This window comes from Lycium barbarum, chromosome 6 (assembly GCF_019175385.1).
Source record: "Lycium barbarum isolate Lr01 chromosome 6, ASM1917538v2, whole genome shotgun sequence".
Classification (NCBI taxonomy): domain Eukaryota; kingdom Viridiplantae; phylum Streptophyta; class Magnoliopsida; order Solanales; family Solanaceae; genus Lycium; species Lycium barbarum.
The window spans coordinates 101,235,484-101,307,572 of record NC_083342.1 but is presented as its reverse complement, the minus strand read 5'-3'; the positions used below and the strand labels follow the sequence as shown (position 1 = coordinate 101,307,572).

Sequence of the window (72,089 nt, the reverse complement as noted above, 5' to 3'; positions counted from 1 at the left end):
GACAGTCAAATACTTACTGCAGTGGTTACAAAACCCACTGAAGAAAAGGCACCCTGTGAGTCGACTTCTGATGAACCTCAGTCGACTGATGTTACTATTGGAGCAGTTCCAAACGAATGGAGAAGTGAACCTGACTATCCAAAGAAATTTGTTATTGGAGACATCCATAAAGGAAGGAAAACTAGAGCATCTACTAAAAATAACGTAAATCTTGCTCTTATTTCTCAATGCGAACCAAAGAAAGTTGGTGATGCCTTAAAAGATGAATACTGGGTCAAGGCTATGGAAGAGGAACTTGATCAATTTGAAAAGAACAAAGTGTGGAATCTAGTTCCCAAACCTGAGAATGCTTCAATCATTGGCACAAAATGGGTATACAGAAACAAACTAAATGAGGCTGGAGAAGTAGTTAGAAACAAAGCCCGGCTCGTTGCTCAAGGATATTCACAACAGGAAGGTGTTGACTATGATGAAACTTTTGCTCCTGTTGCCAGGTTGGAATCCATAAGAATTTTGCTTGCATATGCTTCTTTTAAAAAATTCAAACTTTTTCAAATGGATGTTAAAAGCGCTTTCTTAAATGGGTTCATTGAAGAAGAGGTATACGTCAAACAGCCGCCAGGTTTTGAAAACTTGAAATTTCCTTATCATGTTTTTAAATTATGTAAAGCTTTATATGGTCTTAAACAAGCACCTAGGGCATGGTATGATCGCTTAAGCTCCTTCTTGGTAAGCCATGGATTTTTTCGAGGAAAGATCGATACAACTCTTTTTATTAAACGATCCTCCTTAGGAAATCTTATCATACAAATATATGTTGATGATATTATTTTTGGAAGCTCTAACCCCTCTATGTGCAAGGAATTTTCTGATCTTATGCAAAGCGAGTTCGAAATGAGTATGATGGGAGAATTAAAATTCTTCTTGGGACTACAAATTCATCAAACTGACACTGGAATATTTATATGTCAAGCTAAGTATGCTAAAGAACTCGTCCAAAAATTTGGGATGTCTGACTCAAAAGCTATGGGAACTCCAATGAGTCCTACTTGCTCTCTTGATAAGGATGAATAAGGAAAACCTGTTGATGAAACCAAGTATCACGGTATGATTGGGTCATTGCTTTATCTAACTGCTAGTCGACCGGATATTATGTTTAGTGTGTGCAGGTGTGCTAGATTCCAAGCTGCTCCAAAGGAATCTCATCTTACTGCCGTTAACCGTATCATTAGATATCTTCATGGAACAACTAACTATGGTTTATGGTATCCTAACACCACTGATAGGTTTTTCAGATGCAGATTTTGCAGGTGATAAAGATGATAGAAAAAGTACCAGTGGTACTTGCCAACTTCTAGGAAAATCTCTTATTTCCTGGAATAGCAAAAAACAGGGATCAGTCTCTTTATCTACTACTGAGGCTGAATATATAGCCGTTGGTCAATGCTGCACACAGCTAATTTGGATGTCTTACCAACTAAGTGATTATGACTTGTTTTTTAAACCTGTAAAAATTTTCTGTGATAATTCGAGTGCTATCTGTTTATCTAAAAATCCTGTGCATCATTCTAGGGCCAAGCATATAGATATTAAGCATCATTTTATCAAAAATCATGTTGCTCAGGGAGATTTGAAATTGTTTTTGTTAACACTGAAAACCAGCTGGCTGATATTTTTACTAAACCCCTTCTTGAGGAACGCTTCTGCATGCTAAGAAGCTCTTTGGGAATTATTGATAAATCTGTCTAAATTTTTTAACAAACTGTGCCAATATTTTCGGGTACTCAAATCTTTGCCATAAATGGTATTCCCATCAAATTTATGACATTCCCATCTTCCCATATTTACTTTTTACCTTTTCCATAAAACCTTTTGCTTTTCCCTACACCCTTTTACCCGTATCCCCATAACCCCTTTTCGTCTTCCTCCTCACCTTTCTCTTCCAAAGCTTCTGTTCATCTTCTCCTCTCTCCAATGGCGAAAAACGCGAAAACCCCTACCCCCTCCACCCGTCAAAGTTCAAGGCTACAGGAAATGGGTAAAAACCTCCCCTCGCCTCCTCATGACCCCGTCGTCTCCGATGACCCTGCTTCCTCCGACGACTCCGACTTAGTTCCCATTTGTCATCTTGGAAAGCGAGCCCTTTCTGAGGCTGCATGCTCCACCTCCTCCAAGAAACTCAAAACACTTTGTGATAAACCTCTTGATCTTCGGAAGAAATTTTGGGATGACCATCATCAGGCACTGTTCTCGTCTCTTGAGGACAAAACCATCGTTTCTGGTAGGAATGTCGACCTTGACCTTATGCTCTCTCTCAGTTGTAAGGTTAAACATTTATTTGTCTATCAAGGATGGGAAAACTTTTTTAAAACCCCTCCTCATGTCTATGAAATTCCTGTTCGCATGTTCTATGCCAATCTTAGGTCTTATAAAGCTAGTGAACTTGAAACATTGGTTCTTGGCACTCATATTGTGCTAAATTGCTCTATTCTTGACTCTATTTTTGGTTGCACCTGCTCTGGTTTTTCGGAATTACCCAAAAATTTTTGGCCAGAATCTCTTGAAGTGTCTTTTGACGATGTTAAAAAAACCCTCTCAAATTCCTCCTTTGTTCCTGCTCAAATTGGTCCATCCAATATCTCGTTTGAGGCTCGTGTGCTTGCTCATATGGTTGCTACTACCATTGTTCCTCGTGCTGGGTCATACTCTACCATCTCCCAGCGTGATGCTATTTTTGCCTTTTGCCTTCTGTCCAAGAAAAAAATTAATTTGTCCTCCATTGTTATCAATTATATGATTGAGTGCGCTTCAAATCCTTCTAGCCTTCCATATGGTATGCTTATCTCCCGCATCCTAGAGGTCCACAAAATCGACTTAGTCGACTATCCCATCACTCCAGTTAAGCAATGCTACAACTCTAGGGCGTTTGGTAGCATGGGATATGTTTTGAGCAATGATTCCTGGTTGTTAAAAGATGTCTAGGAGGCATCTCAACCTGGTCCCTCCACCAAAGGAAAAAAATCAGCTCCCTCTGTTGTCTCCTCTGAATGCTATGAAGAACTTCTCGCCAAACTTTCTGCTATGGATGAAAAAATTGAGTCCATTAAAGACTTAATGGCATCCACATTATTTCAAGTGGAGAAGATTCGTGATGTGACTAGGGAAACAGGTGCTGATGTCTCTAAGCTGAGGCTGAAATTGGATGTTGTTATTAAGGAAGCGGTCAAACTGTCCACCAAGCTTCAAGCTAGTGTTGCTGCTATGCCTGAACGTCTTACTACACCGCTGACGGAAATGAAGGAAGCTATTGTGCATACATTAGCCTACTTTCTTCGTAGTCCAGTCTTCCGTCGTCAAGAATAGTTTTTTTTTAATTGTTTAAACAATGTTTTTTGTGTAACTTATGCTTGGCAGTGCTGCTAGTTGCCCTTTGTTATTTGTTATTTGTCCTTTGGTTTTGCCTATTTGCTGTGTTGTTTGTTTGCTGGTTCTTTGCCTCTGCTTTTGTTTTGTTGTGTTTTTTAGTGATGCCAAAGGGGGAGAATGACAGTCAACTGCTCAGGGGGAGCCTATAAGGACTAGTCGACTAGTCAGGGGGAGCCTCCACCTATTCAGGGGGAGCATCCGTTACAGGGAAGTTGACTACACTTTGTCTAAAATTGTCATCCTCCAAAAGGGGGAGATTGTTAGTGTCAAGTTTTTATGATGATAATTTTACTTGTGCGGGTATAGTAATTAAATCACATAAGGAATATATGTGAGCCCACAAAACAGCCCAAACAAATTGGAAGCCCACAGAACAGCCCCAACGAGCTGGGCTCACTCGACAGATGGCTTCCTAGCCCAAACGTGGTTAGGGCAACCGGCTTTAATCTTCAGCCGCATATCTTTCAAGAAAAGGAAAACACATCTGCAAAATACCAGCTTTAATCTTCAGCCGCATATCTTTCAAGAAAAGGAAAACACATCTGCAAAATAAAGAGGAAATATTTCAGCAACATCAAATCGTTTCAAGAAGGAAATAATATCAAAGGCATATCTCATGAGGTGTAAGAAATCTGCTGCTGCCTCAACGCACAAGGAAAGCAGCAACAGCTCAGTCTTATTCTTGGAAATATAGGATCTCTTATTCCATTTCCAAGGATCAAATCCCTTGGGTTGAACTCTAAAACAATATAAAAAGGGCTACTTCACAAACGCAAGACTTATGCAATTGTCTCATTGCCTCCATTGCTCTGCTTTACTTTCAAACAAACATTGTTAGTCTGTGTGATTCATAGTGTAATAAGAGAGAAAGGAGAGTTATAGTTTGTGAGGCTTTGTATCAAAAGATTAAGAGTGTTTTGAGTGTAGACGTAGGAACTTCATTCAAAACCTTCATTGTACCAAATCTTATAAAAGAGCTGCAGAGATCACCCTTGCAACCCAAGGGGACTGGACTAGGATTCACATTGAATCTGAACCAGTATAAAATACGTGTGTCATTTATTTTCTGCACTTACCTTAATATTCACTGAGTAGGTAGTCGACTACTGCCTTGACCTAGTCGACTAACAGAGCGAAAAATTTTAACAATTCACCCCCCCCCCCCCCCCCCCCCCCCCGCGCCCCTCTTGCACTTTCATAAATGAAGTACTATTAGTTAATAGTCAGCAGTACTATGATAATGAACGATGGGATGTAAACTTGCAAAGAGCAAAAGTCAACAGTGAATAGGGGTGAACTTGTTTTGCCAACTGTGCATACGTAAAGTGTCAAATTAAAGTAATTATTCTGAGCCGAAGTTCAAATTCTCCTATTTTGTTTTTCGTTTGTCGACCTATATATTATTTGAATTATCAGGAAAAATTTAACATGCTCCTCTCCTTTCATCTTCAATCATCATGGTTTCTCATATGCGGGCTAGTGCATCTGGGGGTCGACAAAGAAAATAAGCAAACCATTTCAAGTAACTTTCTTACATTTAATCTTCCATGTGTTCCACTTACACCTTCTGTTCAATATGCTCATTTTAAGATGGACGTGTAGTGCGATGTAATTTAATTGTCTCAGATGATATTACATGCGACGAACACTAAGAAATCAAGTCAAAATATATATGGAGAAAAGAAAATGAGAAACGAAAGTCAAATAGTTGTAATAGATGAACATAAATACCGTAAGATGGAGAAACATGTCTATCAACGATAGCAAACATACAAGAGTTGAAAGTGAAGGTAATTAAAAGAGAAATAACATAACAGCAAATTAAGCATTTATTTTGCGGAAAATATGTAAAAAAAATATGCATCATGCATTAGAGGTGATGATGACGATATATAGAGTGATCAGTAGTGATAATATCTTCGTGTTGGCCTGACCGACTCCAGCATATCTTGTCCTAATTGTGCCATCATCCGAGTAGCAACTTGAGCTTCAAAAACCTGCTGATTAGCTTCATTAACTGAATTTATCATCTCTAGTGTTGAATTTGCATTTGGAATTGGATTTGGATTTTGATTAATTGGTTGGCTTCCTAGGTAAACAACAAGTTCAGGGCTAGCACACTGCAAGTGCGCCCCGAAATCACAATCAGCACAATAGTACAACCAATTGTCCTTGTTCATTACTGCATCGCAGATATCACAAAAATATTCGATGTCCTTATCTTGGTAAGGAGAACCGAATATGAGCTCTAATTGATGTTCGTGTTTGTCAACGAGTATTGAGCTCGGACAAGACGCACATTGCACGTGGATATCGAACTGGCAACGGGCACAGCTAAAGCTGAATGCGTTGCCAACAGATCCACAAGCGTTGCAAAGATAGGAACGAGTCGGGTAAGTTGGCATCGGGTGAAGGGTTAAAGGGTGTGAAGGATGAGATGAGTGATCGAGAAAACACGGAGCGTTGAGGCAGTTTTCGTGGAGGAAATATTGGCAGGCGTTGCAGCCATAGAAAGGTTTGTTATTAGTGTTTTGTTGTTCACAAGCATTGCATGTGAGAGTTTCACTTTCAGATGGATTGACAAGTTTCAAGATGTGGGGGTGGCTGAAGTGTGCTTGAGTTTCTTGAGGCGATGTCCTCGTACTTTGGGACGATGTCGTATCTGGCCGTTTCTTTCTTCCCATTTTCTGAGTAATTCAGTTAGATAGTGGTACAATTTATGAGGGCTGTGCAATGGATATATATACCGGAGAAGAGATAAGAGTGAGCAAAAGTTCAGTGATTTACACTAATTCGGAATTATATATTTATAACTTTAGCGATGATAGTAGTAACTACTCCCTCCGCTGCAATATATGTGGTAGCGTTTGAATTCGAGAGTGAAACGAGTTGTTCTTTGACCGTAATTTTTTTTAATGTCGTCTTTTAAATATTTTAAACTGTGAGTTATTGTGACTTATAAGTAATGTTTTTTTAGATAGTCTTTATACAAAACATAAAAATTCTATGTTTGGATTCCAAAACTAAAAAAAATTGACTCTAGAATTGCCACGCAATTTTGGACACAGGAAGTAATAACTAGGGAATGTATGGGGTTTCCTTCAACGACTTTGCTCTCATTTTTTTTTTTTGTTCTTTCGTTAGTTGTCTCCGACGACCATTTGTGCAATTGCCATGCAGAAGTTTATTTTTAACAAGCTGTATTGACCGATTCAGCGCATTGTCCAACGGCTAATGATATGGCGAGCATCTTGGCTTTTTGACTTGGACTATATTTTTCTTAATATTTTCATTTTAAGAAATTAAAGCTTGAAGATTATGCAAGCTAGTATATATTCACATGTGTGTAACTTATATACTTGAAAATATGTTTTTATACTATCAGGTCCCTTAAAAGGATATCCACAAGTTGTAGTATTGGAAATAAGATATTCCTAGATGCTACCTATTATAACATATAAAAATAACTCGATAGCATAAATTTTCTTTACACTACTGATGTATATAATTTAAACTCATAAAAGTTCATTCTTTTAAAACGAGAGAGAAAATGAAAAGATTAGTGGAACTTTCACCACGATTTACTTAAAGAAAATAATTTTAGTGTTTTGCATATATTTAGTTTATGTATCAAAATTCTTCTTTAGTTTTAATATTTCGTGTTCAATCAACGACTTTCAATTACATGGAGGGAATAAGTAAAATCCACCGCAATTTCAGCAAATTGATAACTGGGGAATTAGTATTTAATCATTCATTATTAATCTGCTGATTAATAATTTATTTAGATCAGTTCAAATCTGTATCATTATTCTGGACATGTTTTGATTATCGCAACGTTGAAAACTAACTTGCCAGAGGAGCGGACATTTGAATTCATTATTTAGATCGTATACAGATTAGAAACTAATGAAAAAAAGGGAGATTTTTTAGTTTTAAGTTTCCTTCTTTCTGCGTTCCGCCCATCGAATCCCTTTATTCATTTACGTAGCTTTTTCTGGTTTCATCTTTTTATTTAGTAAAATTCACGTTTAACCCTTGTGTTATTCGGATAGTGCATTTTTAGTCGTGATCTCAAATGTTGCGCACAAGGTATCCTTCCATTATTTTTATGTGCATTTTAGGAATTTTTGTTATGTAAGTACTTAGTCGAACAAATCGATTAACTCATTAATTCAATTTTGTAATTGTAATTTGTACCTCAGTACCTAGTTCGATCACCAATATTTTAAAATTCATGACAAGAAGTCTTAAAGCTGAGAGTTAGAAGGTTTACTGTAAATATTTTAACTTCAATTACTCCTTAGTCTGTTTAACAAAAAGTGAAGATTGATTTAATGTGCTCAATGGAAATCTAAAGGACTAAAAAAGACGCTGACACAACGGAAGGCAGGAAAAAAATTGCATTTAATTAGATTGACCATAAGTTGCATGGTTTTGACTTTTGAGAAGCTATTGTAGGAAGAAGCTAAGGAGGACTTAAAAATAATATTCCAGAACCACTGTGCCAGTGAAATTAATTAATTCATGTAGGTGGTGAAGAAAAGATTGAATCGCATAAGGGGATTGAAAGCAAAACAATACATAGAGAGGGCATCAATCTGTGAATTAGAAGGGGTAGGTTTATTATATTTCCTGTTTATTGTCCAATCTAAAGTGGTGGTTGATTATTCTTGGCGGGTTCATTCAAGAAACAAAAACAAGGAGATATTATTGTTTGATCCCTGATTGGTGATATTATTGTTTGATCCCTGATTGGCGACAAATAGGTGAAGTGTCTAAAATGGTAAACAAGTCCAAAGTAGTATGTACTATATGCACACACTTTTACAAATCGCAAGTGGACGAAAATGTTCATTGAAAAACAAACACATGCGCCAGTGAAAATGGACAAACATGTCTATCAATGAATAATAGACATACAAGAGTTGAAAGAGATGGTGCTCCCAATTAAAACGAAATAACATAACAGCTTCAAAGCATTTCATTTGAACGAAAATTAACATGAGTGTTCTCAAAGCGGATTGCATTGGATGATCATGATATTATATGCAATTAGTAGTAATAGTATCTTCCTGATGGCCCGTCCACCGAATCCAGCATAGCCTGTCTTGCTCGTGCCGCAATCTGAGATTCAATTTGAGCTGCTATAAGCCGCTCATGATCATCACTAACTGAATTTATCATCTCCACTGTTGAATTTGCGTTTGGATATAGATTTCGAGCACTCTGCTGTGATGTCTGGAAAGCATCAGCTTCAGGACATGCATACTGCAAGTGCAACCCGAAATCACAATCAGCGCAATAGTACAACGATTCTTCCCTGTCCATTATTATATTGCAGATATCGCAAGCAAATGCGGTATCCTTATCTTCGTAAGGAGAACCAAAGAGGAGCTCCAACTCTTGTGGGTTTTCTCATTAAGTATTGACCTTGGAATTTTGAGTTCCCCTTCCTCTTCCTCCTCGTCTTCGTCTTCATCTTCCTCTTCCGCTTCTTCTTCTTGATTGATTTCTTGTATCTTGATTGGTTCTTTCTCTGGTTTCATATTTGTTACTGGATTTGCTCTTGGTTTGTTGACTGACCGTATTTGTTCTTGTTGGCTGCGAGATTTAGAAATGGCACATTCGATATATGTTCCAAAGTCACAATCCGCACAATAAATAATACGGCCAGTAATTAAGATCTGCGTTGTCATGACAAAGATCACAAACAAAAACGGTGCTTTCATCGGCCTCATCATCATCAAAGGAGGATACAAATATGAGCTCAAGTTCATGATGACGGTGCTAAAAGGGTACATTGCAAGTGGATGTCAAATTCGTAAGTTTGGAAAAGATCGGGTTCCAACCGGCAATGGAATAGTAACACAAAAGATCTGTTTGACTTTATATGTAGTCGTGCATATATATAAATAGGAAATCAAATCCACAACAATTTCGGAAAATTGATAACTTGGGAAGTCAACTGTGTATTGAGGTTCGCGGAAACCGTAACAGGCTAACAGCCCATGGTTAGGCTAAAATGAGAATGGGATATGGGTTCAGGTTAACAGAAACGAGTAAGATTAAATTGGTCAGCGGGTTTGGTGGGTTTAATTTTTAAATTAAGTAATGTATATGGCAAAACATAATAAGCCCCGTGGCCAATTTAAAGTGCAAAAGACCATCAAGTTTTGGCTGTTAGTTTGTGTCACGACCCAACCCCGTAGGCCGTGACTGGTGCCCTAATTGGGCACCCTGACATACCTATCCACATCGAATCACATCCAAATAGCATATGCGGCCATAAGTACTATATGCCGTCTCAAACCATATCAAACTGTATCAGACATATTTCAACGCAACCATGTGCGAACATATATATATATATATATATATCAAAAAGCCGGCAAGGCTGTCAAATGTATCAAAAGCCGACAAGGCTATCAAATGGCGCAACGGCCCAAAACGCATATACAAAATGCACGCCGACGAGGCTGCCATAACGAGTAGAATCATATAAACACAACTGTACAGAAGTAGGCACACACACCCACAAATACGTCTACAGACCTCTAAACAGACCAAACGAATCATATGGCGGGACAGGGCCCCGCCGTACCCCTGAACGAATATATACACACATAGCGAACAAAAATATATATACCAAAAGATATGCTCTGAAGGGAGAAGAGCACTCCAACCGCAAAAAGGGGTGTCCTAAACCGGTGGATCACCAAACTGTGCGTCTGTACCTGCGGGCATGAAACGCAGCCCCCGAAGGAAGGGGGTCAGTACGAAATATGTTCTGAGTATGCAAAGCAAAATGTACAGAAAGCAAATCTAAGATATAAACGAAATGGAAGTATCAAACATAAGTGCAAATCCAACATATCAAAATTTGTTTACTTTCAAAAACATGTAAGTCATGCATCGGGTACAGAAGAATATGGTCGCCCACCCGTCGATGGCGCCATAACACAGTATAACACCAGAAAGTCTCAAATCTCCGTATCCCCGTCACATATCACATCACAACATAACGCCATATATAGGTGGAACCCGACCCTCTTTTGCGAGTAGCTCGGTGAACCATAAACACAGCATAACTCCGGAGTATATCAAAATGCGCACGATAACAGAACCGGCCCGGGACTTGGCGAAAGGAATAACAGAATGCACGAATAGAGTCGTGAGTGGTCATATGCATAAAATCATTATCATAAATTCAAACATAAGTAAAATGATCATAGTTGAAATCGGAACAATAGTCATACCAAATTCTTTTGAAGATTCTCCGAATTACATAAAGGAAAGTCGCGGGACCCACGGACGGGAATTTCCCCAAGTCGGGCCCGCTTATGGAAAACATACTCATTATACATAATGCAAACTTTTATAAAAATATTGGAGCAATCCGAGCATTCATGTGAAAGGTATGGCATTCAGAAATTTCGAAGTTCTTTAAAGTGAAACCTTTTTACGCACAATTCGGAAAGCGATTATTTCAAATACATAGAGGTTCATATTTCATCAATATATACAGAAGAGTGCCAAGGAACATATACGGATCATAACTCGAACACACTTCAAGATAGCCAATCTAAAGTAAATTCCAATCTACGCCTCGGGCTCCCCAAGGTCTACAAACACGCCAACGAATACCAAACATTAGCTAAGGGCACTTAAGCCAGTCATCCCAATTATTCATTAAATTCTACAAAAAATTCGGCAGCATTTCCCCTGTAAATAGGTCATCCCGAGAATTTAACTCGCTCAAAATCAACACAACAACCACAATAACCAACCTAGCAACATCGATAATCAATTCGAAAGGCAAAATAATAATAGTAGCTCTCTTTTACACCATTCGACAACTTTCCAATCATTCAATTCGATGGCTTACTTTCAAGCCACAATATCGTTCGTACATTCGATTATTAACCCAAACTCATCCTAACAACATTCAAGAACATTCTAAACAATTCACATAATATTTCCACAAGCCAATAATTTTCTTTCTATGTTGGCCGAAAACAGTCCCCTAGCCGAGCAGCCCTCTTTTTCCACTTTCCTCATTTTCAAGTCATGTTTTGTATCACAATCCACAATATAACGATATCATTCTCATAAAATATACAAATTACATCGAACATACAATAAGCCTTAGATCAGCCCCTACCATTTCAACATCATTCTTGAGTCATTAAACACTTATTTCCAACTAGAATTCATATCGACGATAACTAAAATACTAAGCGATGGTAATGTGATCTTCGACATATTATAGGACTCACATTCGTCCATACTACACATATATGTATGTTAATGGTTCTCATATATAAGGATTGCATTAAATGCACACAGTTCCCCAAATCAGTCCGCAACGCTTACTATGTCAATTTGGGACATTAAATTCTCATTTCCAATATAAAAGTCACCACAATAACCATTACGACGCTAAACGACATTAGGGTTCCCTTTGGCATATAGCGTGACTCATGTTCATCTATCACTACCCACATATTTATATGATTCATAGCCATCCTACACACTACCACAATCAAACATGCTACTTGAAAATCAATTCATACACTCAATTCCAACACCCATTTACACGGCCCAAACACAATGCACACACTCCACTTCCAACATACTATATTCCACCAATTTCATCCATATTAACATACTACAACATGAAATAAACGTTCACAACACAAAAACAAGAGCAAAACATACCTTTCTTCTTCAATCCACCAAATAGTTAGGGTTTGCTAATTGACACAACGGATGGTTGGATGACCCAAACAATACTTCCACGCTACTTAGGGGCTTCAATATAGTGGGTTTGTATCAAGGAAATATTTTTAGGAAGGCTCAAAATGGGGTTGGTTTTTCTCCTTGGTTGGCCGAGAGCTTCAAGTTGAAGCTCTTCAACTTGCTTTGTTTTCTTCTTTTGCTAAGTATAGAAAATGAGGAAAGAAGACTTAGTGGTCATCTTTTAAGTCCCCTAAAAAAATATCTCCATATTGTCTTTGGCCCACACAATGTGTTGGACCAATTAAAATTGGCCACACAAGGTGTGGGACCATTTCAACTTGCACGGCCACCATGGCATTTTGCACAACATTTTTAAATTCCAATTTTATGAATTGTGGCCCCAATTTTTTCTAAGTGTTCAATGCCAATAATTTCATATATAATTTATGTCTCAAAATAAAATCAAATGGTCAAAAGTCGCGACTTCAAATCCCGGAATAGTCTTGGCCTTAAGTTATCATAGTTAATCCGGGTTGTCTCAATGTATAAAAATACGGGACATAACAGTTTGAGGGTGTTCCTTAGCAAAAATAATAGGCTGGGGGTATTTTTTTTAGACCAAAAGGTAGATGGACGGTATTTTTGAGCAATTTTCTATACCTTACGGGTATTTTTGGCCCTTTTCCATTGAGTTAATTATAACTTGGGAAAAACAAACATATGTGACAGTAAAAATAGACAAACATGTCTATCAATGAATTATAGACATACAGAAGTTGAAAGAGAAGGTGCTCCTAAAGGAAATAACACAACAGCTGCAAAGCATTTAATTTGCAGAAAATTAACATGAATGTCAAACCGGATTGCAATGGATGATCAAGATATATTGTATGCAGTTAGCAGTAATAATATCTTCCTGATGGCCCGTCGATTGAGTCTAGCATAGCCTGCCTTCCTCGTGCCGCAATCTGAGATTCAATTTGAGCTGCTATAAGTTGCTCATGAGCATCATTAACTGAATTTATCATCTCCACTGTTGGATTTGGATTTAGAATTGGATATTTTGGATTTTGATTTGGATATGTTGGATATGGATTTGGATTTAGATTATGAGTACTCTGCTGTGATGTTGGGAAAGCATCATAAGAGTCAGGACATGCACACTGCAAGTGCGACCCGAAATCACAATCAGCGCAATAGTACAACGATTCTGCCCTGTCCATTATTATATTGCAGATATCACAAGCAAATGTGATATCCTTATCTTCGTAAGGAGAACCAAAGAGGAGCTCCAACTCATGTGGGTGTTTGTCAATAAGTATTGACCTTGGAATTTTGAGTTCCTCTTCCTCTTCATCCTCGTCTTCGTCTTCGTCTTCCTCTTCTTCTTCCTCTTTGTCTTCTACTTCCTCTTCCTCCTCTTCTTCTTCCGCTTCCTCTTTCTCGTCCACGTCCTCATAATTGATTTCTTGTATCTTGATTGGTTCTCCCTCTTTTTTCATGAGTACTACTGGATTTGGTCTTGGCTTGTTGACTAGCAGTTTCCGTTCTTGTTGGCTAACAGATTTGGAAATGGCACATTCAAGATGTGTACCAAAATCACAGTCAGCACAATAATACAACCAGTAATTAAGATCTGCGTTATCATGACAGATATCACAGACAAAAATGGTGCTTTCATCGGGCTCATCATCAAAAGGGGATTCAAATATGAGCTCAAGTTCATGAGGGTGCTGGGGAAGCACAACAGTTTGTGGCAAAAGAGCACATTGCAAGTGGATATCGAATTCGCAAGGGGCACAGCTAAAGCTAAAGCCATTTCCAGCAGAGCCACAAGCTTTGCAAGTATAGGAACAATTTGAGTACGTCGGGACTGGGAGAAGGGTCAAGTGATGGGAAGGATGAGAAGAATGATCGAGAAAACGTGAAGCGTTGAGGCAGTTTTCGTGAAGAAAACGTTGGCAACTATTGCAGCCATAGAAGTTAGGCTTAGTAGTAATGTTTGGTTGCTTACAAGCATTGCAAGTGAGAGTTTCAGCTAGTGCTGGATTCATAATTAGTTTCAAGATGTGGGGGTGGCTGAAGTGTTGTTTACCTTGACATGACCGTTTCTCTCTTCCCATTAATTTTTCCTTGTAACTTCGTTAGTAATCAGGAAGTGGGTGCGTGTACAATGAATTTAATAGAGATCTATCAAGCAAGTTCAGTGATTACACTAGCTAATTCGTATTTATAGCTACTCTATTTAGGAATAGTAAGTTGGCCGCAATGTATACGTAGATTCCTTCAACGACTTGGTTTTCAATTTTCTTAATTTCTTTTGTAAGTCGTCTCCAACAATAATTTGGCCAATTGCAATTTCAAAAGTTTATTTAGCATATTGACTGACTAAACTACTAACCAAGAAGATTCTTTGCATTTTTCAAAGCCAGCCAGGATTCGCAAGTTGTAAGGGCAGAGGCGTCGACATTGTGCTCGAAGAGCTCATTATTTTAAGAACCCTTCATTATCTTTCTTCTCATATATTCTCAGTCTGAGTTGCTTCTTAGGGACCAATTCCAGATTACACCTCATATAATTGGCACCACTTCTTGTTGCTTATACCATATAAGTAAAATATAATATGTGCTTTCCCATAATTCAAGGGCATGGTAGAGGGAGATCTGGTTTAGGGACTGGCCGGGCTTATTAGTAGGACAAAGGTACTTTGTTAGATTGCATGGAGGGTTAGTTTATCTGCTTTACGTTAATTAGGAAATTTTTATGGAACCAGGAGTGGTAGTTTTTTTTTTATATTCTTCTTTTCTGTATTATCTCTTAAACGGAGAGTCATTCTACACATTACCACCAAATTGTTCTTTAAAACCAACTTAACGGAGTATATCTTACTGAAACTTAATTAGATCCTACAACATTTTACTCATAGAAAAAGTTTTTGGACTCATTAATTACCACTTTGTTCAAAAAATAAAACATAATTATGTTAAAAAAAAAGAAGAAAAAAAAGTAAGCTCTAATTTCTAAAAGTTTAAACTTTTAAATGAGATGTTCACAACACTTCAACGATCTCAAACTTTACATTCAAAATATGATAATAATAAAAAAGAAGTGTTAGTTCTATTTGGCTTTATAAGTGGTCGTGTGTGATATAAATATTAAGCTAAATCCACAATTTTTGTAAACTGACAACAATTGGGAGGAGGATAAAAAACTTCGGAAGTCAACTGTATCATGTTTCATGGAATTACAATAACGTATCCACCGTTGACTTTTGATCTTTGTAAGTTCACATTCCATCATTCATTATCATACTGCTGACTATTGACTAATAATTTACTTAGACCTTTTCTAATCTGAATTATCATCTTATGGATGTTGAACTTTTGATTATTGTATCTAGTGTCACACAAGCGGACATTTGAATTATACATTAGGAACTAAGGGAAAAAAAGAAAAGAAAAAGGATTAGAAATTCTAAAGTTTTGAGGCTACGGGTGGGTAGACATGAGAGCACTCTCGCTCCTTTTCTGGTTTCATATCTTATTTAGGCAAAATTGCACAGTTAACCCTTGTGTTATAGGTCTATTGCATTTTTTAGTCCTTGCCTCAATGTTGTAGACAAGGTAACTTTCAATAATTATTTTTTTGCATTCAATAATTTTGTGATGGAAGTATAAAAGGTTTTTTCTAAAAGGAAAAAAAGCAACTAACTCACTAGTTCTATTTTCTACTTGTGCCTCAAGAGAACTAAGCTAGTACCCCAGTGAAAACTTAGGTACTTTTGTTCCACAATGAAATAACGCATTTAGAGGGGACACTAAAAATTGGAGTATACCGGGAATTGCCTGTAATATAATTGAACTTTCTTTTGGGATGGCCTTATCAGATGATTAAATTTCATTGTCCGTAATCTATTTGAGGTAATAGTCTTCTATGACCACTTACAACTTGAATAAAGAAAATGATGTTTTTAGATCTCTTTGTGTCACCTTCATTAGGAGTGAGCGTTCGATATTCGATTCGGTATTTTCAAAATTCGGATTTGGTAATTGGTAGTTGAAAATAGAAACCAAATACCGAACTGAAATAGTTCGTGTTGGTAATTCAGTAATCGGTAAATTAAACTTCGGTTCGGTACGATATTCGGTAATACCGTATTAAAGTTGGAGTCGGCTATATTATAAAGTTTATACTGTTAGTCCAATTATTTGTTTTTTTTATGTGGCGGCACAACTAGTTACATACCCCTGCTTTGTGATATAATAGTTCAAAAATCTGTACGTATAAATTACTCCTATAATAGTCCACCTCACATGCCCCTGTTTCGTGAAGGCTCAAATGCAATTGATAAAACAGTCTTTTGGTACAATAGTAGAGTACTTGCTTTAATCCCTTTAATTTTGGGAACTAATGAAGGTGGCACAAAGAAGTATTTCCATAATTTGTTTTGAATTTATACCGAGTGTAACGCTTGGTGCTAGAAAATAACTTGTAGTACTCCGGACTAACGACTCTTTGGGCCAACTATTATTTATTAGGAAAAAGGACATTGTGTGTCCACTCAGCCAAACTAATCCCATATTTAACTCTTATTTGGGCTTAATTTCACTAGGTGTCCGTTCGGCCCAAAATAATGCCGAAAAAAGGCCGGTCGGCCCAAAATAATGTCAAGGCTGACCGGCCCAACAGCTCAGGCGCTTAAAAAAAAAAGACTTTCGTGGCGACTAAGTCGCCACTAAAGGGCTGCTACAGTATATATACATATGTTGGAATTATATATACACTTTATATACAAGAATTATACAATTTATATACATATGCTGGAATTAATCATACATTTATTTTACATAAGTTATACATTAATTATACATTTATTATACAATAATGATATGATATTTATTTTTTTACATATACAATAGTGATACTTATTATATACCACAATGATACGGTTTCTATTATACATTTTTTATATGTATGGTACACTTTCTATACAAGAATGATACAGTTTATATACACATGTTGGAATTGTATATACACTTTATATACAACAAATGATACATATTTATATACAAAAATGATACAATTTTCCATTCTATACAGGGCAGTTGCACTGTGCTGATACACATTATATACACAAATGATACATAATATATACAAAAATGATACATAACTTAGTGATTCATATTTTATACAGTTTCTATACATTACAGATAGGTACTGATACATATTTTATACACAAATGACACATATTATATATAAAAATTGCCTCAAATATTTTTGTGTTTGGATTTTTAGTTGAAAATTGTCTTATTTAAGTTTTGGCTAATGGATGGGATTAGTTTAGTAGGTATAATTTGAGTTTGGGAAAAATTGGGTTAGAGGGTGGGATTAGTTTCACCCACCAGCCATTTGTGTCATTTTCCCTATTTATTAATGGGCATGTTACATATATGAGTTATAATTAGGGTTGAGCTTTTATTCAATAAATAATTCGGTATTCGGTAACTACCAAATATCGAACTGTATTAATATCTCATACCGAACCCGAACCCGAATACCGAATTATCAAAATTCTCGGTTTGGTTTGGTAATTCGGTTTTTGATATTTTATGCCCAATCCTAATTTTCATATTGCTTTACTTGTAAAAATAAAGATCTCTTATAAAAATAAATATAAAATATAAAACTAAAAACAAAATTGTAAAGGACTACGAGTAGTAACTCTGTGGAGTTTGGGTGGCCTATAAGTGTTTAATTCTTAGGAGTATTTAATAAATGTTCTTTTATTTTCTAAAAATATAAGCTTCCCATATAACTAACATCTAGAGCTAAAGTTCATTTTAACTAATGATGAATTAACACTTAATGTAATTTTCCATATCATTACTGTTATCATCACATTATCATTTTGCTTATTGCTTTTATTTTGTACGAGTCGCTACCTTTGTTGGTATAGTGCCTTCCAAATTATGGTTCAGCAAAATTATTAAAATTTCACTTGAAAGTGATCGAAATAAACAAGAGATTTATTTTATTGATGTAAGAACTGAACTACTTAAGACAAATTAAATTAAGTGAAATCAAATAAAAATACCAAGTATATATCCAGTAGAATACTCAGAGGTGCATGCAACATGCAAGCTCCGCCGAACACTACCATTACAAACAAGATAACACAGATATAGAAAAGAAAAATGACCAACTCCCAAAATAATAATCAACTCTCTTCTCCTCTGTAAGGTGACCCATGACCAAGACCATAACGTGATTGAGTGAGAAAAAGAGTTTTTATGTATACTCTGAAGAAGAAGAAAAAGCGCTTAATAATAACGATGAGAACTACGCCACATATTGTTAAAGAATTGGGCGTTCTGATAGGCCATTTGAGCTTGAAAATTAAGCCTTGCCTGATGTCCTTGAGCTTTGATCGTCGCTAGGGGTGTCAAATGAGCGGGTTGGGCTAAAATTGGCCCAATAAAAATGAGCTGAGGTAATAAATGGGTTGGGCTAACATTGGCCCAAAAGTTATTTGGGTTGAATTGGGTTGGGCTGAATGGACTAAAAATGGGCTGGGTCATGACCCGCCCAACTTGACCCAGTTTTTTTGAAGGGTCTATTTTCTGAAAATATATTTTCTAGAAATACATTTTTTGCGAAAAATATTTTCCTGAAAATTATTTTTACGGATTTTTTGTGGAAAATATTTTTTAAGAAAACAATTTTCGTGAAAAATATTTCTCTTCATATTGAACACACTACAAACTTATAAGATACATGATACAAGAAAAGTGTATATATTAAACAAATAAACTAAATCTCAAGCAATAAATCTAAATTTAAGTAAATTTTAAAAATGGACTAGAATTGAGCTCGTATTAGGCTAAGTTGGAAATCACTTTAAAATGGGCTATGTTGGGTTGGGCTCAAAATCAGCTCAATATAAAATTATCTTGAGCCCAACCCATAAAAATTTGAGCGGATTGGGCGGGTTATCCTTTTGGGCCAAATTTGACACCCCTAATCGTCGCCATCATCAATCTTTCCTCATTATTCAGCTGTTCCTCTTCTTCGTCTTCTTTTTCTTCGTTCTTAAGGCTCGAACTATTTTCCATTTTAACCGTCACACATTTCAAGTGCGTGCCAAGTTTACACTCGGCACAATAATAAAGCCATTTGCTATCATTGCAAAGTCCATCGCACACCTTGCAAAAGATATACACAGAATCGTCAATAGGAAATGGCCATTGATACTGGAGTGCAAGAGAGTGTTGATGATCCTCACGAGTCACACTTTCAACCCAAGAGGTAGCCCATTTAGCATGGAGACTAAAGTTGCATTCCAGCCATTCATAGACAAAGAATTTTGGTTCTTCACCGCAAGCATTGCAACCAAAATAGAGTCGTCGTTCGGGTAAAGTAGGATACAAAGTGACAGGGTGATTAGGACGGGAATTGTGTTGTACTTTTCTTGGTAATTTGAAGCATGATTTGTGAAGGCTGAATTCACAATTGGATTTCGTGCATTTGTAATTAGCAGTGCCACAAAGTTTATTCTCACAGCCTGAGCAGATTTTCTCATTTGTTTCTTGAATTTTAGAGAGTTCTAAGCCATGAGGGTGGCTGAAATGTTTCATTTTAAATTATTTTTTTATTCGTCACACAGTACTAGAGTGTGATTTTGAGTACTCTCTAAGTGGTATAATAAATAGCTTGTTAAATATGGAAATCTTGACAAGTTGGTTACCTGAAATGTCAAATATTGAGGTTCAAGGAATTTACATTTGTGGAAATTATTGCGGGGTAATGAGTTGACTGATGACTTGTCGTGTTACGGGTTTGGAACTTTGGACATATTTTGAACCCTTTGATATTTCATAATCAAAAAGTCTAATTAGATGAACATATGGACTTTACCACCGAAGGATGTGCTGCAGTGAATGTGGTTGTTCCTCCCTTAATTAGAGGTCTCGGGTTTGATTCTTGGATATGGAAAAATTCTTGGTAGGAAGTGCTTTCCTGAGAAATAGGCCCTATCCGGCGCGAATTCAAATATAATCAGACTTCAAGCGGATACCGGAAAAAAGAAAAAAAACTTTGGACTTTAATTGGATCAACTTGTGCTATAGCAAGTTGCTTAATTGGCTCTGCGTGCTACGTTTTCGAGCGACTTTCATATATGGTTTAGAAATACTTCGTAGGAAGAACACATCAGGACCCTCTTAAATTTGACATGTTATTTCAGTACACTTAAAAACAATTTATTGTCATGATTACATCTCTAAAATTAAAAGTTTGATAGACTTGACCCCTTAGGCACTAACCTGGCAAATAGCGTGAATACGGTCTGTTTTGGCGCGTGGGATTGGCAAAAAAATCAAAAAATCAACTGCTAGGCGGGATATTCTTTTAACCACTAATTGCCACGTAATTGTATAGTGATTTATTTGTTCCAAATTTGTATTTCTTTGTGTTTCTTCTTAATATATACAATGCATATTTTATCCAATTTTATTGTTTTATTTCTTCTTTAGATGCATCGGTTAGCTATTTGGTTCAATTATATAGTTCTTCTTTTTCGGTTCAAGTGTAAAAAACTTGACTGCAATTCTATTGTTTATAGCCAAAGAACTTTAACCAAAATAATAGAGTTTCAATTGTGTGTTTAAAAAAATAAAAAAATTCAACTACATCTTCTTTATTGAGCCAAATCTGTAAAAAGGTTGGCTGAAACTCTATTACTTATAGCTACATAAGAAAAATCAGCCTAAATAGTAGAGATTCATCGAAGTCTCTACAAATTTTGTTTGAAATGATGATCCAAAAAATTAATAAATTTATTAACAAGATACATTTTATTTTAGAAGTCCATAAGGTGGTGGTTGTCTATTGGTTAAGGGAGTTGAGACTATCAAAATTCTAAGTCTAGGAGGATAAAATAAGAGTAGACAAATTTTGGATATTGAATAAAACGTGTTAAGTTTAGGAGCCCCAAATATAATTCTGTAATTAAAAAATATATTAGGCTCCCTAGATATTCTGCCTTAAAAAAAAATATATATATATATATATATATATGTCTAGCGTTATCAGTTTTGATATTCAACTAGCTTATTTGTTCCTTATTAAAGTAGGATAATTAAAAATCAACTTTAATTTCTGGCTGCAACCATATTAATTTTTCTTTAAGTTGAACCTGTACTGAAAGAGCATCTAAATTGGAGTACCATTTATCAATGGAAATTGACACGTTCAAGGATAGACTACTGTGATGTATAATTCCTTAATTCATTCGCCTACCTGATGCTTCGACGTGCATCTAACCTTAACTTCCTGTTTTGATCTATTTTGCACTATTTTAAAGTCTCTTTTCTTCACTTGTCAAGGATAGTTTTGGACCATCTTATTGGTTTTATTTCCTAACATTTAAGTAATTTCACCAATAAAGTGGTTAGTGAAAGGGCTCAATACCTTAGTTCATTATTGCGACCTTTTTTGAAGGTCTCCACCGTGAGGGTACTTGTAGCCAATGAAACTTTGAAATTCTATAAAAAAGATAAAAAGAAACTAAGAGCATTTTTAATGATTTTGACATTCATCTCAATTCTTGTTGTTCTAGTAAATTGTAAAGATGTTCCTTTTTATAGTAGAAGGAAATTCTTTTCTTCAAGAAAAAGATTTTCACAAAGAAGGAAATATTAGTACAAAATATGAACCAGGAAAGAGTGGACAAAGAACCCAAAATAGGGAAAAAGGTCAAAAATATCCCTCTATTTTGTTTTAATGGCTAAAAATATCTTTTGAACTAATGTTGGGCCATTTATGTCTCTGCCGTTACGAAAGTTAACAAATATACCCTTCATTTTGACGAAAATCTCCAAATTGATTCAAATATCGATTTCACAAAAAATAACTCATTCTCCTATTTTACCCGCCCTGACCCACATCCTAAAATAGCCCATTCTTCCTTCTCTCTCATATTTTCTCCTCCAGCTATCAAGCCCGTCGATGCAGACTTACTTTCTCTTTAGCTGTTGACTGATTCAAAAGTTAGTGTCAAATTTTAGGAGCTACAATTTTTATGTTTCAATTAAGTCATCTTAGGAGTCCTAATTATGTTGAAATTAGTTAGGTAATGGGGTCAACTCTTTTAGCCATTACTTCAGGTCATAGATTAGTGATAAGTTAGTGCTCTACTTATCTGCTTAGTTAGTTGCTCTGCAGTACTAACTAACTATTTAAAGGTATGTACTGGTTGTTTCCAAAATGACTGCCAATTGTTTCCGTCTTTCTTTGCTTTCCTTTCTAAGGGAAGAGCTTGAACAGAACTTTTATTCAAATAATGAATAACCGGTTTATAAATTATAGATGTTTGACAAAGATGAAATTTAAAATGTTTTCTGGTTTCAAAAATCACTTCTTAATCTTCCTTCTGGTTATAATTGATGGAATCGACAGCTTGAGAGTTGTAGGAGAAAATATGAGAGAGGGAAGAATGGGTTATTTTAGGAGGTGGGTCGGGGCGGGTAAAATAGAAGAATGGGTTTTTTTTATTAAATCGGATTATTGGATCAATTTGTGGATTTCAGTCAAATGAAGGGTATATTCGTTAACTTTCATAACGGCAGAGGCATAAACGATCCAAAATTAGTTCGCAAGATATTTTTAGCCATTAAAACAAAGTAGAGGGATATTTTGACCCTTTTCCCTAATTTTTTCGATGCCTATAAAATCCACAATATGCTATAAAATAAAAACATTGTAATAAAATAAAGGAGCAAGAACACAGAGAGTGGGGAGCCGGGGGGGGGGGGGGGGGGGGGGGGAGGGAGGGACGGGAACTTTTCTTTTATCTTTTGGTGTGTATCTTCCATCTACAGAATCAAGGCCATTTATAAACCTTGTTACTTGGAGTGGTCATATAGCTATAGTATTTGGGCCCACATGTCGTCCATTATCAATTTATTTACAACACTATCTCTTGGATGTCCATGTAAATTAAAAATTCTAGTGATCGAAAATGTATTCATAGTTATTCGTAATACGCATCTCTTGCTGCCTCATTAAAAACTTTAGTAGAAAAACCCAGTGGGACAAAACCTTAGTTAAGGAAAAAAGAGTGCAGCGCGTATTTACTCCCCTTGACGAAAACATCACTTAATATATCTAAGAGGATGCATTCTAATCTTGTATATTAGCTTCTCAAATGTTGAGGGTGGTAATGCCTTGGTGAACATATCTGCTAAGTTATCACTTGAGCAAACTTGTTGAACATCTATTTCACCCTTCTTTTAAAGATCATGAGTAAAAAAGAATTTTGGTAAAATATGTTTTGTTTTGTATCCTTTAGTGTATCTTCCTCTTATTTGAGTTATGCATGCAGCATTGTCTTCGTATAATGTTGTCGGAATGTTACTCTCCAAAAGAAGGCCACATGTTTCCTGGATATATTGAGTTATTGATCTCAACCAAAGGAATTCTCGACTTTGGCTATTATCTCTGCATGATTTGAAATGCCATGATATAGCTGTACCTCCATATGTAAATAAATAGCCTGTCTGAGTTTGATTTTTATGTGGATCAGACAAATATCCTGCATAACCAATTAGTTGTGGATTGGATTCATTTGAATAAAATAATCCCATATCAAGGGTTTCTCAGATGTATCTTAATATATGCTTAATACCATTCCAGTGTCTTCTTGTTGGGAAAGAACTAAATCTTGCTAATAAGCTTACAGAAAAAGCTATATCTGGTCGAGAATTATTGGCAAGATACATTAATGCCCCAATTGCACTCAGGTATGGTATTTCAGCACCAACTAGTTCTTCATCATTTTCATAAGGTCGAAATGGATCTTTATTAATATCAAGTGATCTCATAGCCATTGGGGTACTCAATGGATGTGCTTTATCCATGTAAAATCTTTGTAAAATATTTCCAGTATATTGATGGACAAATATTCCATTTGTAAAATGCTCAATTTGCATACCAAGACAGAATTTCGTCTTTCTAAGATCTTTCATTTCAAATTCCTTTTTCAAACATTCTACCGCCTTTGGAAGCTCTTTAAGAGTTCCAACGATATTCAAATCAATATATACCGCAATTATGACAAATTCCGATCCAGACCTTTTCATAAAAATACAAGGGCAAATTAGGTCATTCTTGTACCCTTCTTTCAATAGGTATTCATTACGGCGATTATACCACACGCGCCCTGATAGTTTTAATTCGTATAAGAAATTTTCAAGCTTTATTAAATAATTTTCCTTGGAATCTTTAAATGCCTCAGGCATTCTAAATCCTTCAGGGATTTTCATAAAGATCTTATTGTCTAGCTAGCAATATTAATAGTGACAATAATTCATTATACGCATATCGAGTTTTCATGATTGTCAGACTAATAAGATCTCTGAAGTGATTGCATCCACCATAGGAGAATATGTCTCCATATAACCAATGCTAGGCCTTTGCGAAAAGAGAACATTAGTGCCTAAGTCGTGATTTATATCCAACGACTTGATTTTCATCATTTCATTTTCGCAGTATATCTAATGTACCCCACTGGCTTTCCACTTTGGGTGTTTGGACTACCAATCCAAAAGCTTCACATTTTTTTTATATGAAGTCACTATTATTCGATTGCACCCTTTGATTTTGACCAATTATTTCTTTATCTGTATCATGAAAGATTTAAACTTCAAGATTTTCATCATAATATCGAGCGCTATATCATATACATCGTTGACGATCTTTTGGATCAGTTCCATATACACAATTTATCTAGATCTCTTTATATTCATTAATTTCATGTACCTGAACCTTTTCCAAGGTTCGATGAAGTGTTATGTCTTGGAGCTCTTCTAGAGAACTTGCCTCTTTATTATGACCATCATAATAAGTTGCTCCTTTCCTTTCAAGGATTTTTATCTTTGGAACCGATCGATTTACCACGCTTCAGGCGTGTCATAGACTCTGTCTTTCAGGGACTTTAATTCTAAATGGAGCATTTGTAGTTGGAATATAACATTCTTTAGGTCAGCAAAATGCGTCTGACATTTGACTTGAATTATCCTTTTGGATGAGGATTATGCTAATGATAATTTATTCCACATAATATATTTTCCAACTACTTATCATTTCTCACCCTGATGCTAGTAAGACTAACATCTATCCCCAACCTTCTTTGGGGATCCATCTTTGTGCATTATGGTGGTGCAATTGAATTTATTACCACACATTCAAATGTTGCTAGATGAAAATTATTTGGTTCCTGACCCTGAACCGATCGTGATGGGGGAATTTTTTATCACTTGTTTGGCTTGATGCATACAAGTGCTGCTAGCATATCCCATACCAAATTGGGAGTTTTATTCTCATACCCAATAGTTCAGCTATCATTGGAGGCATACAATTTCTACTAAACCAACTATGGATATAAACCAGCATTATTAACATAATTGTATTGTTTGGAACCATGCTCTTAATTTATCAATTTGAGCAAACTACCTTGCAAAAACCAAATTGCAAGTAGATACCAAACGCACATGTGACCAAGTCATAGATGCATCTATTAAAATCATATAATAGTAAACAGTCCACATGGCAGGTGACTGAGCTCATGTATATATATCACCTTTTATACATTCCAAATCTATGGGGATCCTGATCCTAACCTTAGCTAGTCTAATAATCAATTTATGATCATAAGCAGCACAAGAGAATTTCTTGTAGAATCTTTCATTTCTTCAATATATAATCACATGAATTCTCAACTACTTTTGCATCACATTTGAACCGGAATGGTCAACATGTCATGCCAACTTATATTTATTTCACAAACTTCTAGTTTACTATCGTATGTGATTTTGTCATCATACTCATATTATGCGTAGTACAAACAAGAGGGAAGCAGGGTATTTCACATTTATATTTCTTACCTGCTATGACTGTAGTAATACAAAGATATTAAATCTTTCAATCATTTATAGTCTCATTATGAATGCCCACTTTGGCAAATACCTTTGAAACTCAATAAGTTTCTTTTAGACTTACTACAGTATAATGGTTTCTTGATAATCAATTTAATTCCTCCAATGTAGTAATAAATTAGCTCTTTCGGAGCTGCCAATTAATTGTGTACTACCACATATTTCATAACACCATCCGTATGATGAACATCCCTTTAAAGGAGAAAATTATATCATTTGGGGCATGATCAAAGTTATTATAGGCAAAAACTGTTTCCTGCTTTAACCTTTTCCCTTCAATAATCATCATCAACAAGATGGTCAATGACCAATTATACCACAATAACGATTTCTCTTAAACCTCCCCTAGAGGTGAATTGTGGTATTTATCTAACCATACATGAGCACATTTTTATTCATAACTTTTATCACATCTTGACCAGTGTTTTAAAAGGCGAAGGCGTAAGGCGGGGCGTTTTACGTCTGCCTCAGTGAGGCGTAAGCCCTGAGGCACGAGGCGTAAGCCCCATGGGGTTTTAATTTTTAATATTTTATAAAATGATATAATTATAATCAATACTTTTAAATAGGTGAAATAGCGTAAAAAATGAAGAAAACTATAAATAAGTGATATATATATATAAATATATATATATATATATATATATATATATATATATATATATATATATATATATATATATATATATATATATATATATATATATATATATATATAAGTTCAAGAGATATATATATATATATATATAAGTTCAAGAGATATATATATATATGCTCCACCACAAAAAAAAATTTAATTAGAACAATATATTATACGTCTATATATATATATATATATATATATATATGCTCTACCCACACAAAAAAACTAATTAGAACAATCTATTATACGCTACTTACAAGTACAAGTGACTGCTCGTTATTTTTTTGAGATAGTAGAAGACAAGATAAATAGTTGGAAAAGAACATATATTAGGCATTCTAGCAATAAAAAAAAGTCTTGACTTTTAAATTTAATGTTTCAGTTCCTCTTTAAAACATTTGAGTAATTACATGTTGACTTTTGAGAATTTGGGCATTATACTAAGGACTTATTTAACAAATTTCGTTTTAATTTGAAAAAAAATTCCGGGCTTACGCCCCAAACGCCCGGGCGTACGCCCCAAACGCCCAGGCGTACGCCCCAAACGCCCAGGCGTACGCCCCAAACGCCCAGGCGTACGCCCCGAATTGCTGGGCGTACGCCTTTCGATACTTTCGCCCCCCACCATAGCCTCGGGGCAATTTAGGTACGCCTCGCATCGAGGCTCGCCCCGGGGCTCGCCCCAAAAACGCCTTTTAAAACACTGATCTTGACACATCCACTTTCAAAAATGGGTGGGCATTCACAACGCTTATCACAAGTCACATTCTCTTCAAGGAATGGACTAATCATTGTACGTGCTTCATAAATTGTTATTATAAGCTGATTATCGTGCCTTAACATGTATCATATTTATATGATCCGCTTCAACATCCTTTTGAAACGTCAAGTGCGTCTACACTTTGTATTCCTTTCTTTTGACGAAGGATTTATAAAATTTATTAAATTAGGTCACACAACAACTGCGTGCTCAATGACCTTTCATATCACATTGATGGCAAAAATTAACTTCACTTATTGAAGGTCCATTTTGAGGACACATAGTTTTCTTCCTTTTATAATTACCATAATGATGACTACTATTATTGTCCTTTATCACGCCCACATTCATTAATATAGCCACAATTTTTTTTTTATCTTTCACACTTATCATAAAATGCTATTACTGAAACTTCAGGGAATGGAGCAAATTCAGTGGGACAGACTTCACAATTTTATCAAGAGCATATTAATTTGTTCAATCATCATCATATATGTGCATTGGGACTCAAATCCAGCGGCCTATTATACTGGTGCACTGGGACTCTAACCTGATATCTTACCCTCCACTAGTGACATAATAGGCCAAAATGCACTTGGGTGAATTGAGACTTTCAAACACGCAAACTATATGAACGAGGCTATAGTAAGGCATGTGCTTCATTAATCATACGAATACTTGCCTCCTGTTGAAAATGGACACCAAGGAACAAAATCTGCTATTTCCCTCACTTTGTGCACTAAATTTGTTTTCGTCGTTCCTTTCATACAACAAAGAATTTCAATACATTTTGACAAAATAATGAATTGTGAATTATGACAAAAGCTTACCATGAAAGGATTTGCATGTCGGCAATGTCTAACTGTAACATAAGGATTTCACATACACAAATTTTCCTTGTGAAACTAATTAACTTACCATTAGCACATTCCTTTGCAATCACACACAGTAGAATTAATATAGTACCTCTATCATAATGAATTAAAAGAAAGCATACCACTGATCAAAAGTATATCGCCTGTTACTATATCATGTTTGACAGTAGACTAATATATAATTATTATAGTTGGTATATTAAACAAGAAAACAACCATGTACTTTTGGAATGATAAGGAACTTGAAGTTGTCCAAAAATGTTTGCCAACGAGCCAAGCAGAATTAAAAACAATTTGATAGAGCTATTATAGCCAGAAACAAGTTGTCCAGTTTTCCTTTTTGTTTATGGTTGATAAATGGCATACAGTAAAATACTTTACAGGAGAACTTACTCAAATGCTTTCTTCTTTGTATGTGAGGTAGTAGTGAGCATATCACAAGCAGTGGCAGATTCAGGATTTTCATTCAGGGTGTTTGGAAAAAAAAAAAAGTTAAATATAATTTATTCAGGGTGTTCAAAAGTTAATATATACACATAAACACAGAAAATTTACCCTATCTACACTGTAATTTTTTGCCCGAACACTCTCGACAACATATAGATCCGCCCCTGATCACAAGACATTAAAGTATGCGGCAGAAATCACATAAACAAAAGTGAAAGTTACATAAACCGCTACCTTTTATTAGCTTCTAACAATTTATAGCTACTTTTTCTGTATTTACAAATTGTAGCTAGTTTTTGTTGTATTCGGTTGTATTTCGCGTTTTTGAAATACAGGGAAATACAAAATCCGGCAGATTTCACATTTTTGAAATACACTGAAATACAAAATCTGGCAGAGTAAAAATAGGCTGTATTTATGGAACAGATTCTCTTCTTTCATTTTAAATGGTAAGTCAAATTAAATCAACCATGTATCACGCATAACTGTTGAAGTTCCATAACAATCCACGTTTCTCTCTCCAAATTACTCCATTCCAAACTTTTAGAAATACTTCCAAATACAAAAAAATATACACTTGAATACAATGAAATATGGTTGATTGTTTAAGAAATATAAAATTGTAGTATGCGTATATACAATAGAATACAATGAAATATATCAGAAACTGTTTCATAAATTATAATTACATTGAAATACAACGAAATATACTGAAACACCACACTGAAATATACTGAAACGTTTTATCAAATACTTGGTGAGCATGAAGCTCCACAACTCTCATCGGAGGTGGAGTATGCGTTGGATTCATGCCGAAGGGACGGTAGAATAGCGTTGTTATCAATGAGAGAAGAGATTCAACAGTTATTAACGAAAAACATAGAGCAATTCGATCAAAAGAGCAGTTTAATGGTGGACGGGCGTTGGAATTTGAGGGCGTGTTGATGCACTGCACTTTCTTCGCCTTCACTACTATCCTTACAGTAGAAATCCCATGGCCAGTGAACCACCGCTGCCGCCGCGAAGAAGAAGTGACAGTGTCGGAAAAGTAAGGAACAAACCAAACAAAATCACAGAGGTGACTGTAGCATTGCTCGTGAATTCTCGTTCTGCGGTTATTAACATTTCCCATTTGCTGGTGTCCATGACTAATTAGCTTTTGTTCAACGTTGATCGAAATCTTTCTGTGTTTGGATCAAGAATTGTTCCACCCTTGGTTAATTCAGTCTATTCAGCTAGTATAAATCAAGTCTTTTAGGGCATTGATAACCGGGGAGTGGTAATCACAAATTGAAATGGGAGGCCCTCTTTATATTTTGGTGTGTATCTTCCATCTAAAGGCCATTTATAAGCCGTGTTACTTGGAGTGGTCATTATAGCTACAGTAATTTGAGCCCACATGGCATCCATTATCAATTTATTTGCAACACATTATCAATTCTTCCTCTTTGTCTTGAATTTCCTCCATCATCAACAAGAGGTCATCCATCACATCGTCTTACCAAATTGCCTTCAAAATGACATCATCGAGTGCTATTAACTTAAACAGAGTCTAGGCAAAGCCTGAATTTGCTACCAGAAACATTTGTCATCATATTTGCTGAATTATCATGTGCAAGCACCTTCTTCATAACTACAACACCAGCTGATACAATATACCAAATAAGTGATAGTACACCTGGCTCTTTGTGCTATGAATAACATTCTTTAACTGTTAGTATAAAACACGGATGTCAATCTTGGTGTGTCAATCCAAATTCGCTCACCAAATCACGTGCATCGCCAAATGATAACTAAATCAGAATTTTCAGAGTTCATCTTATGGTTTATCGCTCTTTTTTGCTTTGCTTGCAAAAGCCTGGAATTAAAATTGATTGAATATGTACTTATACACTGACATGCAATTTACTGAGAAAGAAGCACAAAATGGCTACAAAAGCAAAACGTCAAGGATCTGGATAACCAAAGCTAGATAACATATATATTACTAATAAACACCTAATATATAAACTGAGCCAGAATGCTGAACAAGGTTATTGCTAGGTCCACAGCCAATGCCCGGTGTTGGAACTAACTCTGTTTCCTTTAAATTGCACATTTGTTCATTAAACCTCAATGATCTACTAACGCTTACACTTGATGCCCCAACTGACTTCGGGGCTTTTTTGCTTTTTGCCTTTGTTAACACGGGCAGTTGAAGAAGGTGAAGAACCTTGACCCTGTTATTAAAGAAAAAAACAAAGAATCACTTTGATAACTCCAATAACAAACTTGAACTTAATGAATTCAGGTAACTGCAAAACCATATCCTAAAAGGCAGGGAAACTTCGAAGCGCGATGAACTTGATGCAAATATGGCTTGTTAATTAGTTCCACATAATTACTGATGAATTTCACAGAAACTATGAAATTGTAGCTGAATTTTTTTGAATGTTCCCAGTAGATACAGCGAAAGAGAAGGAATTTGAGGTACGAAATTCCTTCATTCAGCTTAGCTTCCAAAAATCCTAAGTCAACAAGCTACAAAAGAGATCTATATGCGCTTCCACTACAACATCGACATTTGGAAGCCTAGGCCTTATTTTCATTGGCAACATGATCCCGGGTAGCAAGCATCCCAATATGGTCAATCATGGTCCGAGTTTTACTGATACTCCCTCCGTCCCAATTTATGGACACTCTTTCCTTTTTAGTCGGTCCCAAAAAGAATGACACTCTTCTATATTTAGTAAAAATTCAACTTTAAATTTACCTTTTGACCTTTAATGAAATGATTTCTAGCCACACAAATTTCTATGGTTTGTTTTAGACCACAAGTTTCAAAAGTCTTCCTTTATTTCTTAAACTTCGTGTCAAGTCAAACACCCTATATACAATGGGATGGAGGAGGTACTGCATAAGTAAACCTTAATAAATCAACGATCTTCCCTTTTTGAGAAGTGAAAATTTGTGTTCATTCCAAACAAGTTGGGATCATCTATATGAATCCTCCCTATTCCATTTAACCTCAACTCATGTCATCATCACACCAAAATAAAAATAAAAGTGTAAGCAAGTTAAATATATGAAAATAAAAATATTAGAAGTCCTCCAACAAAACTAAGACCTATTCCCGACTAGAAAATATCACCTACATGAATCATTTTCCTCCATGCGTCATATTTTTGCCTAGGTCTGCATTGATGTCACCAACAAAATTCGTGATTATTGTTCAGCATAGAAAAAAAAATTAGAAAAATAGAGAAAACATAACGGAAGGGCTAATCAGCATATGAAACAATATACACATATAACAAGTGAGCCATGGATGTGTTTTTCTCATGACAGATGGCAGTCCATAGATTGACATAGATGCAAAAGTCTCTTATGTGCTTTTTAATGGCAGCATAGTAGGAGTAAGTCGCCAATGGAATGCTTACGCTCCCATTTCAGTAATATTATCTCTCCACACCATTAGTTGGTTATTTAATATGTAACCAGTAACCAAACAGCAATGCATCGAAGTGAAGATTGTCAATAGAAAAATGGATTGGAGCTCAATAGATCTCAACGATGAGACTCAATCCCACTAAATCAAAGATCAGATAGCATGGCAGAAAGGAAGAATACCTGTTGCATTCTGACCATTAAAGTAGCCACCATCTGATCTTGGATCCTTTTGTCTATTTCTATTCGCATTTGTCTACGCTCCTCTTGCATCTGAGCTTCAAATCTTTTGTCCATTTCAGCTCGCATTTGTTCACGTTCCTCTTCCAACTTTCGATCCATTTCAGCTTGCATCTCTTGACGCACACTTTCTATTGCAGAAGAAAAGTTAGATCTAAAGTTTACAAGTTGCATGCGGCTCTTTTTGAGAGGCTTCTTTCCATAACCTTTTCCCCGAACATAGCCTGTTCTCTCACCAAGTATAGCAGCTAAAATCTCATCTCCAGTCTTTGGATTCTCGTTTTGTTCATATTGTTGTTGAGCCACAAGTTCCTGGATCTGGCCCTGCAGTTATGCAAAACCCTTTATACTAACATATAATAATAAATATAAAACAAATAACAAGCCAATGATTATGGAATTACGTAAACTCGTTGAGATTGTTCATCTGACCACAACAGTTCTCCTTTATCATTCTTACGTGTATGTTGGAGCTCCCAGACACGATCTGGTGGTGCCTTCTCTCCAGTAAGAGGATCTCTCTACAATATATTTCAGATGAGGAGAACACATGTGAGCACATAAAATGACATAAATCATTAACAAAAGTATATGATGGTTGGAATAAATGCATTTTCACCGTGGATTCCTCTACTTCTGCAAAAGACTTTGACCCACATGAATGCTTTGTTGTTTGCTTTTTCCTGTTTATTTTATTTCTCTCGCTTTTAGCCTGCAATTATGTCAAATAGATTAAGACACCAATATTCAAATGATAATTTATCAAACGTCCTTTTATCAAGTTACCTTGAATTCCTCACTTCCAAAATATTGTATCAGAAATTCCCAATCCTCAGGCACAACATCTTTCGGCGGATGGGACAGTCTCTCTTCATCAGTATTATAACGCAAATACTCAGCATGCAACCGAGTCTTCCACGTTCTAAAAAGCCTTTTCATAGTGCTGGCCACAAAACTTTGCAACACATGCTCTCCCTTACCACCGCCAACTTCAAATTTCTCCTGAAAACACAAATGTAAAGTTATACTCCCTCTGTCCCAATTAACGTAACATTGGGGTGCGGCCCTTTCCCCGAACCTGCTAACGTGGAATGCTTTGCGCACAGGGCTGCCCCTTTTTTCTTTCTTTTTTAGTCAGTCCCAAGAAAGTGACAAATTTCTATATTTAGTAACAATTTAACTTAAAGTTTTCATTTTGCCCTTAATTAGATGATTTATAAAGTATAGCCACAAAAATATTTATGGCTTGTTTTAAACCACAAGTTTCAAAGTCTTTCTTTCATTCTTAAACTCCATGCCCTATCAAAACCATCGCATAAATTGGGACGGAGGGAGTAACTATATTTTCTTTTTTGAGAAAGTAAGATGATTTTATAAATAAACTAGCAACAAAGAAAGTTTATTTTGTTAACGTAGCAACACAAATAATGCAAGATCTCTAAACGTCAAATATTCACAGTAATGTATTACCTTCACTTTCAGCCACATTGATTCTCCATCTTTTGCAAAAATTGTTGCCCAATCACCATCTCTTAAAGAGATAGTGCTCCTCATGATCAAGCCACAATAATTGACAATATCTCTAGCCCCGGGACCTACAGCTCTATCAATGTCATCCGGAATGTGAACTTTGATTTTGCTACCGCACTGAGTTTTCACATCCAAGTGTAGGGATCTATATTTTCCCCTGCCTTTCTTAGTTTTGCTGCAAGAAACTGTGAAGCAAGAAATGTAGGACAATAAGAAGCTTTACAGCAAGAGATACTATATAGATTTCAAAGGAGTAATGGAAACCAGCTGGAAAAGATTAAAAAAAATTGAACTTCTTTATGTCTAAGCTAAACCAAATGATACTTATTTTTGCTTGAATCATTTCCAGTGCAGCAGTATGCATCTGAAATTGGTCATAAGCTAATAGGGCTGCCAGCCTAAGTCGCTCGGACTTGGGTGCGGGTGTCCGATACGGGTGCGAATCTAGAGATTGGATCCTTCACGATCTAAATTTAAGATTCGGGGTTACGGATCCAACTCATCCAAGTATGAATACAGGTGCGGGGATTTGGCTAAAAATAATTCAAATATCTGAAAGCAGAGTTATAAGAATATGCCTAAATTATAGTGGACTATTTGTGAGCAAGTTTGAATCTGTAATTATTGTTAAGTACAGATGCATCTCCTTATTTTTTGGTGTAACATAGCTGTTGTCCATGATAGACTTCTTGAGTTTGCACATTCAACTGTGAGCAAGTAAATATCTTTATAGCACCTTCTGGTTGCTAACATTTTAATACAAATATCTTCTAACGGTAAGTAAAAAATATATGCCTATATTAGGATTTTACTGTAGCTTTTATTTTGATTTCAAAAATCATCGTATATGTCTCAAATTTCTCTATTGAATTTGGTCAAAAGTCCCCAAAATCGAGTGACTAGATCCGGTATGGATCCCACACCCACGTCGTGTCGACACAGGTGCGGCACCGAAAGTGAAGAGCAACTTAGCTACCAACTGAGAAAGGGAAAACATATTATCGACACTTTCCAGAACAATTTTAAAGTAACCAACGGAGATATAGTTGGAAGGAATTATAGGAGATCTTTTTTTTTTTTTTTTTTTTGATGACATGGGAACCCGCAGCCGCTACCCTTCGGGTGTGCACAGGGTAAACCTAGCTCTTGTGCAATAGCTCTCAAACCACACAAGAGAGGTAACCCGCACTAGGCAAGCCCGGTGCGACGAGCTCGACTCAGAATGCAAATCCCCTGCTGTCGTAGGCAGGGTGTTTCGAACTTGAGACCTCCATTATGAAAGCCAAGCCCCATGCTCAACCAACTGAGCCACCCTTGCGGGTGGAAATTATAGGAGATCTTGAGGGAATACTTTCTAGAGATGGTGGTTTCCGTGTAAGGGATAGTGATATATCCATATATCCTTTAGTTTAACAGTTAATGTATCAACAATTTCAACCAAATGATGACTCAAATATGTAGTTCCTTTTCATCGTTGTCCCTACTATAGAAATGGTTTATAAGCTCATTCTGTTGACAAAAATACCAAGAAGAAACTTGCTTACTACCCGTATCAGACACCCGCACCCATATGAGTAACTGAGGTTAGAGGGTAATTATCTTTGTACTTTATTACATTTAAATGGAGAAGGGTAGAGTGGCGGACCCATTATTCGGCGAGTATCGAACCGTGAGCCAGTGGCTCATGTGGATTTCTCAGTAATCAAAAAAGAATATCGGTAGCATCATCTCATTAAAATAGAATATTAATAACTGAACGACAATAGAAGTACATAATAGACCCTATAAATCGGACAAGGGTGTTGAGCCAACAACAACAGAATACTAAAATCAGGCTACAGGAATCTGTCTTTGAAAAAAATAAATGAACAATACAAGTTAAAATTGCATAAATTTCCAAGGTACATAAGAGAAGAGAAAAAGGGACCACTAATAAGTATTGAAATACAGGAAAACTAACCTTCACCGCTATTTAAGTTCTCTGAAGAGGGATGTACACTTCCTTCCATATTCCCTGATAATTGTGACCCCGACAATGGTCTTTGACTTGTTTCAGGGCTCCTTAAGTCTGGAGAAGTCCACTGAGTTTCTTCAGGAATCCCTGTTGATTGTACTAGTGGCTGAGATGCTTGATCAAGTGTAGGTTTATGTGGTGGATTAATATTTACAGATGACACCACTGCAAAATTATCACGAACTCCTTCAATATTACCACGCCCACGGCCCCTTCCACCGCGCCGACCTCTACCTCGTGCAAATCTTGCCATTTCTGCGACATAGCATAAAAAGTATATAAGGATTCAAATTTTTGATATAGTATTGAAAGCATAATAATATAAAATAATGAGATGTGGAGCCCAAGGGCACTTGATGTGCCTAATACTAAGAACCCAATAATCAGACAGCAGAAAACAGTAAGGCTAAAAACATTGACAAACAAAAGTTAAGTCCGTCGGGAAATTCATAGCACTAAAACTTAACTACAAAACTTATAGCCCAATACATTTCTAGCAATTGAGAGCGATAAGTGTATGCACTAAGGCCAGAGTCCTTCCAAGAGATGCAGGCAGGTGGTTCATTGATATGCTGCTTGGACTCTTTAAAGATACCGACGGGTGCGTGTTGGATCCTCCAAAGGTGGTGCATTTTCGGAAGATCCGATGCGGGTGCAGCAAAATTTTTGGAAAGTCCGAGCAAGATACTTCACTCAGACTCATGTTTCTGTTATTTGGCTGAACTTGAATAAAATCTCCAATGCCTTTGTAGAGGAGACGGTTGTCTGAGACGTGTTATTCAAAAAGTACTCAGAATTGAGACAAAATAATGATTTATGAAAATCATATTCAGAATATATTTTGAACAGAAATCTTATTCAGAATATGGACTTGGTGTTCTTAGGTTAATGCCCCTTATTGCATTTGTTTACAAGTTCTCTGTTATTATCCTGCTTTACATGACTTATGTTATCACGCGTCAAACTGCAACAAGATGATTTTTATACTCTTTGCAAGTGTACGAAAGTCAGGTCCCTTCGTAGTCAAGGTTCGTGTCTTAGAGCCATATCTGGTCTTTTTAATGCTGTCAGGTGATGAACTTCTATGACCCAAAGAGAAGATTTACGAGAAGGTGCATACACTAACTCAATAGCAGTTCAGGAACAACTGCCAGCAAATGTTATCTGCTGGTTATCTGTGGACTAAAATATGTTAAAGTTGAAAGGAAACTACTACGTAATGGAAAACACAGTACTCGTAGTTGGAATACCATATTCCATAACAAGGAAATTACTGTCTTCATTTTTCATTTCTTCTGCTGCTTAAGCGATGGGGTGCAAAAAGTGTAAGCCAAACAGCCTTCCTGTGCGACACAAAATGCATGTGAATGTGGGGGATACAGTAAAAGTTACATCCAGACAAAGATAGGATTGGAGAGATCACTGAGGTTATCAAGCACAACAGCAAAGTCATAGTAAGTGAGGTGAACTTGAAAACAAGCATGTGAAGAGTGGCATGAGAATGAACAGGGCCAAATAATCAAGGTTTTCGATTTCCTTCTCACTGTTTACCAAATTGCCTGAAAGTTAATCTTCAGTTCTCTTTTGTTATGGTTAGTATAAATTAATCAGTCCTTGTGAAAAAGTAACTGTTCAAGTGCTGTGCTTTCAGGTTCAAGATCCTATTAACAGCTTAAACGTGATGCTTTACTCAAAAGAGCAAAAGGTAGCCAACACTTGAAATGGAGAAGATTTTCAGAAAGCAAAATTTTGTTTTCCAAACAAGTGGTACCCTTTCTTTGGAGTCCAGTAGGTCAATTAAGAGCCTGTTTGGATGGGCTTATGCCTATAAGCTGCAAACAGCTTATAAGCTAAAAAAAAATAAGTTGGGGTAGTCTAACTTATTTTTTTTGGCTTATAAGCTGAAAACAGCTTATAAGCTGCTTTAGATAAGCTAAGTCAAATGGGCCCAATTATTTTTTTGAGCTTATTTTAAGCACAAAATGACTTTAAGCTGGCCAGCCAAACACTCAAAAAAACTGAAAATAGCTTATAAGCAACTTATAAGCCAATCCAAATGGGCTCTAAGTTGCCTAATAAAGCAATAAGTAAATCTTAATTGAGAATAGAATATCAGTGAGACTATTCATGACATACAATGTCTGAGTTGTAGTCATTTGATCATGGAGTTTTGTCTATCCCTTATAGAGCGGCATTCCTCTCCTTCACATCGTCAATCAATTCTTTTTTTTTTTTTGATGACAAGGGAACAGCAGTCGCTACCCTTCGGGTGCGCACAGGGTAAACCCCGCTCCTGTGCAATAGCCCGCAAACCAAATATAGAAGAGATAACTCGCACTAGGCCAACCCCGTGCTACGAGCTCGACCCAGAAGGCAAATCCCCAGGGGATTTTCGAACCTAAGACCTCCATTATAGAAGCCCCGTGCTCAACCCACTGAGCTGCCCTTGGGGGCTCGTCAGTCAACTCTTGGACAGACCGTTAATAGAGCTCGTCCCTATTTGACTGAAGAGGGTAGGGTTTGCTGTCCCGTCCTTTGTTCATTTTATAAGACTTTGAGTCATTTAGAAAGTCCCCCCAAAACTTCCTTCTTATTTTCTGCATTTCATCAGTTTAAAATATTTTCATTGCTTAGCTCAAAGTTTACTAGTATTAACATCAAAGATAATTATTCCCATTCAATATATATTCCCCCGTGTTTAAGGTGAAAACAATAATGCAATATTGTAGCGCAGTGACAGCTTAAAGGATGCTTATTTTCAAGAAAAAAGAAACATGCAAGAAATAGTAGATGAATAAAAAGATACCTTCTTGACTTTGATGCCCAGATATAATAATTGAGGAACCAATTTTGGAAATCTGATTTGGGGTTGAGTCTAGGGTGACGACCAACAGTTTAAAGGAATTAGGGATTTTTGGCTTTTATATCATGCTCCTCTTTTAGAAACAAGAAAAAAGACACCAATTGGTGGCGACCTAGTCACCATAAATAGATTATGTGGCGATTAAAAGGTGTCGCCTCGAAAGCTTTTCACACTTAAAAGAAAATTGAGTCAAAAACACATTCCTATATAACACTGTGAGGTGTGATAATTTAGGTAAAAAACTTTCACTCTCACAACTGATTGTTCAGGTTGAAAATTAAAAACAAAATGATATTTGGGTGTGTGTTTGACACTTTATCTCTAAAAGAAATTGCCTTTTGCGGGAAGGGGGATTTTCAAGTTTTTGTCATGACAACCTTTTTTATAAGTTTAGGTATAATATATTAGTACTCACTCTGTGCACTTTTACTTATCAACTTTTGATTTTGCACGTACCTTAAGAATTAATAAATGAAGTATATATTTTATCATAGTATACAAATTAATTGGTGTATAGTTTTAATAGATTTGGAAAATGATTTGAAATGAGTAATTAATGTTACGGGTAAAATAAGAAAAGAAAAAAAGTTTGTCTTTCTCGTGATATGCTAAAGTAGACATGTAAAGGTGAAAATTTATTTTTATTATAGTGCATAAGTAAAAGTGAACAGATGAACCTCTTGAACTTTGCGTTGTTTATTCTATGTATATTTAATTTAATTTTTGATTATGTATTCTACTTGATTATTTAAATATTTACCTTCTGTATAACTTCAGTACAAAAAGATAGGATACACTACTAAAAAACTATCAAAAATCGACGGCCCGCATCGGTTTTTTCAATGAAATCGACGGGTAACCGACCCATTACGATCCGTCGGTTTACATAGCGTCGCTTTTTTAAAACCGACGGACTGCATGGGTTTTTTGTGACGGACTGCGTCGCTTACGTGGTCCGTCGGTTTTTTATCCAATAAAAAAAATTTAAAAAATCGATGGACTGCGTCGGTTTTTTAAATTTCTGATTTTTTATTTCAAATAAAAACAATATAAATTCTATGAAAAACCGACGCACTCCATCGATTTTTTATTTAATTTTTTTATTTTAAATAAAAAACCGACACATTGCGTCGATTTTTTGAAAAAATTTCAGAATTAATTTTCAGAAAACTGACGGACTGAGTAGGTTTTCCGTCGATTTTCTGGAAAATTTCCAGAATTAATTTCCAGAAAACCGACGGACTGCGTCGGTTTTTTGGAATATTTCCTGCATACAATTGCTGCATTTTCTGCAGCCCAACACAAAAATCAGTACCAAAAGCTGCTCAAAACTAACATTAAAATGCTCCAAATCAATTCTAAAAGAGCTACAACACATAAAATCACCCTGAGTAACAATAAAACACATCAAACACTATCTAAACACATCAAATACTATCTAAATAGACCTTCAAAGTTAAAAAATATTTAAATGTCCAATCAAAAGTACCATTAACTAGTTTTAACATAAGTCCATAAAACATAAGTCTATTATTAAATCCAAACTACTACAATTGATCATCCGGTGTCCGGGCTACGTAATCACCGTCATCATCATCTGCATCATCATCATCTTCTACGTAACTTAAGAATTCTAACTTAAAATATAACTTAAGAAAACACAATCCCAACCAATTCTAACTTTGAATTTTCAATAACAATTCTAATTTTAATAACTTATGGATTCTAACTTAAATATAACTTTTAAAAGCACAATCCCAACCAATTTTAACTTTAATAACTTATGGATTCTAACTTTAATTCTAAAAATTGAAAAGTAAATCTAGTCAAATAAAGTCTACATTTTAGTTTAGAGGTTATAGAAATATTATAACTTAACAATTCTAACCTTGAAAAGCACAATCTCAACCACTTCTAACTTTGAATTCTCAATAACAATTCTAATTTTCATAACTTATGGATTCTAACTTTAATATAACTTTTAAAAACACAATCTCAACCAATTCTAACTTTAATAACTTATGGATTCTAACTTTAATTCTAAAAATTGAAAAGTAAATCTAGTCAAATAAAGTCTACATTTTAGTTTAGAGGTTATAGAAATATTATAACTTAACACTTCTAACCTTGAAAAGCACAATCCCAACCACTTCTAACTTTGAATTCTCAATAACAATTCTAACTTTAATAACTTATGGATTCTAACTTTAATATAACTTGGAAAAGCACAATCCCAACCAATTCTAACTAAGCTAACACAAATACATTGACAATGAACATAAAAAAATAGCACAATCGCAAGCAAATATATATATGTGTGTGTGTGTGTGTGTGTGTGTGAAAAGTAAACTAGTCAAATAAAGTTTACATTTTTTCACAAACTGAACATTAATAATTTAAGAAAGCACAATACCTACCAATTCTAACTTTGAATTCTCAATAACAATTCTAACTTTAATAACTTATGGATTCTAAATTTAATATAACTTTGAAAAGCACGATCCCAACCAATTCTAACTTTGAAATCTCAATAACAATTCTAACTTTAATAACTTATGGATTCTAACTTTAATTCTAAAAATTGAAAAGTAAATCTAGTCAAATAAAGTCTACATTTTAGTTTTGAGGTTATAGAAATATTATAACTTAATAATTCTAACATAACTTAATAATTATAACCTTGAAAAGCACAATCCCAACCAATTCTAAAAATTGAAAAGTAAATCTAATGAAATAAAGTCTACATTTTAGTTTTGAGGTCATAGAAATACTATAACTTAACAATTCTAACTTTGAAAAGCACAATCTCAACCAATTCTAATTTTGAATGATCAATAACAATTCTAATAACTTATGGATTCTAACAAAAAGCACAATCCAACAAAAAAAAAACTAGTCAAATAATTAAAATATACATTTTTGCACATTTTTGCACATATTCAACATCAATAATATTACAAACAATGATAACTAAGCTAACACAAATACATTGATAATGAACATAAAATATAGCACAATCTCAAGCAAAAAAAATAATATGAAAAGTAAACTAGTCAAATAAAGTTTACATTTTTTCATAAATTCAACATTAATAACATTGCAAATGATGTTTAACAAAGCTAAATAGACTAACATTAGGCCTAAAATCAACAAATAAAACTAAAATTGAAAGAATTTTAAAAGCCCTAATTTAAAAGCAACTAACCTCAATTATTAAGTTAAAACGAGTCTGGGGTAAGTGGGGGTGGGCTGCGCAGGCGGCGGGGCTGGGTGGTGGGGAAATGGGCGGCTGGGCTGGGCGGACATGGATGGGCGGCGGGTAGGGTTTTAGGGGAATGGGTTTTTTGTTTGGGAAGAGAAGGAGAAATGAAGAGTGAACCCGTTTGGCCATTTTGTTTAAAAAAAATCGACGGACAAAACCGACCCTGTCCGTCAGTTTTTTAAAAAAGTTGACCAGATTTGACTAAAAAAAAAATTAAAAACCGACCCGATCCGTCGGTTTCCTAAAAAAAATTGTTTATTAATTTTTTTAAAAACAGAATGAATAATAAATTATTTAAAATATTTTTAAAACTAAAACCGACGTTGTCCGTCGGTTTTATATTAATTATTATTTTATTTTTTTAATAAAACCGACGTGGGACGTCGATTTTTTTTTGCAAAAATATATATTCAAAATTCTGCCCAAAAAACCGACGTCGTCCGTCGGTTTTCTAATTAAAAAAGATTAGAAATGCAAAAAACTGACGCACTGCGTCGGTTTTCCGTCGGTTTGAATCCGTCCGTTTTTTATCCGTCGATTTTTGGCAGTTTTTTAGTAGTGATACACACACAATTACGATTCAATTCATAAATTCAGTAATACTTTTTTACCTCTATACACGTCACTTACTTGCATTAATTCATATACACCAATATATATAGGGCAAAAATCATTTTAGTCCTCCAACTTTACTTTAAAAATCAAAGACCTCCCCCAACATTGAACAATCCACATTTTCATCCCCTTATCTCAACTTTCGTATATTGACCGGTAACTTTATATTATTTGATCGTCATCAAAGGGGTAAAAGGGAATTTCACTTATATTTTTAATTAATTAGTTAGTACCCTAATTAATAATATATAAATTTTCCGTAGATTCCTCCATTAATTAATTCTAACATTTTCTGTCGTCTTTAATTTTTCTCCATAACCTAAGCAGTTCTTCATATTTTCAGAGAATTTTCAAACCCTGATAAACAATTGTTCTCTGGAAATATGAAGGTTACAAGGGTTTGAAAGGTTCTCCGGAAATATGAAGAACTGCTCTGGCTATGGAGAAAAATTGAAGACGGCAGAAAGCGTTAGAATTAATTAACGGAGGAAACTGTGAAAAATTTATATATTATTACTTAGGGTACTCATTAATTAATACCCCTTTGATGATCAGTCAAATAGTATAAAGTCACCGATCAATGGCCGGAGAAATTGAGATAAGAGGATGAAAATGTCAATTGTTCAATGTTGGGGGAGGTCTTTTATTTTGAAGTAAAGTTGGAGGACTAAATGATTTTTACCCATCTATATATATTATAAAGCTAGGCATAGACAAGGTGATGTGGCACCTCTCTATGACCACCATTTCTATTTATCTTTTTTCTCTTTTTTTAAAACTTTTTCTTCTCTATTCCTCTAAACAAAAATGTCTAAAGTGTTATAATTAGGCAACTATTAATGTAAATAAATGAGTAATGCTTCTGTAACGTGAAAAAATGAGTAATGTTTTTGCTCATGGAAAGTCATACCCAATTAACTAACTTACTTTCCTTTCCACACCAGTTAAATTCTTAGTTTTCCTCATCAAATCTCGTATGAAAAATTGTCATTCTTCTGAAAAATGTCCTTTTTTTTCTCGGTTAACTTCCCGTATAATTCCTATAATTATAAAAATTTTAAGAGGGCAAACAATAATTGAGTGACATCAGAAAATTTTAAAAGGCACAGAAGCATACCCAAAAATAGAAGCCAGAGTACTATTAAAATTTAAAAAGTAAATTAATAATTAAGAATAAATAAAGGGGAAGAAACTCTATATTAATATATCAGTAATGAAAAAAAAATGGCAATGTAAAGTCATAAAGGCAAAGCAACTGTACGTATATTGAAACAGATCATTATAGAACTAGGTAGTACCAATGATATTAATCGGAGAAAGGCGATAAGGAAGAGGTACTGTTGCCTGTGGGTTTATTTGGTAATAATGAAGTGAGAAACTCAGGACTGTTATGAAATTATGAATGTCCATTTTTCAAATATAATGCTCCTTCCACCATATTAATGGTTCTTCCTTTTTCTTCCACCATGTTAATGACTCTCCCATTTTCTTCCACCATTTCATATATTAACTACATATGTATCACTATAAATAGAGGCATAAATTTTCATATGAGATACACTTGTAAAAACACATTTTGGAAGAATAGTAAAATCTCTCCTCTTTTGTCATTCTATTTCTATGATTTTCATCCATTAATATTGTGACTCTTTTAGCTTCATTTTACAACACGTTATCAGCACGAGACTCTGCCGTTCCGAGAAAATATTTTAAAGCCTCGAAGGTATTGATTTTCTATTTTTCTTTACTAATGGCAAATCTTACCAAACGTGAATTTGTAGCTTTAGATATATCCGGCAATACCTATATGTCTTGGATTCTTGACGCCGAAATTCACCTTAATGCGATGGGTCTGGCAGACACCATCAAAGATAAAAATGAGGCATCAAACCAAGACCGTGCCAAGGCAATGATATTCCTTCGCCATCACCTTGATGAGGACTTGAAAATGGAATATCTCACTGTTAAAGATCCTCTTACTCTGTGGAATAATTTAAAAGATAGATATGACCACCTGAAGATGGTCATACTTCCACAAGCACGTTTTGATTGGCTCCATTTAAGGCTACAAGATTTTAAATCTATTAAAGCATATAATTCTGCCATGTTTAAAATTATTTCTCAGTTGAAATTATGTGGTGAAAATATCACTGATCATGATATGCTGGAGAAAACATTCTCCACTTTTCCTGCCTCGAGTATGCTCCTGCAGCAGCAATACCGAGAAATGAAGTTCAAGAAATATTCTGATCTAATCGCACATCTTCTAGTGGCTGAACAACATAATGAATTATTAATGAAAAATCATGAAAGCCGACCCATTGGTACTGCCCCATTCCCAGAAGTGAATGAGGTAAATTTTCGCCATTCTAGGCGTGGAAGAGATTGTGGCCCCAGTCGTGGTCATGGTCGTGGTCGAGGAAGAAATTTTAATCATGATTCTCGTTTTGCACCAAATAATATCTTTCACCACCAGCAGTGTAAAAAGAAAGATGAAAAGCATAAAGCTGTGCAAAAGAAAAACTCAGAAAATAAATGCTACCGATGTGGAGGAAAGGGGCACTGGTCACGTACCTGTCGTACACCAAAGCACCTAGTTGATCTGTATCAAGCCTCTCTCAAAAAGGCAGAAAAAGATGCTGAAGCAAATTTTATTTCTGAAGATAATATTGAGCCCATGCATCTAGATGTGGCAGATTTCTTTGAACTCCCTGAAGGGAAAATAGATCATTTGATCGGTGATGGACCTGTGAAAACTTAGATATTTTATAAGTGTCATTTGTATGTGGTTATGTTTTCATATTTATATAATAAAATGTGTGTAATACTTTGTCTAATCATAATATCTACTCCGATGTTCACTTTATTTATTATTTCATTTTTGAAGAATCTATGGAAATTCCTCAAATTTTATTTGGATCAATGATCAATCATGAAGATATTTGTGTGATTGATAGTGGAACAACGCATGCCATATTCAAAGATGAGAAATACTTTTCTAACTTGCGTAGAAAAAGGGGAAATATTAATACAATTTCTGGCAATTCGAAATTGATTGAAGGCTCCGGAAGAGCTACTATATTTCTGCCTAAGGGGACGAAACTTGTTATAGAAGATGCATTATTCTCTTCTAAATCCCCAAGAAACTTGTTAAGTTTCAAAGATATCCGCCGTAATGGGTATCACGCTGAGACATTAAACGAAATAAATGATGAATATATTGCTATTACAAAGAATGTCTCCGGCCAGAAATATGTTTTGGAGAAATTGCCAACTTTATCTTCTGGACTGTATTATGCAAAAATTAGTACAATTGAAGCACACTCGATCGTAAACCAGAAGTTTAATGATTCAAGTATTTTTTTGCTTTGGCATGACCGAATAGGTCACCCTGGATCAATAATGATGAGACGAATTATTGAAAATTCAAATGGGCATCCACTTAAGAACCTGAAGATTCTTGAATGTGGTGAATTTTCATGTGCTGCTTGTTATCAGGGTAAATTGATAGCTAAGCCATCACAAATGAAAGTTGACATTGAATCTCTTGCTTTTCTAGAACGTATACATGGGGATATATGTGGACCTATTCATCCACCTTGTGGGTCATTTAGATATTTTATGGTCCTAATAGACGCATCTTCAAGATGGTCTTATGTGTGCCTCCTATCTTCTCGCAACCTGGTGTTTGCGAAATTATTAGCACAGATAATACGCTTAAGGGCACAGTGTCCAGACCATCCCATTAAGTCTATATGCCTCGATAATGCCGGAGAATTTACGTCTCAATCTTTTGATGATTATTGTTTATCAGTTGGGATAAAAGTTGAACATCCTGTAGCACATGTTCATACCCAAAATGGCCTTGCTGAGTCATTTATTAAAAGATTACAATTGATAGCAAGACCACTGCTTATGAAAACACGGTTGCCCACTACCGTCTGGGGACATGCTATCTTACATGCAGCATCTCTTATTCGTCTCAAACCGACTCATTATAATAAATACTCCCCATCACAATTAGTATTTGGTCATGAACCAAATATTGCTCATCTCCGAATCTTTGGTTGTGCTGTATATGTGCCTGTAGCACCACCACATCGTACTAAGATGGGCCCCCAAAGAAGGTTAGGTATATATGTTGGGTTTGAATCACCCTCTATTATTCGCTATCTTGAGTCATTGACGGGAGATTTATTTACTGCCCGATTTGCAGATTGTCGATTTGATGAAACAAATTTCCCACAATTAGGGGGAGAGAAAAAAGAAATTAAAAGAGAAATTGCGTGGAAAGTTCCATCACTATCTCATTTTGATCCACGTGCCCCCATATGTGAACAGGAGATCCAGAAGATCATTCACTTGCAAAAAATAGCAAATCAAATGCCAGACGCATTTACTGATTTGAAAAGGATAACTAAGTCACATATCCCTGCAGAGAATGTGCCTATCCGAATTGATGTCCCAAAGGGACAATCTACTAGTGTCATAGCCTCTGAATCTCATACGCGCCTGAAGCGTGGTAGGCCATTGGGCTCTAAGGATAAAAATCCTAGAAAAAGAAACACGAAAAATGATCAAAATGACACTACGAAAGAATATCATGAAGATATTCAAGATCTGACTAATCCCGATACTCCTGAAGATATTAGGGAACCCGAGACTCAAGTAAATAAAGAACTATCATTGAGTTCTTCTAGTGATGGGATAAATTTGAATCGATCGAAGATTATGCTGGATAATGTTTTTGCATATAATGTTGCAATAAATATTATGAAAGACATTGACGATCAGGAACCCCAATCTGTCGAAGAATGTCGACGAAGATATGATTGGCCAAAATGGCAAGAGGCAGTTCAATCAGAATTGAATTCACTTGCCAAACGTGAGGTTTTTGGACCTGTAGTCCAAACGCCTAATGGTGTAAAACCAATTGGCCATAAATGGGTTTTTGTGCGAAAAAGGAATGAGAGAAATGAAATTGTGAGATACAAGGCACGCCTTGTTGCACAAGGATTCTCTCAACGACCCGGTATCGACTATAAAGAAACATATTCACCCGTTATGGATGGCATAACATTTCGATATCTCATCAGTTTAGCTGTACATGAAAACCTTGAAATACATCTGATGGATGTGGTTACAACTTACCTTTATGGATCACTTGATAATGAAGTCTATATGAAAATTCCTGAAGGATTTAAAATGCCTGAAGCAATTAACTCAAAGTCTCGGGAGATGTATTCAATCAGATTACAAAGATCATTGTATGGTCTAAAACAATCAGGGCGCATGTGGTACAATCGCCTCAGTGAGTACTTGGTAAAAGAAGGTTATATAAATGATGTCATTTGTCCATGTGTTTTTATTAAGAAAGCAAAATCAGAGTTCGTTATAATCGCTGTTTATGTTGATGACATAAACCTAATTGGAACTCCAGAAGAGCTCCAAAAGACGATTGAATATTTAAAGAAAGAATTTGAGATGAAAGATCTGGGAAAAGCAAAACTTTGTCTTGGTTTGCAGATTGAACATTTGACAGATGGGATCCTTATCCATCAATCTGCTTATACCGAAAAGATCTTAAAACGATTTTACATGGACAATGCGCATCCTTTAAGTACTCCAATGGTTGTTCGATCACTTGAAGTGAGCAAAGATCCGTTCCGACCACAAGAAGAAAATGAAGAGCTTCTTGGTCCTGAAGTACCATATCTTAGTGCAATTGGTGCACTTATGTATCTTGCTAACGCTACAAGACCTGACATAGCGTTCTCTGTTAATTTGCTAGCAAGATATAGCTCTTCTCCTACACGAAGACATTGGAACGGAGTTAAGCATATATTGCGATATCTGAAGGGAACTAGCGATATAGGTCTGTTTTATACTAACAAAGGTAGTACAGATCTTGTTGGTTATGCAGATGCAGGTTATTTATCTGATCCACATAAAGCTCGATCTCAAACAGGCTATTTGTTTACATGCGGAGGTACTGCTATATCATGGCGATCCACAAAGCAGTCCATTGTTGCTACTTCTTCGAATCATGCTGAGATAATAGCTATTCATGAAGCAAGTAGAGAATGTGTGTAGTTGAGATCAGTAATACATTTCTTCAGAGAAAGATGCGGCTTGAAGTATGATACAAAAATACCCACAGTATTATATGAAGATAATGCTGCATGCATAGCTCAATTAAAGGGAGGATTTATAAAAGGAGATAGAACGAAGCACATTTCACCAAAGTTATTTTTCACACATAATCTGCAGAAGAATGGTGATATTGATGTACAACAGATTCGTTCAAGTGACAATCCCGCAGATTTGTTCACCAAATCTTTGCCAACTTCAACTCTTGAGAAGATGATATTTAAGATTGGAATGCGAAGACTCCGACATCTGAATCTTGGTCTTCGTCAGGGGGAGTGAAAATACGCGTTGTACTCTTTTTCCCTTAATTAAGTTTTGTCCCATTGGATTTTCTTGGTAAGGTTTTTAATGAGGCAACTCTCAAAGCGTATTACTAGATATGTGTACTCTATTTCCTTCATTGAGGCTTTTTCCCACAGGGTTTTTCCCAATAAGGTTTTTAACGATGCACATCATCTATGGACATCCAAGGGGGAGTGTTATGAAATTATGAATGTCCATTTCTCAAATATAATGCTCCTTCCACCATGTTAATGGTTCTTCCTTTTTCTTCCACCATGTTAATGGCTCTCCCATTTTCTTCCACCATTTCATATATTAAATACATATGTATCACTATAAATAGAGACATAAATTTTCATATGAGATACACTTGTAAAAACACATTTTGGAAGAATAGTAAAATCTCTCCTCTTTTGTCATTTTATTTCTATGGTTTTCATCTATTAATATTGTGACTCTTTTAGCTTCATTTTACAACAAGGACAACTTTTGACGCTACTGCTTTAAAAAGGTAGCATATGGAAATAAGCCAGTCAAGTGGGCCAGGTCAGCCCGAACTCGGCCTGGTAAACCCGGCCCAGACCCACTAAGAGGTGTAAGGGGCTAGGCTAGGTGGGATTTATTAGGGGGCTGGACCGGACAAGGTGGACAGCCCACCAGTAGCTCGGGCGATGGCCCATCGGGGCACCGGCCCGGCCCGACCCACTTCAAATTAAAAAAAAAAGATATGTACTATATTTATTACTAATAATAAGTATTTTAAAAATATTGTATCCTAATAAATTAGGAGTCTCTTTTTACGGAACACTTTAGTTTTCTTTAAAATTGTATTTTAAAGCTAGACAATCTTGTTTTCTCAACAAATATACCTTTGATACATTTTCAGTATATAGTATATATTAGATTATGATAGTACTTATCTCAACAAATATACCTTTGATAAATCATTCAGTTCAATTTCATGCCTTTTCACAAGTGTCTTCGCAACACACCGGTACCCCCCTCCACCCCCACCCCCCCTAATAGGCTAATACCCGACGCTCCGGACTTGTGGAGATATATGTCACCACAATGTTGACATTTAACATGTTCCTCATTTACTCGCTCAAAATTCATCCACACCGCACTTGAAGTTGATCTTCGAACTCGAGGAGAAGGTGGAGGTGAAGTAATGTACACTAGTTGAATAGCAAATTTAGATAAAGAGAGAATTGTGGAAGAATTGTGTGAAAATGAAGAAGAATGGAGGGGTATTTATAGTTTGAAAATATGACCAAAGTGCAGTTATTCATAAATTAAGGGGTTCAAATAAAATTAGCAACGACTAGTTTTTTAAATTTACAACGGCTAACTTTTTGAATTTGACGACGACTAAAATTTTTTTAATTTAGCAATTTTATCATTAGTTGTAAATGTTAATTTTATTATTAGTAGTAAATGTAAATGTCTATTTTTGTATTAGAACTTAAAAAAAAAAAAGCCCGGCCCACTTAGCCCACTACGTACCCCTACCCGGGTAGGGGGCTAGGCCGGACACCCCTTTCCCTCCTCCAAACCGCCCCACTAACTATGACCCGGCCCGGCCCATGTGACCCCCATTTATATTGCCCGGCCCGGCCCACTTGACACCCTTGTATGGAAACGTCACAAAAATATGCCGAAAGGATACGTCCTTTTTTTTTTTTTGACTAATTAACTAATAGGAGTTAAAATGGATTAAAAGGTCAAAATTATGAGAAAAAAAATAAATGAAAACCCTGCATTTGTGTTGCCCACGTCAGCGGGCCTATGACCTGCTTTTATATAAATATATATAAGATAAGCAAAATCTAAACTATTCCTCAGTCTACTGACAGTTAGAGAATAAAATTTATTTTTCTGTACAACAGATAGTGCAGTACATATAGAAGAGGATGACCATACTATTTCAAACCGAAACCTCAAAATTTTCTCAAAAAATTAGAAATGGAAGAATCATTCATTGGCATAGAGGTGAAGAGTAAAATGGAAGAAGAGGTATCTCAAATACTCATTTGTATTCCATATAGCCAAGCTAGACAATTCTACTGTTCTAGGTAAGGTGTCCTCAAATTCAAGGCTACCAGATTTAGAATTTTGTATTTTTCGTTGTATGGTCAGATTCAGCAGAATATTTGCTCTCTTTTGAGGAGTATTTATTGAAATTATTCATGCTGAGTCGTGTCTCCTTCAAACACATACCGGAAAAATATGAGTTGTTAGGGTGTATACAAAATTTTCTATTTATTAAAACAAAGTTTTTTTACCCAAATGTTGCAATAATACTATAGTAGCGTTTGAATGCAATAACAATATTTTGATTGCTTCATAAATTACTATGCTGTTTCTTATTGCAGAACTTAGATATGAATGACTTTTCTTTTATTCAAATAGGATGGCTTAGCCAAGAATTAATAATAATAATTTGTTGATTACTTTATGAGAGCTTGGATAGGAAAATGAAATTGCTGCAAGTTAAATTTGGCTGCTTCATTCTCCGATATTAGGGGATAATGATACATCAGGTTGACATGTGAAGTCAAACTCATCGTGATACGTTAACATATTTTGTCAGACTAATATTTTGGTTGACCGTGTTGTGCTATTTTTATCAGAACCCCTATTTCAAAATTCAATATAACTCTATAAATTTTCTGAAAATTATTATGGATCCCCTGCTTAGATTTGATACACTTTACCTAAGAAAATTTCAATAGTTAGGGGTTATTCGCCATCTTTCAACTTTTTCATAAAGTTTGATATTGGATTGTGATGCAAATATTATCGGTTGGTTCCAAATTTGGATTCATTTTTAAAAATTGAAGGCATTGTAGAGTACATAATATTTGGGAGTATAACAATGTTGGGTATGTTTATTTTATTTCTTCAACCTGACATTTTCTCTTTAAGAAATTTCTTTGCTGCATCCTATATGCTTTCATGTTTGAGGCATTTCTTTCTCGGTGTATTTTGCCAATAGAACATGGGACTTTACCCACATCCTACATTACTCAGTATTTCAATATTGATTTTAGAGGCACAAGGTTATTTCGGTACAGTAATTGAGGATTGTCAGCAAAATGATTGAAGAATGCAAAGAATGTATATAACTTTAAATTATAGTCGAAATATTTTTTGAGTATATTAGATTTAGGCAAAACTATGCAAAAGTTAAGATATTTTAGAAAAATTAATCATTGCAAGCCATACTTACTGGCGGTTCTGGCATGGATATCCAGTAGTGCTGCAATGATTACTTCAATAATTATTGCCTAAAGCTCATAGAGTGAAAAGTTTGGTTGATATTGATTACTTTATCCCTGTGTAAGATATTTAAATATTTTATATTTTTTTTTATAAAAGCTTAATGCATATGTGGCTTCTTAATTTTTTTTTTCTTTTCATTTTGGCACCTCAACTAAGTGTTGTTCCTATTGAACTCTTGAACTCGTCTCAAGTATGTCTATCAAATATCCTAAATCTGATTTTTATTAGAAGCAGAATTAAATTAGGGAAATGAAGGTGGAGTAATATTTTAGACATGTGGTAAGCTATTCTTTAGGTCATGGATGTGTCAGTTTCTGCTAGTTCTGCTCTTTCACTGCGAGCTTAATTAAAAGCTACTCTTTTTCCCCCTCTCAATCGCTGCTAATCTTAGTTAAAAGATGTCATAATTATATTAGAATATATATTAGCATGTTCTTACATAGAAAATGAAAACTATGTAAGTCGAATTGTGTTTGATAGACACACTTAAGGATGAGTTCAGGAGTTCGATAGGAACAACACTTAGTTAATGTGCCAAAATAAAAAAAAAGGGACAAATTTAAGGGCCGTATATGCATTAAGCCTTTTATAAACAAATGATTCTCTATGTTAAAAAATTGCTATCTAACTTTGAGATGCTTTCGTTTTAATAGGAAAATATTGTGTTAGCAAATGTGTTTGAGCCCTTTTTAGAGATTTTATTACTTTACAATTATTATCCTTTTTGACGAAGTAAGCATTTCATTAATAAGTAATCTTACGTATTGAGATTACATAAATTGTTTTTAAAATAAATAAATGCTAAAACCCAAAATATAAAGTGTCATGTCCCAAACCATGGCCTAGACGTAACACGATACTCGGTGCCTTGCTGCATGTGACCGAGCGAACCACATGGCTTGCTGAGTCAACAAGGGACATGAAGTGATGCGGAGTATAATATAAACATGCATGACTTGTGAAAACATGGAGTTCAATAATCATAAGTCTGAAAATAATATTATATCATGAATGCGGAAATATAGTAATGTAGCCAACGAGGCTAACTCAACTGAACATGTGACATAACATAACTGACTAGTCTATGAAACATCTGACATGAGTCTGACTGCTAAACTGTTTATCGGGACAAGGCCCCCGGCATACCTTAACCGCATAACTGACATGAAAATAAAGTAAAGACAACACCCCGAATGGAATGGGGCTCACTAAAAGCTGATACAAGCAATGTCCTAACGAGCTGATGCGTCGTCTTGTAAATCAATACCTGCATTGTGAAATGCAGGCCTCGGGGCAATAAAAGGGGACGTCAGTACATTTGAATTGTACTGGTATGTAAAGGAACTGAATGAAATAATCATGGCACATGAAATAATAAGAACTGAAACTGTAAGTTGAATATGAACATGAACATGAGCATATATATATATATATATATATATATATAACATGAGTAAAACATTTTAAGTGGGAGAGCCTTAGTATAACCGACATGTAACTACCATGTGAGCATGTGGCGTCTGATCTCTGCCTGATCAGCTAAGTCATCTTATATCTTGCCGGGGTACAAGACATGAAAATGACATGAATGGACCCAATAACCTGCAATGGGTAAACGTGAAGGAATCGTCCTAACTGAGCGGAGCGATCCATATCCTACAGTAGCATACATAGTTTCAGGCTATCCGAGCCTTCTCGGTAATCTATGCAACTCCCAAAACATGAGCATGGATATAATTGGCTTAGAAGCCCATGAATTACATAAACATGATTGTGAGCATGATTTGAAAGTGTAACATAACATGAACATAAATATATAGTATAACTTGTATGAAAACATGGAATGCATGTAGGTTTTCATGAAAATAAGCATAATAGTTCGTATCTTGTATTTAAGAACCCATGGAATGCAAGACATGGGTATTCATAGATTACAGACGGATTCTCAACAACCAAAATAGAATATCAAGAATGCAATAACGAATTAGTAATACAAACATAGTATAGCATGATACTTGTAACTTAGGGTTATCATGAATTGAAATAGAAACCCAAGGTTTATGGAACTTCGTGTTTTCATGGATGAACGTGGTGCGGAGAAGAACAATGATGTTCCCACACGTGGATAGAAACCCTACATACCTTAATTGCTCCAAAACTTGTATAAAAGGTATGAACTTTGAGAAGAACCCAAAAGCTTTAGTCTTGAATCCTTGTAATGGGTTTTGTTGAAAACCACAGGTTTAGAATAATGAATACTATTTAGAAATCATGAATACATGTTAGAATTCTCTTGGAAGGCTTGGAATAGGCTTACTTTGGTGTATTTTGGTGATGGGAGGAAAAAACCTTCATGCTAGGGCTTGAGAATATGAAAAATAGAATAAAAGGCTGAAGTCCTGTATTTATATTGTTCACTGAATCAACACTTATACTGTCCATTTACACGGCCCGTACAATAATGTACGGCCCGTATAATGTGGTCGTACTTCCAATGGTGGATCCCAGAAACTAATATTTTTTCATGCCTCGATACGTACCAAAAGTATAGTCCGTATAAATTTATACGGTGGGGAGTACGACCGGTATAATTATGTACGGTCTGTGTAATTATGTACGACCCGTATAATATGGCCGTACCTCATAATCAGAGACTTGGAGTTTCTGAGGGTCCAAGTACAGAGGAAATGTATGGCCTGTACAATTTTATACGTCCCGTATAACTTGACGTAAAAATAGTAATTCACTGAACTGAACGGATTTTAATTTTAACACTCCCAAGTCCTGAATCATGAACATAGCTTAGTTTGAAGATACGAGGTGTTACAATATCTTCCCTTTGGGATCATTCGTCCTCGAATGATGGGTCATGGTTAAGAATGCGACTGGACAAGGTTTGTGTACCTGGTCATGGGGAAACATTTCATGGAACATGGAGACTGAAATAGTATGACATGGTTTCATGGAAACATGAACGCTGGGACATGAGACATAAGTAGAGAATATATGAACGCGAACGTGAAACTTGAGGCATGAATATGTAAGGGACATGGAAGGTATTTACCTTGAATATTCTCTGCTTGCTCGTCAATGTAATGCGGATATCGACTTTCTGACTCCTCCATAGCACCTTTACTGAGGTTACTGCCTTAGTTAACAACTTGCTAACCGGACGATCAAAAATAGCTAGAGGGATTTCCTCATAGGTTAAGTCATCCTTAACCGTTATAGTGTCAGCAAGAACAATCAACGACGGGTCTCCCACACATTTCCTCAACATGGATACATGAAACACTGGGTGTACAACAACCAACTCTTGTGGCAATTAAATCTCATAGGCTACTTGATCAACCTCTCGCAGTAAGGTCCAATATATCTGGGACTAAGTTTCACTTTCTTGTCAAATCTCATCACACCTTTTATAGGTGAAACCTTTAAGAACACCGAATCATCAACTTGAAATTCTAGGTCTCTACGCCGCACATCCATATAGGACTTCTGGTGACTCTAGGCCGTTCTCAAGTGCTCATGTATCAACTTGACTTTCTCCATAGCCTGATAGACCAAATCTGGTCCCACCAACTCTACTTCACCAACTTCAAACCAACCAATGGGTGATCTATACCTTCGTCCATACAGAGCTTTGAACAGTGCCATCTTAATACTAGCATGGTAACTGTTATTATAAACAAATTCAATTAGAGGAAAATGATCATCCCAATTATCTTTAAAATCTAGAACACATGCTCTCAACATGTCCTCAAGAGTCTGAATAGTACGCTCTGCCTGGCCATCTGTCTGAGGATGGATAGCTGTGCTGAGGTTTGCCTTGGTACCTAATCCTCTCCGAAAGGATTTCTAAAAGTTCATTGTGAACTGAGCACCACGATCTGAAATAATGGACATTGGGGTCCCATGAAATCTGACAATCTCATTAATGTATAACTTGGCATAATCTTCTACTGAATCTGTGGTCTTAACTGGCAAAAGGTATGCTGAGTTGGTAAGTTGGTCCATAATCACCCAAATCAAGTCATGTCTAAGTGATGAGCGAGGTAGACCTATTATAAAGTCAATGTTTATCATCTCCTATTTCCAACCAGGAATATCAATAGTTTGAGCCAACCCACCAGGCCTCTGGTGCTTGGCTTTCACCTGCTGACAATTCGAACACTTGGCCACAAAATTTGCTACATTTATTTTCATGTCGTTCCACCAATAGATTTCATTAAGGTCATGATATATCTTCGTGAAACCTGGGCGAATGGAATACCTGGAATTGTGAGCTTCTAACATAATTTTCTCTCTAAGCCAATCTACATATGGAACGCATAATCTTCCTCGGTACCTCAAGGTACCATCATCTCCCCCTTGTTTGAAAGTCGTTGTCTTCTGCTTGTGAATCCTCTCCTTTAGCTGCAGTAAGAAGGGATCACTAAACTGTTTCTCCTTCACCTCGGCTACTAAGGAGGAATAAGCCCTGTTTTGAACAACAACTCCACCATCTTCGGAGTCCAACAGTCGAACTCCTAGGTTTGCCAAGCGATGAACTTCTTTTGTCATAATTCTCTTATCTGCCTTAACATGATCTAAACTTCCCATGGATCTCTGACTAAGAGCATCGGCTACTACGGTCGTCCTCCCTGGGTGATAGTAGATATCCATATTATAATCTTTGAGCAATTCGAGCCATCTTTTCTGTCTAAGATTCAACTTTCTCTGCTTGAAAATATACTGAAGGCTTTTGTGGTCGGTGAAAATATCAACATACGCTCCATAAAAATAATGACGCCATATCTTAAGTGCAAAAACCACGGTTGCCAATTCCAAGTCATGAGTCAGATAATTCTTTTCATGAGCCTTAAGCAGTCGAGATGTATAAGTTACAACCTTACCATACTGCATTAAGCTATATCCGAGACCAACTCCTGAAGGATCACAGTATACTGGAACTCTTTGGTTCCTTCTGGCAGCGTCAAAACTAGAGAAGAAGTCAACCTCTTCTTCAACTCCTAAAAACATTGCTTACACGCATCTGACCATTGAAATTAGGCTTTTTCTGACTCAATTTAGTCAATGGAGTTGAGATAGAGGAAAATCCCTCTACAAAACGTCTATAATAGCCTGCCAGACCTAAGAAATTTCTTATATTAGATACTGAGGTGGGTTTTGGCCAATTCTTCACGGCATCAGTTTTCTGAAAATTAACTTTCATATCTTCACCTGAGATTACATGTCCTAAAAACACCACTAACTTAACCTAAAATTCACACTTAACAAATTTCGCATAAAGCTTTTGATCATGAAGTGCTTGTAACACTATTCTGAGATGTTCTGCATGATTAGTTTCACTACAGGAACACACCAGAATGTCATCAATGAAGACAATAACAAATAAATCAAAATAAGGCTTGAAGGCCCTGTTCATAAGGTCCATAAAAGCATCTGGTGCGTTTGTTAACCCAAATGACATGACAAGAAATTCGAAATGACCATAAGGAGTTCTGAAAACGGTATTTGGAATATTAACTTCCTTAACCTTTAACTGACAGTATCCTGATTTGAGGTCAATCTGGAATAACACTAGGCACCCTGAAGTTGGTCAAATAAATCATCAATTCTGGGAAGAGGATACTTGTTCTTAATGGTGACGTTGTTCAACTGATGGTAGTCAATGCACATGCGTAAGAAACCATCTTTCTTTTTGACAAACAAGACTGGTGCGCCCCACGGTGAAACACTTGGCCTAATAAATCCCTTGTCAAGAACGTCTTTCAATTAGGCTTTTAACTCTGCTAGAGCCATTCTGTATGGCGGAACAGATATCGGCTCAGTGTCGGGAAGTAGATCAATTCCAAAGTCTATCTCTATGTTGGGAGGAACTCCGAGAAGATCTTCTAGAAACTCATTAATGATTGGTACAGACTGGAGGGTTGGAGTATAGGTATCTGTATCCCTGACTCGGACTAAGTGATAAATATACCCCTTGAAAATCATCTTCTTGGCTTTGAGATAGGAGATAAATCTACCTCTGGGTACTACGGAATTGCGTTTCCATTCTATGACTGGTTCATTCGAAAACCGAAATCTTACTATTTTGGTCCAACAACCTACTGTAGCATAACATGAAGCCCACCAATCCATATCTATGATTACATCAAATTCTACCATTTCCAACTCTGCTAGGTGCTGCAGTGATAGACTAAAACCGGGCAACCCCTATAAATGCATCTAGCTATAATTGACTATCCAAATAGAGTGGACACTTCAACGGATTCATGCAAATTCTCTGGTTCTATCCCAATTTCTTAGCAATAAATGGGGTTACATCAGATAAGGTGATCCTGGATCAATAAGGGCATAAACGTCGAAAGTGAAAACTGTTAATGTAACTGTGACAATATCTGTACGTTCCTCTGTATCCTGACGACCTGCTAACGCATACGAGCAGTTCTGACCTCCGCCACATGCCACTCTTAGCAGCATGCCTTGAATGGGCCAGAGAATTCCGAGGAGCTGCTGAATTTGTGGACTGAGCCACGTTACCTCCGGTGTCTCGCTAATGGACAGTCCCTCTGAAAATGGCCCCGCTAGCCACACTCGTAGCATATATCCATACCCATGCGACACTCTCCTAGGTTTCTCTTACCACACTTGCTGCAAACCGGATTATCATAAGTCTTCTGACCCACACTAGCCTGAGAATAGGTACCTGTAGGACTGAAATTCTGTCTCTTCTAATCATTCCTAAACTTTAGGGCTGGGGCACTGGCTATAGATGGAGCTTGTCCTGATGACATGTTCTTGAAGAATTTTCTGCCTCCATTTCCTCCATGACTGAAATTACCTGCAGACTTAGCCTTTTTGTTGAATTCCCTATCTTTCTCTTTCTGAAGTGCTTCTTCTTCCTTCATTCAGTCATCATTACCCTGAACAAAATAAACTATCTTGGTAATTGTAATCTCTCTATTCTAAGCAATAATATTTGCATCACCATACAAGTCGGGTATAAGGCCCAATACAAATCGCCTATCTCTGGCCCTCATATCAGGGTCCATATGAGGAGCATACTTGGCCAAAAAAACAAACTTGAGGTAGTAATCATTCACACTCATATTATTCTTTCTGAGCCTATCAAATTCATAGCCGTTTGCCTCCCTGACCTCAAGCGGCTGGAAGTGGTCAATGAAAGCATCTACAAACTCATCCCAAGTTGCTGGGGACTCCTCTTCCCCGCGAGACTGTTCCTACGTCTCATACCAAATATGAGCAATATCCTGCAACTGATAAGCTCCCAACACTGCTGCCTCAGTCTCTGAAGCATGCATAACACGAAAAACCTTCTGAAGGCCATCAATGAAATTTTGAGAGTCTTCCCCCTTAACAGTTCCTGTGAACACTGGAGGCTTCATATGCAGAAATTCCTTGGTCTTAGAACTGTTCGACCTCCACTAGCACTTGCGCTGGGAGCCGTTTCCTGACGTTGTGCTTGGGTAGAACCAATTTAGGTGAACAACTGGATGGCTCCCCTAACATCCATGTATGAGGCACTGGGCTTCGGAGTAACTGTGGGACAGACCTCCGCAGGCCTTTCGGTAGGTGGTGGTGCAGAATATGATGCAACACTCTGAGTCTGTGGCTCTGCTTCTGGAGTAACATTAGTAGTAGCTCTCTGACTTGTAGCTGAAGTCCTCTTGGTGTACTTTCTTTTCGTAGGCATTTTCTGAAATATATAATATGCACAAGTTAGAAGGATTCCTGAAAGCATACCTTTAACTGCACGATCTAGAGTATAAAAGAAGTCAGACAATCCTAGATGTTTTGGTGGTCAACTGTTTACATGTGTGGCGCACACACACACGTAAACGTGACTCCATTGGACACAGTTTCATAGACTTCCAAAGACACTTGAACCTAGGCTCTGATACTGATCTTTGCTAAGCCCCGAACCATGGCCTGGACGTAACATGACACTCGGTGCCTTGCTGTATGTGACCGAGTGAACCACATGGCTTTCTGAGTCAACATGGACATGAAGTGATGCAGAATATAATATAAACATGCATGACTTGTGAAAACATGGAGTTCAATAATCATAAGTCTGAAAATATTACTATATCATGAATGTGGAAATATAGTAATATAGCTAACGAGGCTAACTTAACTGAATATCTGACATAATATAATTGGCTAGTCTATGAAACCTCTGACATGAGTCTGACTGCTAAACTGTTTACCGGGATAAGGCCCCCGGCATACCTTAACTGCATAACTGACATGAAAATAAAGTAAGGATAACACATCGAATGGAATGGGGCTCACTAAAAGCTGATACGAGCAATGTCCTAACAAGCTGACGCGTCGTCCTGTAAATCAAGAACTGCATTATGAAATGCAGGCCCTCGAGCAATAAAAGGGGACGTCAGTACATTTGAATTGTACTAGTATGTAAAATAACTGAATAAAATAATCATAACACATGAAATAATAAGAACTGAAAACTAAAACTGAAACTGTAAGCTGAACATGAACATGAGCATCATCTGAAATGTTATATATATATATATATATATATATATATATATATATATATATAACATGAATAAAACATTTTAAGTGGGAGAGCCTTAGTATAACCGACATGTAACCACCACGTGAGCACGTGGCGTCTGATCTCTGCTTGATTAGCTAAGCCATCTTGTATCTTGCCAGGGTACAAGACATGAAAATGACATGAATGGATCCAATAATCCGCAATGGGTAAACGTGAAGGAATCTTCCTAACTGGGCGGAGCGATCCTTATCCTATGCTGGCATATGTAGTTTAGGCTGTCTGAACCTTCTCGGTAATCTATGCAACTCCCAAAACATGACCATGGATATAATTGGCTTAGAAGCCCATGAATTACATAAACATGATTGTGAGTATGATTCGTAAGTGTAATATAACATTAACATAGATATATAGTATAACTTGTATGAAAACATGGAAAGCATGTAGATTTTTATGAAAATAAGCATAATAGTTTATATCTTGTATTTAAGAACCCATAGAATGAAAGACATAGGTATTCATGGATTACGGACGGATTCTCAACAACCAAAATGGAATATCAAGAATACAATAACGAATTAGTGATACAAACATGGTATAACATGATACTTGCAATTTAGGGTTATCATGAATTGAAATAGAAACCCTAGGTTTATGGAACTTTGTGTTTTCATGGATGAACGTGGCGTGGGGAAGAACAATGATGTTCCCACACGTGGATAGAAACCCTACATACCTTAATTGCTTCAAAACTTGTATAAAAGGTCTGAACTTTGAGAAGAACCCAAAAGTTTTAGTCTTGAATCCTTGTGATGGGTTTTCTTGAAAACCCTAGGTTTAGAATAATGAATTCTATTTAGAAATCATGGATACATGTTAGAATTTGCTTGGAAGGCTTGGAATAGGCTTACGTTGGTGTATTTTTATGATGCGAGGAGAAAACCTTCGTGCTAGGGCTTGAGAATATGAAAAATAAAATAAAAGGTTGAAGTCCCGTATTTATATTGTTCACTGAATCGGCACTTATACGGTCCAGTTACACGGACCGTACAATAATGTACGACCTGTATAATGTGGTTGTACTTCCAATGGCGAATCACAGAAACTAATATATTTCCATGCCTCGATACGAACCAAAAGTACGGTACGTATAAATTTATACGGTGGGGAGTACTGCCCGTATAATAATGTACGGTCCATGTAATTATGTACGACCCGTATAATATGGTAGTACCTCGTAATTAGAGACTTGAATTTCTGAGGGTCCCAGTATGGAGGAAATGTACGGCCCGTATAACTTCATGTAAAAACGGTGATTCACTGAACTGAACGAATTTTAGTTCTAACACTTCCGGTCTGATTTCCTAACTCCTGAATCATGAAAATAGTTAGCATGAAGGTACGAGGTGTTACATAAAGTATTGAAGGGTTAGATTTGACACTCACAAATAAACTATATTTCCATTCGTTTTTTTTAACATATTTGCCTTTACCATCTAATTTTAGGGTCATATTTGTCTTTCTACTCCAAAAAAAGTCATATTTACCCCTACTCCGTTAAATTTCATGTCCCACCTTAATTTTTTTACGTGACATATTTTTTTTCAAATTAAATCTGATCACCATTTTAATTATGTTAATCGCCCACCCGATTAAACCCAAACCACCAACGACTTTCCAATTTAAGCAAGGAGATATCTCCACCCCTGCCTTGTCTACCAGCCACGACAAAAGGTCATTACACTCTTCATTGATGTAGCGCTGTACCAGAAGGGAGTACTAAACTTAGCAACCTGTCTACGTATTTAATACTATACCACATGTTATATTAATTGTATTAAATGACTGAAATATTGAAAGTTACAATAACTAAGCAACAGTATTGAAAGGAGCTGAGGGGAAAGAGTAAGTAGAAAAAAAAAAAAAACGGGAAATGAGAACATTTCTGAAGGAAGATGAGTGAGTTTGGAGAAAAACCTTAGCTAAACAAGTGGAGAAACTGAATTGGATCGTAGCTAGCTAGCATGGAGTAGCCATACTGTCATTTAATCTTCATATTAGTTATAAATATGTTTCAATTCAGAGTTATCAGTCAGCCTCAACAATATCAAGTTATGCAATACGTGTTGCAATGGCCTACGATGTTTTGCCAGACAAGAAGCTGTAAACCTAGTCTTTCACAATGGTTTTCTATCCATGGCCTCTGGCCAGCGACTGGTGGAGGAGTAGGCATTAAATGCAGATGCTATAATTATCCAGCTGAAAAATTGATAGTAGACTTTATGGTAAGACGTTTGATCATATCTTTTTTTATTTAAAATCTTATTTGTTATACTTTGCAAAGACGAATATACCCAACTTTAAAGACTTGCCTTGAAACTATTTGGCCAAATTTGGAAGTTGGCCGTTCCGATGATTGGTTCTGAAAGTACGAATAGAGAACGCATGGGTATTGTATTCGGCAGAAACTCGACGCTACTCAATACTTTCAAGCAGCAGAATGGGTAACCTGTAACTTGTCTTGGTTAAACGGGAGTAATATTGATTTGATTGACTACTTTAGACCAGGAGTACCACCATCAAATCATAAATTAGACTCAGAGTCTCAAATAAGGAATGCTCTCTTCCCTCTAGTGAACGTATTATTGATGTTTATCTCTCATGTTTTGTCAATAACATCGGACATGTGCTTCTTAAGGAGATATTTATTTTTGGGACACAAGGAGGAGATGCATTACCTGCCACGACTTAAAAATATTTATTATGGGCGGAACTCTCGGATCAACAATATCTTTCTTCTCTTTTTCTAATTTTGATCAACTTTCTTTCTTAGTTAATAAGTTGTCTGATTTGCTTAGGATGATTCAACTAATATTTTTCTGATGTCATATTCAATCAATTTAAGAATATGTAGTTTAAAAAATATTGACCAAATAAATCATTGTATAAGATGATCTTTTTTATTCCTTTGTTCAACGTAACTTAAAAGAAAAAAAAAAAGTCCGATCAATACAGTAGTTGATGTGGTTCGGAGTTATTAATGCAGGAAGGTGCTCGGAAAATAACAAACTACATTGAAGCCCCTACTCCTTTGATTTATCATATCAGTAAAATAACACGGGAAGTTAAATTCAACAATCATAGCCACAAATTGAAAAAATAGACAAATTACTAATTTATAACCCTAGGTTCAAACCATTTATATAAACCATATAATACCCTAGGGATGGTTTCACTACAAGAAAGTGTAGATACTACGACACTATATAAATGTCGTATTAAGCTGTTTAAATGTCGTAAATACGTTTACGTTACCCACATTTTGATCAAATGTTGTAATATTTAGTGTCGGGAAATTTCTAAGTATATTAATTCTCATGGAAAAGAAATTTAATAAATTTTAATAATAACATTGTCCATTGGTGTTACCATAACAATAGAATAGATTAATACATACCAAAAAAGTTGCGCATGAATTTTTTTTTGGGGATAATTTATGTTTTTATTTTGATGGCAATTTTGCTCCGCCGCCACTGAAGGTATTCGTGCATCTCAAGAACATAGATACTAATCCACATACTCTGTAATATATAATCTATAAAAAGGTAACAGTATTGTATACTTGAAGAGTCCAAGTCAATTGGAGAATCCAAGTCCAAGTTAAAATCGCATATCACACAGGAAAAGGAATCCGTAGAGTTCATAATATCAGTGAAGTCAACAGTTCTCTCTCTAATTTCTATATCATAAATAAATCATAATCTCAGACGTTTAATGATTTCTTTTTCTTTAGACTGTAGTTTTTTATTCTCTCTCTATATGCACATATTTTAAAATTTATACGGATAGTCTTTTAGACTTTTTTATCTTGATCACAAATTGGGCAATACACTATTTTAAAGTGCTTACATGCTACAATGTTTTCACAATTATACGTGCTTATTGTTTGAGCTTTTCATGATCTTGTTGTAGGTTTTGTCCAGACGAATTGAAGGACGCAATATGGAGCCTGAAGGTGCTATATTCACGTCAAGATTTGAGGGGAGAAATTCGGCCCACGTTGTTGCGTTCAGAAATAATTGTGGAGTAAATCCTAAGGTAACAATATTAAACACCTGGTGTAGTACTAACAAAATTGCATTTTCATAATTATTTTCCTCCCAAACGTTTATGCTATGTAGATGATTCAAGAGTTGTCAACGAGAATCCCTAGCGTAGAACATAAGACAATTATTACAAAAACTGCAGGATATTCTGCCCTATTCATGTAATGCGGTAGTTGGCAATATTGCATCATTTGTTCTGGGTCTTTGATATCCATTCGAATGTAAAGGATATCTTTAAACTTACAAATGTGATCTTATAGTTGAAGTATTTGTTTGATAGTATCTGTACATATGGTAGTAGGACCATGCAATGTGATCCTAAAATTTCGAAGAGATGTTTTTGCAGTATATTGCTTTTGACTGCTTTGACATGTTCAAAACCCATTAGAAAGTGGGTAAAACTTATTTACACCTTATCATCTCTGTTGTATTTTTTTCGTCCCAAAATTGTGGGTTGTTTTAGTTTATAAGGGTCATATATATGAATTAGATGTTAATTAATACTTGTGTCCGGTTACTGTTAGGCTACCAAAGGATCAATAGATATTCCATCTTGCTAGGTAGCTTTGAACGGTGGTGGATCTTGAGCGTAAGCTACGGGTTAAGAGAATTTGGTAGCTTTTGATAGTAAAAAATTCACTAAATATCGATAAATATTTTATTGTGAATCCAGTTATTATTGTATATTAGTTTAAAATAGTTATAGGAACTCATAAGCTTCAAATTCTGAATCCACCTCGGGCATTAGATTTTCGTCGCTATGTTTTATTCTATATTTTCTTAATTTTTTTAAGGTGTCCCTGGTTGAATTATCTACAATCAACAATTGTAGTGGATGATGATACTGCATTACTTCTTGATCAACGTAGCAGGTTGCATTGTTTTTTAGTCTAGGTAGAGAAGTTAAAACAATAACTTAAGAATTTATTCATTCACAGTAGTATAACTTGATGTGGTGCCTTATTTCTACTTGGATTCTACGTTATTTGATTTCATTCTATAAACTAGAGCCCTATCAAACTATATTACTTAGCATATTTACAATTTTTTTATTAAAAAGATATTTCTTAGTCTTATTTGAGTTAAATATATCGAGACATTTTGAGAAGTTGTTGACGTATACCGCAATTGGCACAAATATTTACTTATAATCATTAATCGTAATAAATAGTCTTTGTTAACGAGTGTGTGGATGTCATGCCCCGAATCATGGCCTGGGCGTAACACGGCACTCGGTGCCTCTCTGCATGTGACCGAGCGAACAAACTGGCTGGCTGAATAAACATGTGATATCAAACATACTAAATGTGGGAATAACACTGACACATGCTGATCTACTAAAAATCTGACTGAAATATCATAAATGCAGATATACTGAATAAGTCTGAATAAATAGCCGACAAGGCTAGCACCAAAAGCTGCTAAACATTTGACTGACTAGACTATAGTCTACGAAGTCTCTAAAGAGTACTAAACTACTAACTGTTTATCGGGACAAGGCCCCTGGCATACCTCACTGGAAGAACTACTAGAAAGACTGAAAGTATGATAACGCCCCGAGGGAACTGGGGCTCACCAAGCAGCTGATACGAGAAGGTCCTAGCAAGAAGATTCGTCAACCTGAAATCGCTACCTGCATCTCGAGATGCAGGCCCCGGGCAAAAGGGACGTCAGCACATTTGAATTACACTGGTATGTAAAGCAACTGATTTTTTTTTTTTTTGTAAATACTGAAACTGAAATTGAACTGATAACTGCTAACTGAAATAAGGAAGTAAAGATATGAATACTCCCTGTTCTGAATGAGGAACCACCTGTTTATCTGAGTAAATAATCTGCTACCTCAGGCCCAATATATATGTGCACAAACTGCGGCCTCAGGCCCAAGTATACGTATACATAACTGCGGCCTTAGGCCCAATAACATAGGTGTTCATCATTAAACAATTTACATAAAAGAACTCAGAATCATGCTGAAAGATACAACACTGACATACTCACAATGATTCACTCAGACATGTATTCATGAACTGATTATGAGAACTGAAGCTTTAACTATTTATAAACATGCTGAGTATTCTAGACTAAGACTCATGGGTATCAAACACGAGTCTATATCGATTACGTACTGAGCTCCCAACGTTCGGAATGAAAGTCATGAACGAATTACGAAACTAGAGAATAGAAGTTCTGCAACTATTCAAGGAACTAAGCTTAACTATATTTCTGAGGCAATTAGTAACGTTGTAAAATAACGTGGCGTAGGGAGAATCATTAACATCCCAAACGCAGAGAGTTAGACTCACATACCTTAACTTCTTGCTTTCTGTGCGTATCAACCTTTTCAACTTTAATCTATAGAAATACAAGTCAAAGGGATTCTATATTAGCACTAATATTCATGCTTTGGTCATTTAAACATTTTATCAAACACCTTACGGGCGTAAAGCTTCATAGTCCTTATTAATGGTGTTTTCTCCACCCAATTCTCATCCTCATGCTTGATTCTAGCATCCCAAATAGATATACTAACACCATATTACATCATCCAAATGATTACAACAATATCAAGTCAACAATCCAAAACCCTACTATAGTTCATGTAATTCTCTTTATTAAACCCATTTACTATTCTCCCAATAACTCATCAATTCACAACTATAAGTGATTAGAGAGTAAAAGTATTACCTTTTTGAAATTCAATCCTCTTGAGTTCGAGTTCTAGGGTTTCCACCTCCAACAATAATGTTCCAATCACAACTCTATCGATTAGAAGGGTTTACTCAAGTTAGAAAGGGATTAGGGATTTGAATTCAAACTAGAATCATGATAAAACCTACCTTGGAGGGTTCTTGAGGCTTGGGACTTGTTCTTTCCTACCTTAGGATGATTTTTCATGATTAGGGGTGTTAAGGAAATAAACCCCAAGCTTAAATATAAGAGAAAACACGAAAATCCAACTTTTGACCCGAAATTCGACCCTTTTCTGTGATGGGCCCGTGAATGCGGCCATCATGGGAACCCCTGCAGGTCCCTGTTTAGAGAGGGTGTTTTTAAGTGATTGTCCTGTGAAGCGTATGCATCGCACGCGATCTCACACGTGGCTTATGTCGGTTCTACGTAGTGTTCGGTAAAATGGACCTAATTTCTTGTACAACGCTCTTTTTGGGCTCCACAATATACCGTTGGAAAGGTATTTCAAAGGGCTACAAATTTATGTTTTATGTTTTCTCAAATTATCAACATATTTTCATGAAATTGGGATGGAAGGCAGACGTATTGAAAACTTAGCCGATTCTATCGAATCATAAGCGCCTTACTATTAGCCATCTTAAGACGATCATAAATTCCTGCTCCGATCTCTGATAGGCCTGTTCCTCATATGGTTGGAAAGATATTTCTACGTACTACAACTTTTATTGAAGGTACTTTCCCAAATTCCTAACTAATCAAGGGGTTATGGTTTCCCGAAGTAGGCCTGTTAACCATTTTCGAAAAACGTTCAAACCTTCAGTTTTCCACTAAAACTCTAACAATACGAGTTTAACTTTAGTTCTAAGATATGGGGTGTAATATTATCTCTCCTTTAGGATCATTCGTCCTCGAATGATGGTCTTGGTTGTAATCGCAGCTAATTCTGAGACTTTACGAAACCTTGACAGAGTTTACTCTGTAACTCATATACATGAAACTGATTAGCTGAGGCACATGATCACTAAACTGACGTGAACACATGCTTACTGAACTGAATGAATACATGATTATTGGAATGAATGTCTACTGAACTGACTGAATACTGAGCAAATTGAATACTGGACTAACTGAATACTGAAAAACATGGAGATTATACAATAAGGATTTGAATGAAAAGGTTAGTTACCTTCAACATTTTCTGGTTGCTCTTCAAAGAGATGGGGATATCTAGACTTCATGTCCTCTTCGGCCTCCCACGTAGCCTCTTCAACTTCTGATTTCTCTAAAGTACTTTCATTGAAGCAATCTCTTTAGTTCTCAACTTGAGAATTTAACGATCAAGAATAGCCACTGGGATCTCTTCATAAGACAGGCTATCTTTAACCCCTGTGATTTTTGTAGGAACAACCAGAGACAGGTCTCCCATGAACTTCTTCAACATAGACACATGAAATATTGGGTGTACAACAGCCAACTCTTGTGGCAATTCTAACTCATAAACCACTTGCCCGATCCTTCGCAGGATTCTATATGGCCCAATATAGCGGGGACTAAGCTTCCCCTTCTTCTCAAATCTCATAATGCCTTTCATAGGCGAAACTTTCAGAAACACCCAATCATCCACTTGGAACTCCAAGTCTCTATGTCACACATCCGAATAGGACTTTTGGCGACTCTGAGCCGTCTTCAAATGCTCTTGAATCAACTTGACTTTCTCCATAGCTTGATAGACCAAGTGTGGTCCTAACAAATCTGCTTCACCAACCTCAAACCAACCAATTGGCGACCTACATCTCTGCCCATACAAGACCTCAAGTGGTGCCATCTGGATACTAAAGTGGTAACTGTTGTTATAAGCAAACTCAATGAGAGTCAAATGGTCATCCCAATTACCTTTGAAATCTAGGACACACGCTCTCAACATGTCCTCAAGAGTCTAAATAGTACGCTCTTCCTGGCCATCCGTCTGAGAATGAAAAGCTGTGCTGAGGTTCACCCTTGTGCCTAATCCTTTCTGAAAGTATTTCCAAAAGTTCACTGTAAACTGAGCACCACGATCTCAAATGATGGACAAAGGAGTCTCACGCAATCGGATGATTTCCTGAATGTATAACTTGGCATAATCTTCTGCTGAATCTGTTATCTTCACTGGCAAGAAGTGAGCTAACTTGGTAAGTCGATCTACAATCACCCAAAATGAATCATGCTTTTAAAAATATCTAGGTAAACCTGTTATGAAATCCATGTTTATTATCTCTCATTTTCAGATGGGAATGTCTATGTTCTGAGCCAACCCACCAGGCCTTTGGTGTTCGGCTTTCACTTGCTGGCAATTTGGACACTTAGCCACGAAATCTGCTACGTTCTTTTTCATGTCATTCCACCAATATATCTTCTTAAGATCATTATACATCTTTGTGGAACCTGGGTGAATAGAATACCTGGAATTTTGGGCTTCAGACATAATCCGATCTCTGAGCCCATCTATGTCTGGAACGCATAGTCTGCCCCTGTACCTCAAAGTACTATCATCTCCCTCTTTTTCAAAGCCCATAGTCTTTATGTTTTTGAATCCCCTCCTTCAGCTGCAATAGGTAGGGATCACGAAACTTTTTTTCCATCACTTCGGCTACTAAGGAGGATTCAACCCTATTCTGAACAACAACGCCACCATCTTTGGAGTCCAGAAGTCAAATGCCTAGGGTTGCTAAGCGGTGGACTTCCTTCGCCATAGTTCGCTTGTCTGTCTCAACATGAGCTAAGCTTCCCATAAAATGCCGACTGAGAGCATCAGCTACAACATTTGCTTTCCCCAAATGATAAAGGATATCAACATCATAATCCGTAAGTAATTCGAGCCATCTTCTCTATCGAAGATTCAACTCCCTTTGCTTGAAAATATATTGTAGACTCTTGTGATCTGTGAAAATATCAACATGCACTCCATACAAATAATGGCGCCAGATCTTTAGCGCGAATACCATGGCTGCTAACTCAAGGTCATGAGTTGGATAATTCTTCTCGTGGGGCTTAAGCTGTCTGGACGCATAAGCTATAACCTTGCCATGATGTATTAAAACACATCTAAGAACAACTCATGAGGCATCACAATACACCACAAACCCTTCGATTCCCTCTAGTAGCACCAAGACTGGAGCTGAAGCTAACCTCTTCTTCAACTCCTCAAAACTTTTCTCGGAAGTGTCTAGCCACTGAAACTTGACCTTCTTCTGAGTCAGTCTAGTCAAAGGGGACTAGATAGAGGAAAATCCCTCAACAAAACGCCTGTAATAGCCTGTTAGACCCAAGAAACTTCTTATATCGAATACTGAGGTAGGTCTAGGCCAATTCTTAATTGCCTCTATTTTCTGAAAATTCACTTTCACGCCTTCGCTTGAGATGACATGGCCCAAAAACGCTACTGATTTCAACCAGAATTCACACTTAGAAAATTTTGCATATAGCTTGGGATCCTCCAGTGTCTGCAACACGATTCTGAGATGTTCTGCATAGTCAGACTCAATACAGGAATAAATTAGGATATCATCAATAAACAAAATAACGAACAAATCAAGACAAGGCTTGAAGACCCTATTCATAAGGTCCATGAAAGCTGCTGGTGCGTTTGTTAAACCAAACAACATTATCAAAAATTCAAAATGCCCATAATGAGTCCTGAAAGCTATTTTAGGAATGTCAATTTCCTTAACCTTTAATTGATGGTACCCTGATCTGAGGTCAACCTTGGAATAACGCTGGGCACCCTGAAGTTGATCGAATAAATCATCTATTCTAGAAAGAGCATATTTGTTCTTGATGGTGACTTTATTCAACTGACGATAGTCAATATACGTACGCAGAGACCCATCCTTCTTTCGGACAAACAAGACCGGTGCGCCCCAAGGTGAGACACTTGGCCTTATAAATCCCTTATCTAGAAGATCTTTCAACTGGACTTTTAGCTCCTTCAACTCTGCTGGAGCCATTCTATAAGGAGAAATAGATATCGGCTTAGTGCTGGGAAGTAGATCAATTCCAAAGTCAATCTCTCTATCCGCGGGGGGGGGGGGGGGGGGGGGGGGGAGCCTAGAAGATCCTCAGGGAACACTTCTAGGAACTAATTTACAATTGGTACGGACTGGAGAGTGGGGTTTTGAGCATCTGCATCCCTAACTCGAACTAGA

General features: G+C 36.2%; 4 protein-coding genes across 9 annotated transcripts; all 4 read right to left on the bottom strand.

Moving 5' to 3' along the window:
• Positions 1–5,168: 5,168 nt before the first annotated feature.
• Positions 5,169–6,257, bottom strand: LOC132599873 (protein VACUOLELESS GAMETOPHYTES-like). The gene has a single exon (XM_060313046.1). The coding sequence runs from the start codon at positions 6,108–6,110 to the stop codon at positions 5,328–5,330; it is 783 nt and encodes a 260-aa protein (XP_060169029.1). The 5' UTR covers positions 6,111–6,257; the 3' UTR covers positions 5,169–5,327.
• A 6,667-nt stretch (positions 6,258–12,924) lies between these two features.
• LOC132599872 (uncharacterized) lies at positions 12,925–14,311 on the bottom strand. The gene has a single exon (XM_060313045.1). The coding sequence runs from the start codon at positions 14,289–14,291 to the stop codon at positions 13,065–13,067; it is 1,227 nt and encodes a 408-aa protein (XP_060169028.1). The 5' UTR covers positions 14,292–14,311; the 3' UTR covers positions 12,925–13,064.
• A 4,177-nt stretch (positions 14,312–18,488) lies between these two features.
• LOC132644260 (protein VACUOLELESS GAMETOPHYTES-like) lies at positions 18,489–19,802 on the bottom strand. Its single transcript, XM_060360846.1, has 2 exons — positions 19,184–19,802; positions 18,489–18,589 (listed from the first exon to the last, which is right to left on the bottom strand). The coding sequence occupies exons 1-2, from the start codon at positions 19,800–19,802 to the stop codon at positions 18,489–18,491; spliced, it is 720 nt and encodes a 239-aa protein (XP_060216829.1).
• A 10,901-nt stretch (positions 19,803–30,703) lies between these two features.
• LOC132645062 (uncharacterized) lies at positions 30,704–39,062 on the bottom strand. 6 transcript variants are annotated; one of them, XM_060361826.1, is made up of 10 exons: positions 38,901–39,062; positions 37,345–37,437; positions 36,041–36,349; positions 34,021–34,265; positions 33,337–33,552; positions 33,170–33,262; positions 32,955–33,071; positions 32,787–32,874; positions 32,494–32,681; positions 30,704–31,103 (listed from the first exon to the last, which is right to left on the bottom strand). In XM_060361826.1, the coding sequence occupies exons 2-10, from the start codon at positions 37,382–37,384 to the stop codon at positions 31,008–31,010; spliced, it is 1,392 nt and encodes a 463-aa protein (XP_060217809.1). In that variant the 5' UTR covers positions 37,385–37,437; positions 38,901–39,062; the 3' UTR covers positions 30,704–31,007. The 6 variants fall into 6 exon arrangements, with proteins under 6 accessions (XP_060217809.1, XP_060217808.1, XP_060217804.1 ...); XM_060361825.1 differs by adding an exon at positions 32,019–32,058 and having other exon boundaries at positions 32,494–32,874; positions 38,901–39,061; XM_060361821.1 differs by having other exon boundaries at positions 32,494–32,874; positions 38,901–39,058.
• Positions 39,063–72,089: the final 33,027 nt, after the last annotated feature.

Bases quoted from the DNA above. Each gene is read 5' to 3' on its own strand.
- LOC132599873 (XM_060313046.1), bottom strand. From the start codon at position 6,110: ATGGGAAGAAAGAAACGGCCAGATACGACATCGTCCCAAAGTACGAGG.
- LOC132599872 (XM_060313045.1), bottom strand. From the start codon at position 14,291: ATGGGAAGAGAGAAACGGTCATGTCAAGGTAAACAACACTTCAGCCAC.
- LOC132644260 (XM_060360846.1), bottom strand. From the start codon at position 19,802: ATGAAACATTTCAGCCACCCTCATGGCTTAGAACTCTCTAAAATTCAA. The intron at 18,590-19,183 runs GTGTCAAATTTG...CGACGATCAAAG, and splicing joins GATGATGGCGACGATTAGGG to CTCAAGGACATCAGGCAAGG.
- LOC132645062 (XM_060361821.1), bottom strand. From the start codon at position 37,384: ATGAAAAATGAAGACAGTAATTTCCTTGTTATGGAATATG. The intron at 36,350-37,344 runs GTATTCCAACTA...GCTATGTCGCAG, and splicing joins TTTCCTTGTTATGGAATATG to AAATGGCAAGATTTGCACGA. The intron at 33,072-33,169 runs GTGAAAATGCAT...AATATATTGTAG, and splicing joins CAGAAGTAGAGGAATCCACG to AGAGATCCTCTTACTGGAGA.